Source organism: Schistocerca gregaria, chromosome 8 (genome assembly GCF_023897955.1).
Source record: "Schistocerca gregaria isolate iqSchGreg1 chromosome 8, iqSchGreg1.2, whole genome shotgun sequence".
Classification (NCBI taxonomy): Eukaryota; Metazoa; Arthropoda; class Insecta; order Orthoptera; family Acrididae; genus Schistocerca; species Schistocerca gregaria.
In genome coordinates, this window is record NC_064927.1 from 167,888,963 (window position 1) to 167,961,051 (window position 72,089).

The 72,089-nt window shown below is 43.1% G+C and overlaps 1 protein-coding gene across 1 annotated transcript; it reads right to left on the bottom strand.

Annotated features, from left to right (window-relative positions):
* Positions 1-5,453: 5,453 nt before the first annotated feature.
* LOC126284625 (translation initiation factor IF-2-like) lies at positions 5,454-55,899 on the bottom strand. The gene is made up of 5 exons (XM_049983694.1): positions 55,880-55,899; positions 30,362-30,518; positions 22,217-22,377; positions 12,370-12,555; positions 5,454-7,753 (listed from the first exon to the last, which is right to left on the bottom strand). Exons 1-5 carry the CDS (start codon positions 55,892-55,894, stop codon positions 7,541-7,543), a joined length of 732 nt encoding a protein of 243 aa, XP_049839651.1. The 5' UTR covers positions 55,895-55,899; the 3' UTR covers positions 5,454-7,540.
* Positions 55,900-72,089: the final 16,190 nt, after the last annotated feature.

The window sequence follows — 72,089 nt, forward strand, 5'->3', positions numbered from 1 at the left end:
TCGTTTCGCACGTCAGCAGTTGCAAGGTAATCCAGTATTCCTAAGCAATACTTTGTTTACGGACGAGGCTTCATTTACAGATCATGGTAATGTGAATCTGCGGAACATGTATCACAGGTCCGTGCAGAATCCCCACTGGATTCTCCAAATTGCTCATAAACAACATTGGAGTGTCAATGTTTGGTGCGGTATCATTGCTAAATGTATTGTAGGTCTCTATTTTTACCGTGGAACATTGTATGGACAGCGATATGCATCATTTCTTCAACACACACTAGACCTCCTCATGGAGGATCTAGGTTTGAAAACACGTCCATAAATGTGGCTCCAACATGATGGATGTCCCGCACACAACGCAAAAGTTTCCAGAGACGCTCTAGATGCGACATTTCCAAATAGGTGGTTAGGGCGTGTAGGTACTGTGCGATGGCCAGCACGGTCCCCCGACTTGACGCCATTAGACGTCTTTCTCAGGGGCGCAGTGAGAGGCAGAGCGTATCAAGAATCCCCAACGACAGTTGAGGATATGCACCATGGTATAACTGCGGCGTGTGCTGCAATATCTGTAGAAACCTACAATCTGCGCAACACTCTCTCGTTAAGCGTCTCGAAACGTATGTTATGCAAAGAGAGGGCACTTCGAACATATGTTGACGTGACACAGTTTCATTGGTCGAGATGTGGGTGTATTTTCTATGCTGGATATAATGCACAACAATACATATGGGCGACAAGGCACAAGTAAATGTGTTTAGCAAAGTGAATTCAAGTGTGTTATCTCTAATTGTAGCTCTAGTTGTCATTTCGATAGAATAAACACACATTTACAATTTGAAAAACGTAACATTGCGCCGCATGCGTTACTTGTTTATTTTTGTGGATAGTGCATACCTTCCCATTGTGTGAGCCCCTGACACAGGCAGCGTGAGGTGCACGCTTAAGTCTCATGACGTGCTCTAGCTGTGCGCTTCATTTATTTCAAGTGTCAACTTCGCTTCGTAATTTCTCGGGATGTAATTGACGTATTGCGATGCAACGAAGGCCATGATTTTCGTGATTTTTCATACTATTGATTGCGTGCGAAATAATAGGAGTGTTCATTTAAAAATACACAATTTTGTCTTGAAAATAGTATTTGTTTACGTTTTAAAATTTCATATTGTATTTGGTTTCCTGAGTCCCTGCCGTACATTCATGCCGATGAAAACCGTCTTTCAATATCTGTTGTTGTTCCAGAGATATTTGAGGTAGCAAAGTTATATATACTTTCCTTTAGATGAATTTAATAGCCCTTAAAAGATCTATGCTAGCTGACCTGTGGTTTGACGTTCACATAGTACGTGAGTCATGTGACTGGAGCTTTTCTCTTATTTTCCATTTCTGTGCCATACTCCTGCTTCTGTCATTGTGTTTTTAGTGAGGTATTGATAAGCCATGCGAATGGCCTAAAAACTAGATCAGTGCCTCTGCAGTGTCTTACACTTCATGTTTTTAATCGTCTCGTTGTGCAACTCTTGCTCGACACACAACAGCAAAGCAATGAGGCACCATAGGTGGGAATAGGGTCACGAGCCCTAACATCGTTGTTATACCATTCCTTGAGAAAATGTTATTGAGTGATAGGAGTAGAATTAAGGGCCACTGGTTGTAGCTGGTCGGGCGATTGTGTTTAAATACACACATCAGTGGTGCCATAGGGGGTATGGAACAGGATACGCTGAATAAGGCTGTCATGGACGAGAGAATACGTTTTAAGGTTTAAACGATAGTTCTTCAAATGTTATTACCAGAAATGCGGTTGTGGTGATTTTATCACGGATTCATTTTTGTAAATAATTTTTGTTGTATTCCTATTGCCAAACTTTTGAGCTTGTTTGCAAAGTAGTGGTGAGAGATAATAGACTATTAATATTATACAGGACATACAAAAAAGAATCATCCAATTTAAAAAAAATAATTACCATTTGAGATACGTACATGAACAACGTACTGTCGGAAAGAACAAACTCTCGAGTTTTACATGGTCCGCGGTATATAGCACACTGGCATCTGGAAGCGATGGAATTTTTAAATCAAAGGTTTACTGAACGATGGATTGGTCGCACTGGACCAAATGATTCAGCCCTACATTACTGGCCTTACAGGTCATCGGACCTTACTGTATGCTATTATTTCTTGTTGGGGTCTATAAAAGAGTCTGTTTCTATGCCTCCGTTACCAACAACAATGAATGAACTGAGACATCGCATAACAGCTGCTGTGGAAGCTGTAACTCTACATGCTCGCTGCAATGTGGGAACAATCTGAATACGACACTGACATATGCCCTGCATCTCAGGAGGCGCATATTGAACATCTATGAAAAGGTATGAAATAAATCTTTTTGAGTTTCCTGTTCATCAAAAAACAAAATTCATTGTGCATGTTTATTAGTTTCAGAAATATGGACGTCCCGAATCGGATGATTTTTTTATACATCCTGTATTACGTATAATAAGGGGAATAAAAAACTATTTTGATAAATATAGGTATTTATTTAAGGGTGATAAATAATGGAATCAAACGAGTATGTACGAGGGTAATCCTAAAAGTAAGGTCTCCTATTTTTTTATAAGTACAAAACTCTGTTTGTGTGGCAGTTGGTCACGCTGTTATGAAGAGTGCTTCTCGCGCTGTGTGTAAACATGCGCACGCCTCGGTGAGACGCTCAACCTTCGCTTGGCAGCCGTTGAGAATGAAGCTTCCGTTGCGAACAGCGAGCAGTTATTCGGTTTTTGAACGCAAAGGGCACTGTTCCGATTGAAATCCATCGCCAATTGACGGAAGAGTATAGAGAGTAGTGCACGGATGTCAAAAATGTTCGCAAGTGGTATAGAGTTTGCAGCTGGTCCGACCGAAATACATGACGAACAAGAGAGCGGGAGATTTCTGAGGAGATAGTGTTGAAGGTTGAGCAAAGCATGCGTGAAGATCGACGGATCATCCTGGATAATTTCTGCATTGTCACGTATTGATTCGGTATCTTGTCTGGCGAACTTTGCCGCTTCATTGCACGATCTACACTGTCTTGAAACATACATTTGTGGTTCCGCATGTGTTTGTGGTGCCGTTTGTTCACCAAGAGTTTCGAAACGTGTTTGTTGCGGTGCAGGCTGTCTGATTTCACATATGTTACTTTCTGCCTGTGATTGGAATCGCAAATGCATGATATCTTCGTTAATTGCTTGTTTTTCCGGTGCTGTTACAGATACGGATGTGGTTACTGACTCAGTGCTTGTTCGATCCTGTTCACTACGCTCTTCAATGGTTTGCAACAACTCTGTTCGCAATTTCTGAAATTGATGCTTCGTTTGCGCTTGTATTTTGACTATGCGATTATCATATCTTTTCAGCGATGTTTTCAACAATTTCACGCACTGTTCCTGCTGCTTGTCTAGTAATTACGTTTATCTGTTTCTCTAGTTTCTTGACTTCTCCCTGGGTGTTGTTACGTAATGTTTTGATCTCGTCCTGAGTGTCATTACGCATTGTTTGTATGCTCACTTGTAACTTGTCAATGTCTGTACTCAATTGATTGTGACCTGTTATTAAGTTTCCTATCACTTCTCGAGATTATTTTGCTTCGTCTTCAGTATGACTTAGGTGCAACTGAATTCTTTTGTTTTGTTCTTTAATCTCACGCATTTGTTTCGAGGTTTCTGCAATTCATTTCCTCGTTTCTGCAGTCTGAATTTTAATTTGGTTCGCAACTTCTTTATTTTGCCTTGTCATGGATTCCGTCATTCTGCCAGATTGGTGGGTCCTATTACGTTTTATTCCGACGTCCTACGCTCTGTATTTTCGCCCAAGTATTTGTTTGCCACCCATTGCATTGAACTGTGCTGTGACACGTTTCTGCTCGAATTCCTTGTACTCTGTTGTGAGTGAGCTCTGATTACTTGTACTATGGGTTCTACATATTCAAGACGCAAGTTGGAATCCTCATCGACTGTCTCACTTTCCTGCTCCTCTGAAGTATGCTGACCTACGTTTCGTGTGCTTGGCTTACATTATCCTCGTTATGGTGCGTTATCTGTTCTATTTTTTGTGATACTGGATCGTCGGTTGTACTGTCCTCTTGTACTGTCCTCTATTCTCTGTCCGTCTTCATGCTGGGTCTCTATCTCAATTTGGTTAATCTCGATCTGCCATTGCTAATCTCTCCGATTCTCTTATTTTCTGTTTTAAAAGCAATTCACACGCCCTACTTCGCGTTAACATGCGCTTATACGATCTCACGCACTTCATAAACTTTTTGCATACACGACTTGACACTTATTGTACCCAAGACTGACAATCCATTCACTTACTTGTTGGGTCAGAACCAACTTGTCAACGATGTATCCGCCACCTGTGCTCTTGCATTGGAGAGAAAACGTAATTCTAACAATATTAAAAATCATAACTTAATTATGCTATTGTCTGTGCTAGAATGTCTCACTTTCTATTGAAGCACATGTTTCTTACTATCTATCGCTGCAGCTACTGTTTTCGACTATTTATGAATTTGCGACTGTCCTGCTTCCATTCTTCCTACATCTCTTTATTGCAGAAAGTGGTGGCGTCTTCTCTGTGCCACACTGCACCCTCTGTGACTGTGTACACAGCGATTATGGATGTGGGACAACCGACCAATAATACCTAGTTTGATGGAAATCGTAACGTCATTGCTGGCGTAGTTGTCCGTTGACAGGAGCGCCATCTCCTGTACAGAACACGAGCCGTATGATCATATCGCGACTTAGACACAGGAAGGGGAAATAGAAGTTTGTTGCTTTAACTTTGTACACCAGTGTATAGGCCCAAGGTAATTTTGTTTCAGTTGATTGCCGGCCGTAGTGGCCGAACGGTTCTAGGCGTTACAGCCTGGAACCGCGCGACCGCTACCGTCGCAGGTTCGAATCCTGCCTCGGGCATTTATGTGTGTGATGTCCTTAAGTTAGTTAGGTTTCAGTAGTTCTAAGTTCTAGGGGACTGATGACCTCAGATGTTAAGTCCCATAGTGCTCAGAGCCATTTGAACCATTTTTTTCAGTTCTTTCATGACCATTTTCTATAACGTAACAACAAGCGAAAAATCTATTGTAGCCCCTTGAAGGTGGGACATTTCAGTAGTAGATTTTAAAAGATTGTCCCAAAATAATAACATTTGCGGTATTCTGAAGCAGTTTATTTTCAGATTCTAGTAATTTGCTGTAAGCTGTGTTGATGTGTTGATAACGGGATTTTCCTTTGTTTCAAATCGTGTATAGTTGTCAAACATACACGGAATTCAGTCACTGACCAGATGTCGGAACACTGATAGCATTAGTTTGTGGATGATAAATGACCAGTTTAATGGATACGTGTTGCAGGTAATAGTAGATGCGGGTACATGAAATTGAAAATAATGAATGGGTCATATTTAAAAAAAAGTTTGAGTGACACAATATTTTATTAAAAAAACTATAACTAATGAATACAAAAACAGGTCAACGGAAAAGTTAGAATCAGAATAACAGAAACAAAAGAGAATCTGTAAGTTACTGTTGGACCCACTCGTTTTGTCAGAGTGGTGAAGAAACATACATAACACCATCTGGACAAAGGAGATAACAACGGTTACGTAATTGGGATTCATGTTCTGAATGAGAAACTCTAACCTAGAAACATGCCGCGAAGGTAATAGTTTTCTTACACAGAAATTAAATTAAAAATGAATGCTAGAATAAACTTCGATAGTAAGAGCCAGTTCAAATTCTTGCCAGAGTAAAACCACGTACTGGATCAGGACATAAACTCAGAATGCTATTCCAGCTAAGCTATCCGAGGGCTGTGATTCCCGAACCTTGTTCGAACAGGTGCCCCTTGACTTCAATAGCTGTTAGACGTGAGTTGATTCTTTGTGACTAGAAGTGCGATAGGTTGAACAAATCATTACGGTTCTGTCATCGCACTGTGTTGCCATAGTAATAATGTTTTCGTCACTACGAACGTAACAATTCACAGAGTTATCTTAATAGCGGCGTTCTCTGCCTACCACGAACAGTTCACACTGCTCTCAATTTAACGACCAGGAGTGCCTCGTTTGGATATTGGGATAGAGCTGCAACCAACTGACATGAACTTCAAAGAATGAAGTAGGCTAGGTATGATTTGTGTATGGAACCTGTAAACATCCATTATCGTGAAGAGCCGGAAAAGATTGCGCATCTTCGTTACCTTTGAAAAGACGACTTTAGAGCCATTTTCCCCGTTTCATTACAGACAGAATGTGATATTTGTCTGTCTCACTACGTCTCACACCCTGCATCTGTCACTCTTTAGCGTCAGCTGAAAACTCTCTGGGTTACAGTGAGCTAAAAACTGTACCCAGCGTTTCCCCATTAATGTATAAGATTCAGCTAACAACGACCTTTCAATTGTACTTCACTGGAGTATTAGTTGCTGTCCATAAGGCCTTCTTTTTTAATTCAGATATCTTACTATACAGCTATCTCTTTGAAAGGATGCGTAGGAGGTGCTGTACAGTAGTAAATTGTAAAGGGTGAAGCCTAACTCCAATGAAGAAAATGTAGAAGTTGGTGTGAATATTTTTGTATATTGTTACCGATGGCTTGTTACACAATTGCATTTCCTTCGATTTCTTACCACATTTCATCTATTTATGTGTAGTACACTGTCAGTACCAGCACAACTGTGCAGTCGACGGTATGCGCTGTTTATCCTGCCTGTAAACAAATGTATTGCTTTCACTCACGGTACTTTCTGTTGATAACAGTTATGACCACTTTAATCTTCGCTCTGATACCTCCCTTCAGTACTGCTCGATTACGTCTCAGGTATGGGTTAGCGGCCTTGTTACTTGTACGCTAACAGTGATACATCGTAGGAGGTTAACTGTTGAAGAGTATGAGACTCGCGTATATGTTCACTGATGGCAACCGCATCACAGTACTTTTTCATTGTCCGACGATTGTTTCACTAATCTGCGGTTTAAGTTGTACGTATTGTTGATTGTATACAAAAGGCACTTTCACTATTGTGAAGGTATTTTCACCAAAACAAGGGTAATTCGGGGTAACAAACCTAATACATCACAATTAATGAATTTATTCCTCTGTAAAGAGGGACAGCTGTCCACTGGTCGCTTAAACCGAAATACTCCGAAATTTTTGTCAGTTAACTTCACGTTCCTCTTGCAGTAACTGGGATATGGAAGGATTGCAGAAGGTTAAGTGAGAACTTGCAGCGAGGCGTCAGTCAGTACGATGCCCTCGTATTTTCGTGGTACTTAAACGAATGAGCACTCTGACATTGAGATACAGGCTCCTGCGTTTGAGTCCTGATCCAGAACAAGTTTTAACTTTTCATAAAACAGCTGCCATTTACATGGAGCTGATAGATTTGATATGCTACAGTGTGTTCAACTTCCTTGTTAATTAGAATGAGTAATAATACGGTCTGATACGGAAGGTTCGTCATGGTCCTTTGGCGCCTAGTGCTAACACAATACAGAGTCCTCAGAAGCTGTGGTCCGCGCCGAAACCGAATCCCTGTCCGCCGAAGTCGAAGCCTTGGATGTCTTCGTTGTCGTAGCGCGCGCGGCCGCTGCTGGCCGTGTGGGCAGGTGCCCGGGACACCAGGCCCCGTGTGGGGGCGGCGGCGGCAACGGGGGCGTAGGCTCCAGAGAGGCGGGCCCGCGGGGGCGACACCAGAGGCCGGTCATGCTGCACCTGGAGATTACAGGAAATACCACAAAATGCCTCAAATCGGATGTATTTGAGAGGATACAAAGTGCGTCAATAGGGAAGAGTCATTTGTTAAGCTGTCATCGTGCACCTAGGAACTAATTACATGTAGTGTCCCACATGGCTCCATCTTATGACCTTTGCGTATTTTCGTGTATATTGACGACCTTTAATCTGCTGTATCCTGCGTCAAGAGGAGACAAAAGTGAAGAGAGATGGGTGTGGGGCTCTTAATAGCCAAATTTTCAAACGTATAGCGAATAATTTTACTCACTACGAAAAACGTTACAAGAGATGGGAAGGGTGGGTGTCCTCGAGGTCCCATTAAACGTTCTGAGGTGGCTGTTCCGTCAGGCGTTGAGCGGACAGAGTGCAAATAAATGCAGAACGTGAATAAAAGGTGACTATCGTCTGGACTCCAAGACATAGAACGCTCCAGAGATTCGTAGTAAGTTGAGAATGCCAGCCGTGTTCATGGAATTCCTGGGAATCTCACAATCTGCATCAGTGCCCCCAGAACTGATTGCGGCCGATTACAAGGCCTGAACCAGAGCTGTTGTGAAAGTTCTGTGACAAGCTAGGCTGCGACTCCATAAACGTGCGCCAAATGGTTGAGAACCTGAGGGTCACAGACACATATTTAGCCAGTGTGAGTATGATTATCGGAAACTAGTAATGTGAAGAAAATATTTCATGCTGCTAGAGAGCTAAATGAATAAGGATAGTTCTTTCTTCCAGCCGTCACGTATTCAAGAGATGCAGTCGTAGCAGCACTATAGTTGTCAAACCTATTACGCTCACATCATGAGGAAGGGCATACTACGACGTTGTCGTCAACGATGTGAATGTGCAACTATTCTAAAAGTTTTAAACGTACAGAATTTTGTTACTAATGTGCTTTTATGATACTTAAACTACATGTTCGAGGCTTGAGAGTTGGTCCCAGTATTCACATAATACACAGGGTGACACAGAAAAACGTAAACGTTTGATACGCCCAACAAAAGTACGATATTAAAAAAAAGTTATTGACAGCAACTGAACCACTGCGACTTGCCTTTTTAGGGACAGTTAACCAAATTACGCAAGTTTGAAAATTACGTTCTGAGAATGGTGTCCTCCTGTACGAGTGCATTCTTCCGATCTGCTCTTATGTTTTGGCGGCCGCTGTGGCCGAGCGGTTCTAGGCTCTTCAGAGCGGAACCACGCGACCACTGCGGTCGTAGGTTCGGATTCTGCCTCGGGCATGGATGTGTGCGATGTCCTGAGGTTAGTTAGGTTTCAGTAGTTCTAGGGGACTGATGACCTCAGAAGTTAAGTGGCATAGTGCTCAAAGCCATTTGAACCATTTTTGCTCTTAAGTTTTCCCACTGATTGTTGCAACATGAAAGCAGAGATACCAGGAATTTTGTTTCAATTCTCTGTTTCAGTTCATTCAGTGTTCTTGACCGAGTCGTGTACACACGTGTTTCTTAACGAAGACCCGCAAGAAAATGTCACAAACGGACCAATATGCTGCAGGGTCCGACGCCGTACCATCTCGCTGAATCCAGGCCTCGTTGTGGAATACTGTTCCATGCAGGTGCAACAAAATACTGTAACATCTCAAATAAGTAAGTATCGTTAAGGTGGTGTGAAGAAACTGCAGACCACATTGTCGTCTTGTTGGGGTGTTCAAATGTTCAAATGTGTGTGAAATCTAATGGGACTTAACTGCTAAGGTCATCAGTCCCTAAGCGTACACACTACTTAACCTGAATTATCCTATGGACAAACATGTACACCCATGCTCGAGGGTGAATTCGAACCCCTGCCGGGATAAGCCGCTTGTTGGGGTGCAAAGGGCGTCCATGAAGTTCATTACGGCTAGTGTCTGCGCAATAGCAGTGCTTCCAATTCATATAGCCTGTGAGATGAAAATGCTCCTCACCTACAGGTTTGGCAGAAATCCGTTGCCCTTGTCCGTTAATATTTATTACGAGTTGCTTACAGAGTACTAATCACAACTGGTAATATTTTTCCTTTATTATAGCACTATCTGCAGCTTGTATCGACTAAATTTTAAATCACAAGCTAGAATTCGGTGAACAATATCTGGCGATACTCTGCCAGAAATTGCTTTCTTGTCAACTGAACGCCGAGGCGTCCGCACAACTGGAACACTTACAGTTTCGATATTCTGTGGAATACGAATGGTTCTAGTCAACCCTGTGATTTCTTTTTTTCGAGCAGATCAGTTTCTTCAAAATTTTTCGTGTATGTTTGTATCGTGTATTTCGAGGGAATCGTACCATGACGACCTAAATTGAAAGTACGTCGGAACCCCCTCTGTGCGCTTCCAATCATTGTGTTTGTAAAACAGTTTTACGGCAGAAGCGTGTTGTCGACCATTCTACTGATCCATGATTACTAACTGGCGAGACTGATTACAGTTCCAGACCCCTTTTCTACAGTGCTGACAACTATTCATGGCTACCAACACCGTTTTCGAAAATTCCGGTTGTTTTATCAACCTGCATAAAGTTCCGGTTTCAATAATTTTACCCAATTTCATTTGAAAATATTTTTTTTAGTTCTTCATTTTGTATCTACTGTGATATCTTTTCCTGTTTCAGCTTATTCTTTAATATAGATCAACAAGTGTCACACATGTTCTGGTTCTGAATAGCTACATACGGCTTCTGATTTGTGCTGCTTTTGATTTTGTTATTGAATGTGAATGCTTGCAGTTACTACGAACTGTGGCCAAAAATCACTCCTTGTCAACTGCCTAGCTTATTGGCATATTTCGCTTTTCTTTACTTTTTCATATTAACATTATATGTAATTCCTGTCGATAAACAAATAAGTAAAAGTTAACATTATAAATAATTCTTGCCCATTTTGTGAGTTTTATAACAATGTCACTGTCTAAACGGTAATAAGTTTAATGAACTAGCTGCAACCAGTTTCTTTTATACCTGTTTATTTATGCACGATGACATTCCAAGATACCTGGCATTTAACCTTCGGACGTTTTCCTTTATGTACGCTTTATAAACATTGTTTCCATACTAACAGCGTTGCAGAACAAAAGTTTTTAAGTCAGCTATGGGGGACGTCACCAGTAAAGAACCTATGTTCACGGGGCGTAAATAAATGTAAACATCTGAAGATGAAGGCAATACAAAACGAATGTACTCTCGAAATGCGTTTTTTGAGGTGTAATTTTGCTGGCGTGGAATACCAGGAAAGGAGTGCCGTTTATGTCAGTGCATTACCCAATAAGCATTAACCTCACTGACGCTATAGTTTTGACTAGGAGCGGTGATGTCGCGTCACGTGACTAGACGGTTCGCGAACTTATGTATACATGTGAGCCAGGCCCGCGGGTCACTAAAGTTTACTCATGTCTCTTCTGGAGCGCAGTCATCTCACGCGCGCCGTGTCATGTAGTAATGTCGAGAATGAAGCGGGCGCATCGAACGTGGAGTCAATGTACTCCCATATATGGCGTAATGTGCCCTCCAATGACTTCATAGACGGCAGTCAGAGTATATACCCCTCTCCCACCCGTATCCTGTACAACCTTACTGCTTTCCCTCACCTCCTCCTTTTCCTCGAACGGATACGGATCCTCTACACCTCCCGTTAACTCGATCCTCCTTACCCACTGGTCTCTCCCATCCTCTCCCGAACCTGTCGGCTGCTGCGCCTGTACTTCCACGTCACACCTGCTCTCCATCTCTCCACTGTCCACACCCTCTCACAAGGTGGCTTCCGCCAGCTCACCCTCCCTGATGATGCCCTCCTCAACTCCATCTACCCCTCCTACCAACTTTGATCCTCCCTCCCTCTTCCCATGTTTGTTCCTTTGGGCACCCTCTCTTCCTTCTCTCCTCCTTCCCTCCTTCCTCCCTCTCTCTCCACTGCTCCCCCGGGCTTCCCCTCCCCCGTCCCTCCACTCCTACTACCATCTCCTCTGCCATTGGCATCTTTGCTCTCCCCTCTCCCTCCCCCTCCCCTTTCTTTCTCTCTTGGCAGGTCCCCAGACACGCACACGTTACGTGGACATTCGCGCGCCAGAGATCATCGCTATCCATTTCTCGTGTGTGCCATCGTGTTTTGTTTTCAACGTCACGCTCCATCGTTCACATGTGCCATCGAAATCATCAGCGTTTGTGCGTCGTGTCAACAGTTTGTAGTGTGGATTATCGTCGAGTGTGAACGGCTCCGTGTTTTTGTATTCTATGTCTACTGTTTTTTACCCGCCATTATGTCAAATATGAGTATTATTTCTGTTTTCTCCTTGTCTAGGGCTGAAGAGGAGCGTAGAATGCTTCTGCCAGCCTACCTGTTGTATGTACGGGTATCAAAATTACGATAAAGGAAAAAAAATCAGAGTATATAAGGTATTAACAGCAGCCCCTAGGCATTCATTCCAATTGACAGTGGCCGAAGAGTACTTGAACGAAAACTCGTGGGGTTTCACCAGCCGCACACGGACGGAAGACCGAGTGCATTTTGTTCACCTAAGTGCTTTAGCCATCAACTCTCTAACCTTGCCCAGGTTCCGTATGTCGAAGATTACCGGTGAGTGGTGACGTACGTGCCAGCAGTACCTGGTAGGATGTGACGCCTGGTGCTGTAGCAGGCACTGGTACGGCGTGTCCGCGGTAGGCAGCTGCTGGCTGAGCTTCAAAGATGGGGGCCGGGCCGCGGGGGCCGGCCTGGGGACGGGGGGCGGCTGCGGCGCTGCGGAAGACGGCGGGGGCAGCCACCGCCGCCAGCGGCGGCTGCTGAGGCGCCTGCAACACCACAACACCAGTCACGACCTCACACGTCTACCATAGGGCGTGAGGGGCATTTGGTTCTCCCGAAATCTGGGATACATACTGTTTTCTCGCTACAAAATTCTCTCGTTTTCTAGAAATTATTCTCAGTAGCTCAACTAAGTCACATTGAGCCTGGAATCGCTCTAAGACAAATACTACGATTTTTGCAATCGCCGTATAACTTCGGTTTGCTTGATTGGGGAACAATTACATTGCCCCACACTGAATCGCGTTCAAGATGGATTTGGGCCTTCACAGATGAGTCGCGAAACGGAGTCTCCCAGTCTATTCTCCATAGCTGCATCGTGCTGCCTACATAGCACGTTTGGCTGTGATTGTACCAGGTTAACATCTGACTTAGCTAAATAGGTATTCATTGTGCAAAAAAAAGTAATTAGAATTATATGTGGAACTCACACACGCATGCCGAGAAATTCTTCCGGGTTGTATGGCCGTGGTCCATAGAACTCTTCTATCACTGACGTTTCTTTCAAAGCTACGTTGGACATCTTCGGAGGTGCTCCTGGTTGTGCTGAGTCTTGCCGACAGAAAACCAGGAGCACCGCTGAAGATGTCCAACGTAGCTTTGGACGAAACGTCAGGGACAGAAGAGTTCGATGGACCACGGCCATACAACCTGAAAGAATTCTCGGCAGCTGAAACATCCGGTCGTGAAAACGTACATTGTATGATCACGCACGTATATCTTACAAGAATATTAACGCAACTAAGAATATTAACAGCAGCCTCGCAGTACATTTATTCACTTGTGAAAGTTGTTTTCAATTTGAGAATAGTATGGACCTTCACCAATACGACACTACAAGGAAAAGTGATCTGATTTTATACGTAGTGAATCTGATTTTAGCACAGAAAGGATTGCAATGCTCAGCTATAAAGATGAAATGATCATGACGCATTGAAGGCCAGAAGTCCCCACGGAGTTTCCAGTCTTTCCGGTTGACGCGATTTGCGTGTCGACGATGATGCAATGATGATGAAGGCAACAAACACCCAGTCACCAAATGGAGAAAATCGCCGACGCGCCCGGGAATCGAACCCGGGGCCGCTGCTGGACAGTCAGATGTGCTGACCAAGGAGCTAAGGAGGCGATGTAATAAGCCGTGACACTGATTGATAATTGCTCCATATTTCACATCATGACGTTTGTCGTATGATATACAGGACTGGAACTACACTCCTGGAAATGGAAAAAAGAACACATTGACACCGGTGTGTCAGACCCACCATACTTCCTCCGGACACTGCGAGAGGGCTGTACAAGCAATGATCACACGCACGGCACAGCGGACACACCAGGAGCCGCGGTGTTGGCCGTCGAATGGCGCTAGCTGCGCAGCATTTGTGCACCGCCGCCGTCAGTGTCAGCCAGTTTGCCGTGGCATACGGAGCTCCATCGCAGTCTTTAACACTGGTAGCATGCCGTGACAGCGTGGACGTGAACCGTATGTGCAGTTGACGGACTTTGAGCGAGGGCGTATAGTGGGCATGCGGGAGGCCGGGTGGACGCACCGCCGAATTCCTCAACACGTGGGGCGTGAGGTCTCCACAGTACATCGATGTTGTCGCCAGTGGTCGGCGGAAGGTGCACGTGCCCGTCGACCTGGGACCGGACCGCAGCGACGCACGGATGCACGCCAAGACCGTAGGATCCTACGCAGTGCCGTAGGGGACCGCACCGCCACTTCCCAGCAAATTAGGGACACTGTTGCTTCTGGGGTATCGGCGAGGACCATTCGCAAGCGTCTCCATGAAGCTGGGCTACGGTCCCGCACACCGTTAGGCCGTCTTCCGCTCATGCCCCAACATCGTGCAGCCCGCCTCCAGTGGTGTCGCGACAGGAGTGAATGGAGGGACGAAAGGAGACGTGTCGTCTTCAGCGATGAGAGTTGCTTCTGCCTTGGTGGCAATGATGGTCGTATGCGTGTTTGGCGCCGTGCAAGTGAGCGCCACAATCAGGACTGCATACGACCGAGGCACACAGGGCCAACACCCGGCACCATGGTGTGGGGAGCGATCTCCTACACTGGCTGTACACCTCTGGTGATCGTCGAGGGGACACTGAATAGTGCACGGTACATCCAAACCGTCATCGAACCCATCGTTCTACCATTCCTAGACCGGCAAGGGAACTTGCTGTTCCAACAGGACAATGCACGTCCGCATGTATCCCGTGCCACGCAACGTGCTCTAGAAGGCGTAAGTCAACTACCCTGGCCAGCAAGATCTCCGGATCTGTTCCCCATTGAGCATGTTTGGGACTGGATGAAGCGTCTTCTCACGCGGTCTGCACGTCCAGCACGAACGCTGGTCCAACTGAGGCGCCAGGTGGAAATGGCATGGCAAGCCGTTCCACAGGACTACATCCAGCATCTCTACGATCGTCTCCATGGGAGAATAGCAGCCTGCATTGCTGCGAAAGGTGGATATACACTGTACTAGTGCCGACATTGTGCATGCTTTGTTGCCTGTGTCTATGTGCCTGTGGTTCTGTCGGTGTGATCATGTGATTATCTGACCCCAGGAATGTGTCAATAAAGTTTCCTCTTACTGGGACAATGAATTCACGGTGTTCTTATTTCAATTTCCAGCAGTGTAGCTATCCGTGTAACTACCTAACCAAATTCCCCCAAGTCCATACCTTCCTCCTGCCACTCAGCTTGATGATGACACTAATTTGCCTGTACATCCATTAACATGATAAATGAATGTCATGTGACTAGGGCCTCCCGTCGGGTAGACCGTTCGTCGGGTGCAGGCCTTTGGATTTTACTGCACTTCGGCGACTTGTGCGTCGATGGGGATGAAATGATGATGATTAGGACAACACAGCACCCAGTCCCTGAGCGGAGAAAATCTCGGACCCTGTCGGGAATTGAAACCGGGTCCTTGTGATTGCCATGTTCGCGCTGACCATTTAGCGGACAACATGATAAGTGGATGTTTGTAAGGAAAGTGCGGTATCGATTTGCCTCCATTAACATGATGATAAGTGGAGGTTGTAAGCGAATTGTGGTATAGATTTACATCCATTAACATGACGATAAGTGAAGGACAGTAGGCAAACTGTGGTATGGATGTCATCAGACTGAAAAGTCGTTTTTAATTGTTGTGTTTGTTAAGCGATCTAAAGAATATATATGTGTAGGGTCTCTTGCCGCTTATTTTTATTGATATTTAACGAAATTTCAGAGTCGTTATTCTTTATTACTAGAAATATCTCAGTATTTTTTCTTGATTTATTTACTAATTCATAGGATTCCGTACATTTAATCAAATTGTAATTTCCGATTATTAACTCAAGAAAGTAGTTTTCAAAATGTAATTAGCGTTTACTAATTTCCTTATCTGTAATGTATCGAAGTACTCTACCTTTAAATCGTGTTCCACGTACCCTCCAGATGCGAATACATCAAGAATCACTCTCCAAACTAAATCGAGACTCATATGTGAAAAGAACATCGGCCACTGTTCGAATGCCCAGGTGACATGTTGGTGACTCCAGTCTAGACGTTCCATTCGCGTTAGGGGTAGACATACAGCGTGTCGCCGACACTAAAGGCCACTCTGCCGAAGCCTTCTGCACACCATTTGACTAGATACAATACGTCCAGTGAGTGCTGCGGGCTCGCACGCCAGTTGCCGTTTAGTTCAAATGGTTCAAATGGCTCTGAGCACTATGGGACTCAACTTCTGAGGTCATTAGTCCCCTAGAACTTAGAACTAGTTAAACCTAACTAACCTAAGGACATCACACACATCCATGCCAGAGGCAGGATTCGAACCTGCGACCGTAGCGGTCTCGCGGTTCCAGACTGCAGCGCCTAGAACCGCACGGCCACTTCGGCCGGCATGCCGTTTAGTATGAAGGCGGTTATGTGCCCCTACAGCCAAGTACAGGTCCTTTCTTCTGAGGTCACACGTGCTCGGACCTGCTCTGGTCTTCGGAATACAATTTCGATCTGTATAAAGTGTCGCAACATGCGAGAAACAAAAGAATGACTCACATTAAGCCAGATCAGTTTGCGGCTGTCCTGCTTCCTTTCTTTCCATGGCCCTCCACCGTGAAGAGTGTGATAGGCATCTTCTCTGTGACATACTGCCATTTACACAACTATTGTGGATGTAGGGTTATCTCGTTTCATAGTGGCCCTAACGTAATCATTGGCATGGTTTTTCGTTGACCGGAATGCCATCTTCAGAACACTAACATGCGGACATCTGGTTGACAATTAGTGTGATTATATCATGGATTAGACACAGGATGGGGAATAGACGTCAACTGCTTCAATTTTGGGCTCCTGTGTAAGTTGCAAATTGAGATACTAACAAAGAAGTAATAAATTTAAACGCCATGCACAATATGGCAGTTTTTCACGCATCTCAGTGTTTATCATATATATCTCCCGAACTATGTGCAATACTAGATATAATTTTGTGGGTGCATTCAGAGACACATGTGAATACTGTCTGCGACATTTATTACTAATGGGGTTAGTAGCACAACAGTAAGACATTTAAACGTGCTGCATGACGCGGCAGTTTTACTCGCATCTCATTATTTGTGACGTCATATCTCCTGAATTATGAGACGCAGATTACTGTTGTCCCACGGTAAATGTTGCCTGACGATGAGGGATATGTGTGTCATGTTTATTGAAATCAGTCCAGTGATTTCCGACGAGATCGGAACACAGACACATACCGGGTGATCAAAAAGTCAGTATAAATTTGAAAACTTAATAAACCACGGAATAATGTAGATAGAGAGGTAAAAATTGACACACATGCTTGGAATTACATGAGGTTTTATTAGAACCACCCCATATAGCTAGGCGCGTGAAAGATCTCTTGCGCGCGTCGTTTGGTGATGATCGTGTGCACAGCTTGGCCTCCCATGTCCCCAGACCTCAGTCCGTGCTATGGGGTTACCTGGAGTCGCAACTGTATCGTGATCGAACGACATCTCTAGGGATGCTGAAAGACAACCTCCGATGCCAATGCCTCACCATAACTCCGGACATTACAGTGCTGTTCACCACGTTATTCCTCGACTACCGCTATTGTTGAGAAATGATGGTGGACATATTGAGCATTCCCTGCAAAGAACATCATCTTTTCTTTGTCTTACTTTGTTATGCTAATTATTGCTATTCTGATCAGATGAAAAGCCCTTTGAACTTTTGTATTTTTTTGGTTCTAATAAACCCCCAGCTCATTCCAAGCATGTGTGTCAATTTGTACCTCTCTACCTACGTTATTCCGTGATTTATTCAGTTTTCAAATTTATGCTGGCTGTTTGATCACCCGGTACATACACACATAATGTATATACTGATCAGCCAGTACATTATGAGAACCGATCTACTATTGGAGGGGACCTATCCAGGCGATACGAGCGTCACCTGACGAGTAATGACTGTTAGACACACACATGGTGCATGTAGTGTAAGTAGGCGAGATGTTTCTGTGTAGAATGGGGAAGGCACGCAATCTATATGAGTTTGACTGAGGACAGATTGTGATGTCCCGGAGATTCTGTACGAGCATTTAGGAAACTGCACGAGTTGCCGGGTGTGCGGGGAGTACTGTAGTGAGTATCTTCAACATGTGGTGAAAACATGTCGAGACGTCTTTGGGTTAGGCAGCCACCCCTCATTGCAAATGTCAGACGTCGTAAACTTGGTCGACTGGTAAAACAGGACAGGTGGCGAACTGTGACGGAACTAACAACATACTTTAACACTGGGCAGAGTACAAGTAAGTCTGTACACAGCGCAAGCAACACTCCTAACAATGGGCCTCCACAGCCAACAACCGAGGCATATGCCGATGTTAACATCACGACATCGGCAACTATGACGAAATGGGCACGTGACCATCGGCACTGGACTTTGGCTCAGTGGCGGACTTAAATGTATGAATCCCGATATCTTTTTCATTATGCCGATGGGTGGTCGCGAATCTGTTATCTACCTGGAGAACAGTTCTTTGACACCTGTTATGCGGTACGGTGTCAGCTCCATTATGCTCTGGGGAATATTCACGTGAAAATCCGTGGGCCAAATGGTGTTCGTGCAAGGCACCGGAATGGCCAACGTGTGTCGCAGGTTGGATGCAGACACGTACACCCTTTTATGACGGTCACGTTTCCCGATGGCAGTGGCATTTTTCAATAAGATAATGCGGCATGTCACAATGCCATGAGTGTGATCGAGTAACATAGTGGAGAATTCCAGTTGATGTTCTCACCCCCCAAGTCGCCAGATCTGAACCCGATGAAACAGATCTGATATGTGACTGAAAGTGACGTCAGTGATATTCGCTCAAATCCCGGAAATGTACAGAAATTAGGTGTCTTGTGTATGCAGATGTGCTGCCAATTCCATTTAGCGACCTACCAAGGCCTCACTGTTTCCACGCCACTGTTACCTGAGCCAAAGGTTCACATACCGGCTATTAGGTATGTGGTCATAATATTCTGGTTGAGATTATATATACAGGGTGGTCCATTGATAGTGACCTGGCCAAATATCTCACGAAATAACCATCAAACGAAAAAACTACAAAGAACTAAACTCGTCTAGCTTGAAGGGGGAAACCAGATGGCGCTATGGTTGACCCGCTAGATGGCGCTGCCATAGGTCAAACGGATATGAAGTGCGTTTTTAAAAATAGGAACCCCCATTTTTTATTACTTATTCGTGTAGTTAAAATGGACCGTTTACCAATTGCGGAAAAGGTCGATATCGTGTTGATGTATGACTATTGTGATCAAAATGCCCAACGGGCGTGTGCTACGCATGCTGCTCGGTATCCTGGACATCACCAAAGTGTCCGGACCGTTCGCCGGATAGTTACGTTATTCAAGGAAACAGGAAGTGTTCAGCCACATGTGAAACGTCAACCACAACCTGCAACAAATGATGATTCCCAAGTAACTATTTTAGTTGCTTTCATGGCTAATCCGCACATCAGTAGCAGACAAATTGCACGAGGATCGGGAATGTCAAAAACTTCGGTGTTGAGAATGCTACAGCAACATCGATTGCACCCGTACCATATTTCTATGCAACAGTAATTGCATGCCGACGGCTTTGAACGTCGTGTGCAGTTTTGCCACTGGGCACAAGAGAAATTATGGGACGGTGAGAGATTTTTTTGCACGCGTTCTATTTGGCGACGAAGCGTCATTCACCAACAGCGGTAACATAAACCGGGCAACAGAAAATCCACGATGGCTGCGCCAAGTGGAACATCAGCGACCTTGGCGGGTTATTGTATGGAGCGGCATTATGGGAGGAAGGATAATTGGCCCCCATTTTATCGATGGCAGTCTAAAAGATGCAATGTATGCTAATTTCCTACGTAATGTTCTACCGATGTTACTACAAGATGTTTCACTGCATGACAGAATGGTGATGCACTTCCAACGTGATGGATGTCCGGCACATAGCTCGCGTGCGGTTGAAGCGGTATTGAATAGCATATTTGATGACAGGTGGATTGGTCGTCGAAGCACCATACACCATGGCCCGCACGTTCACCGGATCTGACGTCCCCGGATTTCTTTCTGTGGGAAATGTTGAAGGATATTCGCTATAGTGATCCACCGACAACGCCTGACAACATGCGCCAGCGCATCGTCAATGCATGTGCGAACATTACGGATGGCGAACTACTCGCTATTGAGAGGAATGTCGTTGTACGTATTGCCAAATGCATTCAGGTTGATGGACATTTAAAGGTAATCACGCTCTAACAACATGCGTTCTCAGAAATGATAAGTTCACAAAGGTACATGTATCACATTGGAACAATAATATGTTCGAACGTACCTATGTTCTGTATTTTAATTTAAAATATCTACTTGTTACCATCTGTTCGTCTAAAATTGTGAGCCATATGTTTGTGACTATTACAGCGCCATCTATCAGAAAGCGAAAAATGTGGTCCAACTAAAACATTATATTTCTTTACTTACTACTCGAATATGTAATAAAAAATGGGGGTTCCTATTAAAAAAAACGCAGTTGATATTCGTTTCGCTTATGGCAACGCCCTCTAGCAGGCCATCCATAGTATATATATATATATATATATATATATATATATATATATATATATATATATATTCCTGGAAGTTGAAATAAGAACACCGTGAATTCATTGTCCCAGGAAGCGGAAACTTTATTGACACATTCCTGGGGTCAGATACATCACATGATCACACTGACAGAACCACAGGCACATAGACACAGGCAACAGAGCATACACAATGTCGGCACTAGTACAGTGTATATCCACCTTTCGCAGCAATGCAGGCTGCTATTTTCCCATGGAGACGATCGTAGAGATGCTGGATGTAGTCCTGTGGAACGGCTTGCCATGCCATTTCCACCTGGCGCCTCAGTTGGACCAGCGTTCGTGCTGGACGTGCAGACCGCGTGAGACGACGCTTCATCCAGTCCCAAACATGCTCAATGGGGGACAGATCCGGAGATCTTGCTGGCCAGGGTAGTTGACTTACACCTTCTAGAGCACGTTGGGTGGCACGGGATACATGCGGACGTGCATTGTCCTGTTGGAATAGCAAGTTCCCTTGCCGGTCTAGGAATGGTAGAACGATGGGTTCGATGACGGTTTTGATGTACCGTGCACTATTCAGTGTCCCCTCAACGATCACCAGAGGTGTACGGCCAGTGTAGGAGATCGCTCCCCACACCATGATGCCGGGTGTTGGCCCTGTGTGCCTCGGTCGTATGCAGTCCTGATTGTGGCGCTCACCTGCACGGTGCCAAACACGCATACGACCATCATTGGCACCAAGGCAGAAGCGACTCTCATCGCTGAAGACGACTCGTCTCCATTCGTCCCTCCATTCACGCCTGTCGCGACACCACTGGAGGCGGGCTGCACGATGTTGGGGCGTGAGCGGGAGACGGCCTAACGGTGTGCGGGACCGTAGCCCAGCTTCATGGAGACGCTTGCGAATGGTCCTCGCCGATACCCCAGGAGCAACAGTGTCCCTAATTTGCTGGGAAGTGGCGGTGCGGTCCCCTACGGCACTGCGTAGGATCCTACGGTCTTGGCGTGCATCCGTGCGTCGCTGCGGTCCGGTCCCAGGTCGACGGGCACGTGCACCTTCCGCCGACCACTGGCGACAACATCGATGTACTGTGGAGACCTTACGCCCCACGTGTTGAGCATGCCCACTATACGCCCTCGCTCAAAGTCCGTCAACTGCACATACGGTTCACGTCCACGCTGTCGCGGCATGCTACCAGTGTTAAAGACTGCGATGGAGCTCCGTATGGCACGGCAAACTGGCTGACACTGACGGCGGCGGTGCACAAATGCTGCACAGCTAGCGCCATTCGACGGCCAACACCGCGGTTCCTGGTGTGTCCGCTGTGCCGTGCGTGTGATCATTGCTTGTACAGCCCTCTCGTAGTGTCCGGAGCAAGTATGGTGGGTCTGACACACCGGTGTCAATGTGTTCTTTTTTCCATTTCCAGGAGTATATATATATATATATATATATATATATATATATATATATATATATTGCTGCACATTCTGTACGGTTGACCAAGTTATTGCAGTGACTTACCACAGCCTGAGGGACAGGATAGTACTGTACTGCTACCGGAGCAGCGGCGTAGGCGACAGGCAGCGGTCTGGGAGCTGGCGCTTGGACGACTGGTCGTCGCACAGGGGCTGCGGCTGCAGGGGGCGGGAACACTGAGGCACCCAGGTCATCCACACCTGAAACTGTGTGGCGCACGCGCAGCAATAGCACTGTGGAAGCCGACACATCTTGCAAGGCTGCAGTTTGGTCAAGCTCTGTGACAACTCGAGGCAATAAGTCAATTGCTACCACGGTTCTCCCTTTCTTTGGTTCTAATTGTAGGGTACTTATATTTATAAGTATGCACATATAGTTAAGAAAATTCTTTAGACCTTTCTCCCCTGTAGTGTACTGCGGTCGGCAGGAAAGAACTAACAGTCAGTTTGATTACACTTTATTATAATCAAAGAAAACGCCTTCTTGGCATACACTAAGTGTAAAACGCAAGAACAAACAGAAAAACCCCACAAATCATGTGGTGGCAAACCATATAAGGAAACAAGACAAAGGAAGAAATACTGACCAAAATCTACTGTACAAAATACGAAATAGAATGTGCTGCTGGAATGCTACGGCGCGTGAATTCAATGCTAGGGCCGGCGTAAGTACTGGCCGGGGCTTTTCCTAGCGGTTGGTAAAAATTGCCGGTCCAACGGCCTAGGTGTGCTTATAAAGCCAGGTCGGTGGAGTGCTACATGAGTCATATGATTTCCTATTGGTGGAACACCGTCGCATGTTTTCTGGCGAAGTAGTTCCATGTTTGTTTGGGAAGTCTGATATTGTTTCTGTCCGCTGGCAATGTTTCTCTCCGATCTCCTGAAAAGGGCTCGGCGACCCACCTAGCGCGTCGGTTCTGCGGTCCCTCTAATAATAAGGGACCGCTACGACACCCCACTCCAATATTTTAAGACTTCAGCTGCAAAGAAAGAAGTTCTCTAAAAGCCCATCCTGCTTTAGGGGTTATTTTATATTTTATTGTTGATGGTTCAAAAAAATTCAGAACTAATTGGAGTAATCAGTAACGTAAAATTTTGAGTTCATCATGGAATGACTTTTAAAATTAATGTTTAAGTTTACACAAACTACACGATATCATTACAGGAAATTAGGCGCGTGGTATAGAAGTTGAAAGGAACACGACATTAAAGTACAGAAACTACGTAAATATGACGATCAAGAAATCAATATGACAGGATGAAGATGCAGATGCCATTTGTCGTGCATTGAGTTTCTGCAGAATTAGTATCGGATGCACAAAGAATATATATTAAGAATACCTTTGGAGAGACCATTCAGATGTACATAACAGGATTCTTATCGCGAGCACAAAAATGACTCCAAACATCATGTGACTATAGTGTGGTTTAGGGTTACTGATAGGCACTCTAAGTTTTATGATTTTATAACATAGGCGCTGAGGATTATGCACATAGGCCTCATAAGCTTTATACAAATTTGCATTTAGTATATCGAATGAACTTTGCTTAACGCTCTAAAGAAATTAATGCGAGGAGAACTGGCTTCATACCGAGAACCATCGCAGCATAGGTCCAACTTTTTTGATTCCTATTGCTAAATCTTCCGGGTTGTATGGTCGTGTCCTCGAAACTTTCACGATCCTAACGTTTCGTTCAGAACTGAGCTCAACATTGTCAGACGTCTTGCCGACTGACAGGTCGGACGTCGTAAAGCAATATAAATATTGTGAAATACGGAGTGTGGTGGAACTTTGCAAATGATCGGTAAACATAATCCTTCCCAGAAATAAAAATGAACTACTTTTCGTTTGAAAAGTCACTATGGATATATCACAAAGTTTCAAGGATTCTTCCTTTTTTGGTAAAATTACACTCAAGTTTACATATCTCTCGGCTTCTCCATATGGACATGGATAGTACTTTGTGAATGTATATATTATTTTGAATGCTGAAAGCTAACTTCATGATTTCCTGACTCAAGAAATGATCTGCTACAGTTGGTTTTCCTATTTTGCCTAGTTGACAAAGACCTTTCGTTCCTTCAGCTGTCTATTTAAACTTCTCTAAGTAGTTGTAATACCAATTGCGTATGGAATTTCATGCGCTAATGATCTAGCTGTTTAGAACCCTCCACCATAAATCATCAACATGGAATTTCATGTATCTTACATGCCGACACACGAGGGCGTAAAGATAAGAACGTTTGACAGATCAGTCTAATGTCATGTTTCTGTAAAATATTCCCTAGATGATAAGTTACATTTTTAATAAAATGGAGAGAAACTAAGTTCTTCCATCGTTGTGTTTAAATCTTGTCTTTTGCGCTACTGTTACTTGGTTGTAAGACTATTGCTTGTTTCCAGCAGTAATTTTTTTTTTATCGGAACACTATGTTGGTCTTTTAATGCCAGGACAGTAGAAGCAAGTGAAAAAAAGTCCTACAGCTGGCATAATGAAGAAAAATAATTTTCTGAGAAAGTAATCTGCTTCATTTCAAGAAATAGGTGAGAAACCCATATTGATGGCTGACGCTATTTCTCCCAGATATTTTGGCCTGGTCTTCCACCGACGCCCATTATTGGTGCTATCAATCCTTCCGCATATCAAATAGGGAGAATTCTAGGGACTTGTTTATAACCATATATTGAGGAAACAGACTCATGGCCAAGAGACTCACCTAGTTTCATTGAAAAGTTTGAAGAGCTGACTTTGGGTCCTGAAGATATTTTTGTATGTTTCGACAACCAGTCTTTAAACACTATAATTCCAGTTAACGATTTTATAGCAGGTGTCTCTTCCGGGGATTTGACTGTTCTTTTTAGACATTGCTTTACTTTTAAGCAGTTCCAATGATACGATACATTTTAAATTGATGGTGTCCCAGTGGCAACGCATTAGGTCCTACGATCGCTAATTGTCGGCCGCGGTTGTCTCACGGTTCTAGGCGCGCAGTCCGGAACCGTGCGACTGCTACGGTCGCAGGTTCGAATCCTGCCTCGGGCATGGATGTGAGTGATGTCCTTAGGTTAGTTAGGTTTAAGTAGTTGTAAGTTCTAGAGGACTGATGACCACAGCAGTTGAGTCCCATAGTGCTCAGAGCCATTTTTTTGATCGCTAATTTTACATGGAAAAATTCGAACTATCAGCTACAGAAGAAGCAAATAAGAAATCACCTCGATAGGATTGGTATGTGGATAATGTATTTGTGGTCCCATAACATGGTAAAAGAACTTTACAAGAGTTTTTTGTTACCTAAATAACATAAAGTGAAAAGTAAAAACAGTTTATCCCGGAAATAGAAAATGAAATGGAATATTCTCTTGGGATACTGGAAGGTTGGAAAATGAAGTTTTTTGGAAAGTCACACATACGGACAAATATTTATATAAGAACATCAGCCATCATCTGCGGCAAAATAAGAGTGTCGTTAAGAGTCTTCGAAACAGCCAAAAGAACAGGCAAGACGAAACACCTGGACGCTGAGTTAAAATATCTGAGTAGGCTTTCGAGATATATGGCTATTAATGAAAAGAAACGATTAGCGGTCTACAAACAAATAACCGCAGCGAAACGGATAAGGTTTAAAGACTTATGGAAAATCATGGTTTCTGCCCGTTTCATTAAAAAATTAGCTGGCTAGATGGGGAAAATTTTACAGAAACATAGCTCGAGACCGGATTTTACACTAACAAAGAAAACATGTCAAATGCTTCGGTATATAAAGGTTAAGTGTCCACATCTGTCGAAGCGCAGGGTGTATGAAATTATGAGTAAGTGTGGCGAGGGATAGGCCTTCAATAGAGCTACAAAAGAGCCGCGAATATACAGCTGAAGGAATATAAAAGTCTTCGCTAGCTGGAGAAAATAAAAAAATCCACAATAGGAGAATATTTTTTGAGTCAGGAAATCATGAAGTACACTTCCTGAAACAAAGATTTTATCTGCAGTGACGAATTGCTATCGACGGAAGTATAGAAAATCCATCGGAATTTACTAAAATGGTTATAATTTTAACAGAAAGATCCATTAAATTTAGTGATATATCGACAGTAGCTATACAGAATCTATAACAAACTTTTTGGCAGGCAACAAGTTTTCTCTGGGAAGGATTATCTCTATCCATCATGTGCAAATCTCTACCAAGTCTACGTAGATCTCTGACGTCCGACCCGTCGGTTGGCAAGACTCAGCGGATCCAGAATCACACGTGACCATGTCCAGCTCTGCTCTCGACGAAACGTTAGGAACGGAGAAGTTCCATGGACCATGGCCACACACCAAGAAAGTTTTGTCAGCAGCAATGATATACTGTCGTGAAAGGCTTCATTCTATGAAAAAAAGGGATAGCCACTGCTATTTTTGTTTATTTTTTATTTATTTACTTTTTACTGCTCATGACCTATGTTTTAATAAATTATGCAGCGGGAGAATCTCTGAGTGGCTTCATCCTATGACAAAGAGCACAGAAAAAATATTTAATCTGGAACTACACTACTGACCATTAAAATTGCTACACCACGAAGATGACGTGCTACAGATGCGAAATTTAACCGACAGGAAGAAGATGCTGTGATATGCAAATGATTCGCCTTTCACAGCATTCTCACAAGGTTGGCGCCCTTGGCGACACCTACAGCGTGCTGAAATGAGGAAAGTTTCCAATCGATTTCTCATACACAGACAGTAGTTGACCGGCGTTGCATGGTGAAACGTTGTTGTGATGCCTCGTATAAGGAGGGGAAATGCGTACCATAACGTTTCCGACTTTGATAAAGTTCGGATTGTAGCCTATCGCGATTGCGGTTTATCGTATCGCGACATTGCTGCTCGCGTTGGTCGAGATCCAATGTCTGTTAGCAGAATATGGAATCGGTGGGTTCACGAGGGCAATACGAAATGCAACGGCCTCGTATCACTAGCAGTTGAGATGACAGGCATCTTATCCGCATGGCTGTAACGGATCGTGCAGCCACGTCTCGATCCAAGAGTCAACAGATGGGGACGTTTGCAAGACAACAACCATCTGTACGAACAGTTCGACGACGTTTGCAGCATCGACTATCAGCTCGAAGATCATGGCTGCAGTTACCCTTGACGCTGCATCACAGACAGGGACGCATGCGATGGTGTACTCAACGACAAACCTGGGTGCACGAATGGCAAAACGTCATTTTTACGGATGAATCCAGGTTCTGTTTACAGCATCATGATGGTCGCATCCGTGTTTGGCGACATCGCGGTGAATGCACATTGGAAGCGTGTATCCGTCATCGCCATACTGACGTATCACCCGGCGTGATGGTATGGTGTGCCACTGGTTACACATCTCGGTCACCTCTAGTTCGCATCTGACGGCACTTTGGACAGTGGACGTTACATTTCAGATGTATTACAACCCGTGGCTCTACCCTTCATTCGATTCCTGCGAAACCCTACATTTCAGCAGGATAATGCACGACCGCATGTTGCAGGTCTTGTACGGGCCTTTCTGGAGACAGAAAATGCTCCACTGCTGCCCTGGCCAGCACATTCTCCAGATCTCTCACCCATTGGAAACGTCTGGTCAATGGCGGCCGAGCAACTGGCTCCTCACAATACGCCGGTCACTACTCTTGACGAACTGTGGTATCGTCTTGAAGCTGCATGGGCAGCTGTACGTGTACACGCCATCCAAGCTCTGTTTGACTGAAATGCCCAGGCGTATCAAGGCCGTTATTACGGCCAGAGGTGGTTATTCTGGGCACTGATTCGTCAGGATCTATGCACCCAAATTTCGTGAAAATGTAATCACATGTCAGTTCTAGTATAATATATTTGTCCAATGAATACTCGTTTATCATCTGCATTTCTTCTTGGTGTAGCAATTTTAATACCCAGTAGTGTATATGTCCAGCCAATTAGCGTTTTATCACTCGTTGACGGATTTCTAAGGACGATACAATTCAGGTTTTACTTGCAGGATATTTAATATTCATTCTTTTTATGAAAAGGAAGTCACTAACTGTACACACTCATTGTCCATGACATCGGTCCTAGTACTCCAGCTTCGTATTGTGACTACTTGAAAACAAGCACAATGATTTGGAGATACCTACAGTTTGGAATTAATGACACAGACACTCATACATAAACCTTATCGATAGGAGGAAGCTGGTCGCAGTGCTGATATATTCGACGGATTGATAGGCAGCACATTCCCACGCTATCTATTTAATGTAATACTTGATACATAGAGAGAATGGAGCGAAATATGGAAACACCAAAATCACGGCACATTAGCATGCCTAATGCGGTGTAGAAAACCCGTTGGCACCGGAAACAGCTTCCAGTCGTCTCGGAATGGATACATATGCATGCTGTTCAAAGGTACCTTACACTATTCCCCTGCACTATAGTTAGATAAACGGTTAACGTTGATGGACGTGGGTAGCGGCCACGCACATTTCTCTCAAGAGTAGACCATAAAGGCTCCCTAACATGGTGACTGGTGGCCCGGGAGATGCTACAATCATCCTTGTGCACACAAAATCAGTTGAGCGCGAAGCGAGCTCTGTGAACAGGGCTGCAAGTGCAACATTCAACTCTGCAGTGTCTTTTGCAGCTACCGTTCCTTTATTTTTCATCAGAACACTGTTCAGTGACCGTCTGTCGCGAACACTCTACGCACATTTTCGTGCGCATTGTGACTTAGATTATGACGATCCTCTGCCTTCCCTGTATGTGGCATAAATCTTCGATATGGTGCCTCTGGAGACACCAGATACTTAGACTACCTTGGTTACTCAAGCAGACACCATACGAGCACGAACAATTTGCCTACATTCGAATTCGCTTTGCTTCGTAATAACTCACTGGCAACTACACAGAGCAGTATTCTGACCTCGACAGACACTTGCAACACTTGGAGACAAGGCAAAGGTGCCGTTTGTGGTCAGATACAACAGCGCAACCTGCACACTTCGTTAGCATCTGCATTTATGGTCAACCATGCATTTCTCGAAGCGTTCTGTCACTTTTGTCTAGCGCCTGTCAGCTAATTCTCCGGTAACCCATGTCTTATTAGCTGCAACAAGTTAAGCCCCTCTTTAGATCAATCTTCCGGTGCTTACTTGTTGAAGCTGCTTTCCTCTTGCAAGTATTACGGTGTATTTCCGATGGATATATAAATATATATATATATATATGTAAATAAGTTTTTGACAATTATATTTATTTAAAAATCTATATGTTAAATATATTTAAAAAAGGTACTTGAAAACACACGCGTATTACAGTGCACGTTGTGTAAAAATTTCAAAGCATTCGGTCAAAAACTTTCGGAATTCAGCGAGTAGAAACATAGATTTTCGTTTCTTCAATATCTCAAATTTCTGCAAGCTCTTCACGAATTGATTTGAAATTTTGAAGTAACGTTACATTCGATTTCTCATATGTTTTTTATATAGCTAGTTGAATGACATGTAATAAAAAACAAAACGTCATAAAAATAAAATCGTTGATTCGTTCAAAATCGTTAATATCCGAAAGTTCTTGACTTACTGCTTTAAAATTTCGACACAACGTTGAATTATATCACGCGTTTTTTTTTTTTAAGGTACCTAATTCACACACACACACACACACACATATATATATATATATATATATATATATATATATATATATATATATATATATATATAATCTCAAAATGTACCTTTACACGTTACTGCAATCGACGTTTAGGCACATATAAATTACATGCTTGCAGGAGGAGGACAAGATGAACAGAGAAACTGAGGAGGACGTGCTGGACTGAGGGAGGGGGGACAGAGTAGGGCAGATTGAAGTAGCGAGGGGGGGAGAGAGGATGGAAAGAGAGAGAAGGAGAAGGTGGTGGACAAAGAAGGAGGAGGAGATGGACAAAGGAAGGAGGAGGGGAGATGGACAGAGGCAGGGAGGAGAAGAAGATTAGGACGTATATACAATTACCATACATGCTATAAGCTTGTGCTTTCTCTTCTCTTTTTTTCCGTCTAAGCAAACTGACAGGCAGTAAAGCGTGTGCCGGTAGAGTCAGTAATATATAAATATGAAATCTTACAGTTTCAGTCTCAGCACTGAACAGTGTGTTATTCCAAAGATTTCTTACTCTGTGGACGTGACATACCTGCCTGCTGTCGCCCTCGGAAGGCGCCCGACGAGTCGAACTGCGCGCCGACGTCCGGGATGAGCGTCATGCCGCGCTCGCCGCCAAAGTCGCCGAAGGACTCGAAGTTCCCGGCGCCCACAGCGACCGCCAGCAGGGGCAGTAGCACTCCGGCCGCCTGCGCAACGCACGTGCCTCAACCTCCGTCCGCCCACAAGTAGAAAAGCGTAAACTGGCCCGGAAAATACAGCGACGGAAGAAAAATCTCAATACCAAGAGGGAGTTTTGCGACGTAATTTAAAGTTGGCGCGCTTATTTCTACATGCTAAAGATCGTTTCCGTTCATATTTCGCGCCGTTCGCATAGCAGTGGCTCTACAAGTGCCACTATAGGGATCCATATCAACTCTGCTTTAAATATACGCTGTGTCGGTTGTAACCGTTAGTTGCCTTCGAGATAGGACATGGTGAGCTGATGTTACTCAAGAAAGCCTCTAAGGCGACAACGACACCGTTAACAACACCTCTGATCCGTGGTAAAAATTGCTGTTTTGAGCAGCGCGTAGTGTGAAGCAGTCGCCCTCCGTTTCTGCCGGTGGCGCCGCTGTGGCAATCGCAGCTTTGGTGTCTCCCTCTGGTGGCAAAGGGGAAAGGTTACCTGTTCACGTGCATTTAAGGGGCTCTATGAGCTCGGCAGTTAGTCTCTGGGCGTTTGGTCAGTCGGTGTGAGTGTGGGTCAGTCTCTCGTCATGAGTTGCTCAGACGCGTCAGTGTCTGTCTGTCGTCCAGAGTGCTAGTATGTGTTAGGCCGCCAGTCTGCTCGAGTTTGTTCAGGCAATGGTCATTGGCGGTTGGATCGATCGGTTGGTCGATCGCGCACTGGGACACAAGATGACTTGTCCATCTTGAGTGTCGCTGCATGTGAGGTCGCCACGTGAGTCCAGTGGGCCGCGCCGTATAGCGAGAGGTAGTGGCTTCGAGGCCGACACGAGGGCAACAGGAGCCAAGCCACGACATAGGTCGGGCCGGTGCGAGCTGCGACGCCGTGACACGGCGCACCTTCCTGCGTCCGTTGAAGCGGCTGGCAGCGGACGGTTCGGGAGAGCGTTTTGGGGGTGCTGTGACAGATCTTCGCCAGGCATCGTAGATTATTAGAAATTAGGTGATTCGTCATATGTTGTTTAATTTACTTGATAAATTTTTCTTGGTAACTCTCTCGTCCCCAGCTTGCTCGCCTGTCTCTCGTACGCATTTGTTAGGCAGTTAGTGTCTGTCTGTCTGTCAGTCGGTTTGCCGTACGTCAATAGCTGCTTCTGTCATATTTGTCGGATTCGGTGTTAACGAATTTATTACTTAAGGGTGTAAAGGCCGAATTCCTGAAATATGTTTTTATCTTGCCTATCATCTTGAGAGACGGTATATGTCTACTGTAGAGCATGTTTGTACACTTTAAGTAATACTTCATTTCATGGGTTTTTATTTAAATGGTCATTTACCACCCTCCCACCGTAAGAGTTTCTTTTAAAAACAAGTTGCACTTCCTATGGCAAGTAATTTTTTTTTAATGTGAGTGTTTTGTACCATTTTCATCCCTCCTACGGGGTACATAGTTTACGTGCTTGTGTGAGTTGTTAAAATTTTTAGTTTAAAGTAGTCTGGTGTGTTGCAGATTTGCACCAGTGTAGTCTTTCAGAGGTTGTTGTAAAAACAGGTTTTAGGAATAAATTTACATTTGTTGAAAGAAATTTGTTTTCATCAGTTGCCCACTGGCAGCTATTTCCACGCTCACATAGTGTGATTAAATGTGTTAATGTTCTTGATAAATCGCTAGTACTTAAAGTAAATTCTTTAAGAGAAGACATTTGAAAGTAAATACACGGTTGAAACTCGTTGGGTTTGTGTAATAGGTCTACGAGAAGCTGGATGTCCCTTCAGAGAGACTTCGCAGGAGTGTAGCCACGGTACATGACCGATGGCACAGATGGCCACAAGAATGAACGGTAGCAAGAAGACCGGGCCAAGTGGCACTGTAGAGAGGGTGGACCATATCGTTCGGCGTTTGGCTCTCGCGCATACACTTTGTGATTAAAAGTATCGAAGATCTGGCTGAAAATGACAAGTTCGTGGCGCCCTAGATCGGTAATTCTGGAATTCTATATGGTGTTGCAGAATTACCGAATTCTGTATGGTGTTGTATGTATGAGACAGGTGAAATTCCCTCAGACTACAAGAAGAATACAATAATTCCATTCCCAAAGAAAGCAGGTGTTGAATGATGTGAAAATTACCGAACTATCAGTTTAATAAGTCACAGCTGCAAAATACTAACGCGAATTCTTTACAGACAAATAGAAAAACTGGTAGAATCCGACCTCGGGGAGAATCAGTTTGTATTCGTTGAACTGTTGGAAGACGTGAAGTAATACTGACCCTACGACTTATCTTAGAAGAAAGATTAAGGAAAGACAAACCTACGTTTCTAGCATTTGTAGACTTAGAGAAAGCTTTTGACAATGTTGACTGGAATATTCATTTTCAAATTCTAAAGGTGGCAGGGGTAAAATACAGGGAGCGAAAGGCTATTTACAATTTGTACAGAAACCAGACGGCAGTTATAAGAGTCGAGGGGCATGAAAGGGAAGCAGTGGTTGGGAAGGGAGTGAGACAGGGTTGTAGCCTCTCCCCGATGTTATTTAAACTTTATATTGAGCAAGCAGTAGAGGAAACAAAAGAAAAATTCGGAGTAGCTATTAACATCCGTGGAGAAGAAATAAAAACTTTGAGGTTCGCCGATGACATTGTAATTCTGTCAGAGACAGCAAAGGACCTGGAAGAGCAGTTGAACGGAATGGGCAGTGTCTTGAAAGGAGGATATAAGACGAACATCAACAAAAGCAAAACGAGGATAATGGAATGTAGTCGAATTAAGTCGGGTGATGCTGAGGGAATTAGATTAGGAAATGAAACACTTAAAGTAATAAACGAGTTTAGCTATTTGGGGAGCAAAATAACTGATGATGGTCGAAGTAGAGAGGATATAAAATGTAGACTGGCAATAGCAAGGAAAGCGTTTCTGAAGAAGAGAAATGTGTTAACAACGAGTACAGATTTAAGTGTCAGGAAGACATTTCTGAAAGTATTTGTATAGAGTGTAGCCATGCACATGGACGATAAATAGTTCGGACAAGAAGAGAATAGAAGCTTTCGAAATGTGTTGCTACAGAAGAATGCTGAAGATTAGATGGGTAAATCACATAACTAACGAGGAAGTATTGAATAGAATTAGGAAGAAGAGGAGTTTGTGGCACAACTTGACAAGAAGAAGGGATCAGTTGGTAGGACATGTTCTGAGGCATCAAGGGATCACCAATTTAGCGTTGGAGGGTAAAAATCGTAGAGGGAGACTAAGAGATGAATACACTAAACAGAGTCAGAAGGATGTAGGTTGCAATAAGTACTGGGAGATGAAGAAGCTTGAACAGGATAGGGTAGCATGGTGAGCTGCATCAAACCAGTCTCAGGACTGAAGACCACAACAACAACATATGGTGTTGACCCATCATTAGCCGTCATGACAGGCATACGCTCAATCAAGTGCTGGAAGGTTTCTTGAGGAATGACAGCCCATTCTTCACGGAGCGCTGCACTGAGGAGAGGTATCGATGTTCGTCGGCGAGGCCTGGCATGAAGTCGGCCTTCCAAAACAACCCAAAGGTGTTCTATAGCATTTAGGGCAGGATGCTGTGCAGACCATTCCATTACAGGGATGTTATCGTCATGTAACCACCGCCACAGGCCGTGCATCATGAACAGATGCTCGACCGTGTTGAAAGATGCAATCATCATCCCCGAATCGCTCTTCAATAGTGGGAAGCAATAAGGTGCTTAAAACTTCAATCTAGGCCTGTTCTGTGATAGTGCCACGCAAAACAACAAGGGGTGCAAGCCCCCTCCATGAAAAGCAAGACCACACCATAACACCACCGCCTCCGAATTTTGCTGTTGTCACAGTAAAATTCGGAGGCGGTGGTGTTATGGTGTGGTCTTGCACTACACACGTTGGCTTACATTAACCTGTGATCGTTACCTAGACAAATGTGTTCCCAAAATTTCACTCCTCTATATTAATTATTTTTTGGTGGTGCTCCTTTTTACTGTCAGTGTATTTTCTATTAAGATAATCAACCCAACTATTTTCCGAGCCAATTTCATTTTGTCCATTTGTACAAGTCACTAACAAAGTAGTCCAACGGGGGGTCGCCATTGTAATGAAGATCACACCTGTGTCTGGCAATACGTAGCCTTTCGTCCTTTCCTCCCTTCAGAATATGTTAGCGTTCATTTCACACGAGCTCTGCTACCTCTATATGATCAACACAGGAACTCCGCAAGCGGTCCAAAACTTTCCTTATCACCAACACCAGACCTTCTCAACTAGCAACAGACATGTGATTATCGCCTGGACACTTCACGCAACAATTCAATAAGCTACATACTAAGGGCTTTGCAATGTTAAGCCAAAGAGCCCCATTACATTTCTTTTAAAAAATTTATAAAAGTAAATTATTAACTAAAATACAGTAACTGACAGATAGAGGGCGAAAAAGATCATTATATAAAAGGAATTATTTAGTAACAAGTTTCATTTGAAAGTGTTTTTGAAGCTAAGAATAGCATCTAACGGTTATGAGAAACACACTTCAGAAAGCACAGTCTGTCCGTTTCAGTAATTGCCAATTCCAGAATTTTGTCGTAGATGAACACTTCTTTCTTTTTGTAAGTTGTTGGTACGGGAACAAAGCTGACATTATTCATCGCCTGTAAAAGTTTATGCGTGCTCTTCGCATGTTTCTCATAAATATGGAACTTTTATGATGAACCCATTCTAAGACGCACATGTCCGTCTTTCTCTAAACGGCAGAAGGATTGTCTTCCCATATGATGAAACAAAGATGCATTTTAGTCTTCACTATAATTTTCTGTGAGATAGCGAATTGTGCGAGCAATGGATCTTCTGGTATGTTGCTCCTTAGGTAATTAAACGCATGTCCTACTTATTCAACTTTTTCCTCTCTTTTATTTCAGTTGTTAACGATTTGCTATATATTTCTTGCAGTGAAGTTGGATCATGATTATAGTGTTCCATGCGCCAAGACAAAACATGATCATCTCCCATACTAAAATATTTGGCATTGTATTGTTCTTTTCCGAGCACCTCCGACCCCGTTCAGCAGTAGACTGCACGTTCCAGTAATGTTTGAAGGTAAAATCTCATAAAGTGCACATTACGTTCACACTATTCTCCATCATTGATGCCGTTATCAAAGATATGTAATGTCACTTTTCTGTAACTTCTTTCTTTGCCACTAGATTCGACGCTAGTATGTTCGTCTCTTCTGCTAGCTACAAGCTGCTACCTGGCCTCACGATGCCCTAGCCAGATGCACCCGTTTAATGGGTAACATGTTTGTCTACCTGAAGGGCAAGTTGGGGAATTCAGGTTGGCCGATAAGTAGACCTTCCTGCACCCTTTCCGATCTGAGATTACCCTCAGTGTGTAGAAGAGTGCCAATGACGATTACGAAAACTCTCCAATTTGACAGGCTATTTACACTATACTAAATTTTGATCATACACTGCCTGATACAAAGTATCGGAACATCCCTATGTAATTCTGAATTGACCACTAGATGTCACTAGAGGCGCATCCACTGTTAAGGGTGCTGGGGAATGTTGTGTTGTCAGCAGAGAGGTACTAACAACAAAATGCGTCGGTCAGCGCAGCTCTTCGAAAATGGACTAGTCACTGGATATCACATGACTAATAACCCATTAGGAACTTTTCAACCCCACTAAAGCCACCCAAATCGATGGATGGTGGTATGAAAGATAAGCGGTAACACGAAGGGACTAACAGTTAAACAAAGTCGAGCATTACGGAGGGTAGTTGTAAAAAGTCGGAAGTAACCAGTGCAAGGAATCACACGTGAGTTCCAGTTGCTGCTAGCAGTTCTGCTCGTAAAATGACTGTGCTTAGGGTGTTAAAAGAATGGGATGAAATGGTTGAGCAGCTGCTCATAAGCCACATGTATCTGTAGTCAGTGTTAAGCGAGGCATGGGGGGATGCAAAGAGTGACAACTCTGGACAGTAGACAACTAGAAATTAGCGTTTTTGAGTGACGAATCTCCCTGAGGCAACGCGACGGCGAGTTTGGGTTTGGTGAATGTCTGGGAAATGTCAGCAGGAGTCACATATAGTATCAACAGTGAAGCAAGAGGTGGTGGTATGGTATGCAAGTGATTTTAGTTGTTAGGATATGGTCCCTTTATTGCACTTAACAAAATTCGGATGGATATAGACACATTTTACAGCGTTGTGTAGAGTGAACAGTAGAGAAACTGTTCGCAGACTATGACTATATCCCATGGCAATACACCTTTCTGTGAAACAACAGTATGTGGATAAATTCACTGCCCTGCTCAGTCTTCCGACCTGATCTCTGTGTAACACCCATGTGATGATACCTTAGCGTCGAATGTACCCTCTGTATTTTCGGCTCCTGAGGAAGCATAGGTTGCCATTCCTCCAGAGACAAGTAAACACCTTATGGGGTGTGCCCCAGGCAGAATTCAAGCCGTCATAAGGAAGATATGGACATACACCCGGTGTTAATGTCCACTAATACGTGTCCGGGAACTTTTGATCAGTTAGAGCATCTTGGTTCCTTAACTGTAAAATCGTATGTCTATCACCCATATAGAGAGACAAATACGTTCATTTTAAGAGAAACTGTTGGAACTTGAATGAACCTTCTCCTGGTACCATCACCCGAAGGCCTCCAAAAAACACATTCTTGGATTCTCTAACTAAGGAAGTAACTCATAACTGAATTCTAACGCATTCGACAATGTTTCTGAACTTAATATGAGAGGACAAAACGCAGAAGAAGAAGAGTGTGAAGAAAATTGTTGTCGGAGAGACCTCCAGTGCTACAGTACGCAACCTGTTGTCCCCCTAAGATTGCCGATTTCGGACTCGGTATGCAGCAAATTTCTTCGATAAATATGCGCTGCCGTTTTCGGAACTTCACCAGTCGTGTGCACGGGAATGAAGTCAGCGACTCCCCAACTTGTTCGTGCTACTCGACATCAGCATTTGATTCAAATCGCATGGATGATACCGGATTCAGAAAATCGCTTGTCGAAGCAAACTGACACATCACCGTCACACTGACACCACCCTTGGTTAAAAAAATAGAACCACTTACAAAATTAGCACGAAATCCTTACGAGATTGTTGCTACCACGTATAATAATTGAATATCTGTTCCAAATCAGAGCGTCACGAATTTCGGTCAGCAGACATTGCCGATTCTCCGTATTCCTTAATCTTCACCAGATAGTAGCTGTCTCATGTTTCTTAACAAAACTATTTGTTAAGACCTGAAGATGAGAATAAAGTCTGCCGAAACCGCTTGTTTTAAATAAAGAAATATTTACGTGGTCTTGGCTTTAAAATGTTTTTAACACATAAAGTAGATCGCTTCAAATGTCTTCTCAAAATGAGAAAATTCAGTCATTACGTGCTCTTTTTTTATCCACATGGCCATTTGTCTTGAGGTCCAACTTAAAATGAACACATTTCATAACAAAAAATTTTTAAGACCTCAAGATGACAGCAAAGTCTTTCGAAACTAGTTTTTTACGTGAAGAAATATTTATGCCATCTTGGCTTTAGAACGTTTTTAGCAAAATCACATTATCACTTCACAACAAATTAGCGTAAATCCCGAGTTGCACTGTGTAGATTCCACCTACAAGTGGCTGGGTAACTCGCTCCAAAGGTGGGTGGGAGACAGGGCATACAACCGGCAATATGACCGTGCCTGTGGTGTTCCAACTAAGTTTCAAGTTGGTGGCATTTCATCAACGACAATTTGCTGTACATGTGATTGCAATACTTCTTTTTAATCAGTAGATGTTATGGTGATGGGGGCTGCATGGTGTTTACTCAAAACGGCAATGGATTATTAAAAATAGAGTGAAATAAAATCTCAGTCGCTGTCAGAGGATGAAGAAAACAATACCAATAAGATTTTTCTATTACTGAAGGAACGCTGTTTTAGCCCTCATTACAGTTCCCAATTGCACAAATTATCTCTCGATCCCAGACAACAACAGTGTAAGTGACGCTGTGCAATGATCGACAATTAACCAGTTTCTCATGTCTAATTTTTCGATCAGATTTCAAGAGGAAGAGGCCAAGCCAGACAGACCAGACGCGTATGAGAGAGGACATGGATTTCAGTCCCAGTCCTACCTTATCTCCCAGATGTCCTCGGGACACAGTAATCAAATGGTTCAAATGGCTCTGAGCACTATGGGACTTAACTTCTGAGGTCATCAGTCCGCTAGAACTTAGAACTACTTAAACCTAACTAACCCAAGGACATCACACACATCCATGGTCGAGGCAGGATTCGAACCTGCGACCGTAGAGGTCGCGCGGTTCCAGACTGTAGCACCTAGATCCGCTCAGCCACTTCGGCCAGCTGACATATTCACGAAAAGACGAAGAAGAGTATGTAATATAAACACAGACTGAGAAAATTTGAACTGTTCACCTAGGAAAGAGTTTCTTATGACATTAGGGCACAATCTACAGCGTTGTGTTCCCCATGGGTAGGGTACGACGAAGAGTTGTAGAAGAAAAGTCTAGCATACGTGTCAGAAATGTGGCATAATAGATTGGCTGTCATTTTATACCTCTTCGTATACCGCATATCCATACATTAAGTGATCAGCTAGGGTGGCCCTTAGCTATATGCGATTTTCTGAAAGTTAAAATTTTGCTTCTGCCACAACCCACTTTTGTTCCAATTGACAAATCATACCCTGTTAAAAGTTTCATCTCAAACCAACGGCCAAACTACTTGACGTTGAAACATAACATTAGCATCATTTATTTGGTTTAAAACGCATTCTAGTCTTCTTTGTCTTTCGTGAGATTAATCTACGCGACACATTCAAGAAACCCCACCAACTGTTTAAAGTCATTCTAACTCACATTAGTGAAACGTTCATTCGGGGGATTCAAGAAACAAAAGGAAAAAGTTAAGAGATACAAAGTTTATTTTGATAAAACACACATTTTCAATTCGTGAAACATTTTTAGTTAAAATAATCACTTTACTACATTCATCTCTGTAGAATCAAAACATAATTTGATTGAATGTAAATTATTTATTCCGAGGAGAAAGTAGCATCTGGGTATTATTTAGTCACCAGCAGCGATTTGTAAAACAACTTGTTTCTACGTATCACAGTATTATGGTTAAAGTCTCGAAACATGGTTATTAAAAATAATTATAACTAACAATAAGACTTTTTTGGTATGTTAATAACGAGGAACTGTGTAACAACATTAACTCAGCAAATATTCAAACCTTTATTGTTCAAGGCGGTTGTTTTGTTGTTGAAAGGCCAATCTAGGCCATTTGTGGTCATCACGCCGGCCTCTGTGACCGAGCGGTTCTAGGCGCTTCAGTCCGGAACCGCGCTGCTGCTACGGTCGCAGGTTCGAATCCTGCCTCGGGCATGGATGTGTGTGATGTCCTTAGGTTAGTTAGGTTTACGTAGTTCTAAGTCTAGGGGACTGATGACCTCAGATGTTAAGTCCCATAGTGCTTAGAGCCATTTGAGCCATTTTTTGTGGTTCTCATACTACAACGAAACTGCTCTTGCCCTATGGTTAAATAATAATTTAGTTTTGTTTCTGAGGGAAGAATGAGACTTGTTGGCAGAGTTCTAGCAAAGTGCGTTGTATCTGTAAAGGAAACAACATGTAAGATCCTAGTGTGATGGATGCTGTAGCAGCATATATGCAGTTCTTATAGGGTATGCATACCAACACGATCGAAAGTATAAGAGATGTACTCACTGATCTTGAAAGGTAAGCCATGGAAAAGTCGACATTGCTCTGTGAAACCATTTCTTATACATTTAAAGACGTTGTACTCGGTACAGTTAGATACAGTGGGAATTAGTGATGTGATGTACAGTGGCAGGAAGAACAGGAGTTTTGGTCAGGTAAGTGCATAGTTCTCAGCCGAAAATCAAGTAGCGGCAATGTAGGAATACGCCTAATAATGAACAAGAAGCCAGTATGAAGAGTATATCGAATGCATGATGATAGGCAAGACGGAAATAAAGCCAACATTCAATACTCTAGTGCTGGTTTATATGCCAACTAGCTCCGCAGATAGTGACGACATTGCAATAATACGTGATTAGAGAAAGATAATTATTCAGATAGTTAAGAATAAAAATTTAATTGTGTTGGTTTAATGGAATCAGGAAGTAAGAAAAAGGAATAGAAGAAAAAGAGTAGGAGATCGTAGATTGAGATAAAGGAATGAAAGAGAAATTGTGCACAGAGCATGATTTAATCATTGCTAACGGTTGGTTTAAGGATCACGGAAGAAGGCTATATGCTTGGAAGAAATTTGGAGGCACTGGAAAGTTTCAGATTGAGTTTATAATGGTAAGACAACGACTTCAAAACAAGATTTTAAACTAAAGACGTTTCCAGGAGAAGATGTGGATGCTGATATCTATATATAGTTTATGAACTGCAGATTAAAGTGAATAATTTGCAGTAGGTAGGAAATTAAAGAGAGGAGACCTGGACAAAATGAAGGAATCAAAGGTTATCGAGAAATTTAGAGGGAGCATTAGGCAATGGTAGATTGAAACAGGCAAAACAAATATAATATAAGGCAGTTGCACAGACCTGAGAGATGCAATAGCGAATGCAGATAAAAAGAGGGCGTAGAATTTCCTGAGTAAGATAGAAGGTACTGAATTTAATAGGCAAAAGGAGGAAATATAAAACAGGCAGGAAATGAAGTAGACAAAAGAGAGTGCAGACATCCAAAATATGAGGTTGGCAAGAAGTGCATAATGGTCAACCAGGAATGGTTAGTAGACAAATACAAGGATATAGAAGCATGTTGAATTAGGGGAAAAGATATGCCGCTGTAGAAAATAGAAGAGATCTCTGGAGAAAAGAGAAGTAGCTCTATGAATATTCAGGGTTCAGATGGCTAGCCAGTACTAAAGAAGGAGAGGAAGTTTGAAAGGTGGACTGAGTACACAGTGGATCTATATAAGAGAAGCTAACTGGAGGACAGTTTTATGGAAAGGAAATGCAGGTGAAGATGAGGTTAGAGATGTGATAAAGCTGGAAGCACAGTGCTGAAATATTTAAGAGTAAACCCCTGGAGAACACGATAGTGCCTCAGAATTTCTGAGATCCTTGGGAGAATAAGACACGACAAAAATATTGCATCTAGTGTGCAAGACATGTGAGGCAGACGAAATACCCTCGGACGTTTGGAAGAATGTGATAATTCCATTTCCAGAGTAGCCAGTTGTTGACCAATGTGAAAACTATCGAACCATCAGCTTAATAAATCGTGATTGCAAAATACTGAATGGAATTATTTAATGAAAAAAAAACTAGTTGAAAGTGACCTCCGGGAGCTCCGGAGAAATGTAGGAACATGCGAGGCAGTACGATCCCTATCAGTTACTCCAGAACATAGGTTGACGAAAGGCAAACCTATATTTATAGCATTTGTAGGCTTTGAAACAGTGATGGGCAATACTAACTGGACTACAACCTTTGAAATTCTGACACAAATACAGGGAGGAAAAGGGTATATTCAGCTTGTAAGTAAACCACACGGCAGTTATGAGTCGCAGAACATGATGTAGCCGATCAGCACATTTAGGAAGCTGTGATGGGAATGAAGGAGCAATTTGGAAAGAAAATTAAAGTTCAGGGGACCAAAAAATAATATTTGGTGAAATTTTAATTCTGTCAGAGACAGCAGAGGACTTTGAGGAGTAGTTGAACGGAAGGGATATTGTTTTGAAAAGAGATTACAAGATGAACACGAAAAAAAAGTAAAACAAGGCTAACGGAATGTAACCGAATTAACGTCTGTTGTGAATGTGTTAGAAAGTATTTTCTGATGATAGCCTTGACTACTGAAATATGGACGATAAGCACACCAGACAAGAACCTTTTGATATGCGGTGCCATGGATGAATGCTTAAGTCAAGTGGGTAGATCAAATAACAAATGAGAAGGTACTGAATTGAGTTGAGGAAGCTAAGAAATTTATCGTGCTTTATTGAAAGGAGGAATAAGGCACGTGCTAGGATATCAAGTATTTGTCATTTTGATAAAAGAAGGGAGTGTGAGAGTAAACATTGTAGAGGAAGACGAAGGCTTGAGTACGTTAAGCAATTTCAAACGGATGTTGGCTATGCCAGTTATGCAGAGATGGCGACGCTTTTACAGGATACACTAGGGTGGAGAGCTGCATCTATGCAGTCTTGCAACTGAAGGCCACAACAACATCTCGCGAAATGACTGTGGCGGGAAAGTCAGATAAATAAGGGCTCATTTAGCGTTCAGTCAGTTGCAGATTGTAGTTACTCCCACGCACAATTCATGTATGGGAATGGGAAGAGAGGGAGTCATGGTGCATGGCGGATAGTAGTCTGCGCTACACTGTACGAAGTACGTTCTGGGCTATAAGCGTACATTTAGAAATTTGCTGCAAAGTCTGCTGATGATGAAATTGTCTTCTTGCTGCCTCAATACTGGTTGTATATCTGCACTAACGTCAAGATTTGACGCAGTCAAACGTTAGTCAGTGTAGCGAAAACTCGACGTCGAAGTTAGTTATGACAATGGCGCCGAGGTACATCGGTGGAGCGAAGCAACGTCAAGTCTGTTAATGGATGACAAAACAGCCATTCGATCATGGTTTGAAAATACAAATGCGTGCACATAATTAAGAAAGGGTAGCAAAATAAGTAGACTTAGAAGAATCCCTAATAAGATTCAGGATGGAGAAACGCGGCGCTTTCGATAGGCCATAAGGTGGAAGGCGTGAGATTCAAGTTCACAAACAAACCTGTAGAATTGAAAAGCGCTGAAGACCACAACACATAGAACGCGTAGCAACGGATAGATGCCTTTTTCTGTTGTTTTTTTAATGACAGTTAGCCATGTAAATTACGATGGTAATGAAAGCCATGCTTTTATTCTGATTAACAATCCTGCCTACGATGTTGAATCTTAAGATGCTGTTACTAGAGTGACCAGTCGCCAAGGCTGCACGCCTGCCATCTGGTGGCGCTCGCAGACGAGTCGTCGTATCTGGTATAGCTCACATATCCCCGGTTATCATATTAAAGACGCTAAGTAACAGAATGTACTTTGTAGGCTACTGAGAATAAACTTTATTGAAGTAACTGGAACATAAATATTCACTAACTCAGCATCATCACTCCCTCCTTGACTTGGAAAGAAAGTTACCACTTGCCATATTAATGCTGGATTATCGAAGAAAAGCGAAGGTTATTCCTATGAGTTACCAACAAGGAATGTCAGCAAAGATCCCATCTAGAATACCCAGAGGTGCACGGCTTACACAACAAATACTGTTTGCACTGTGACGTTACGACTAGAAGACATTATAAAGACACAAAATATTTAAAGACATTAGCTGTCAGCGGGCACTGGTTTATGTCAATGGGGAAATTTGACAATTGTGCTGGACAGCGATTCGAGCCGCGGTCTCCCGCTTACTATAATAGGCAGATACGCTGACCAGTACACAATCCAGACACAGTAGTCACCACAAACCAACGGACTACCCCAGTACGCCTCCAGTTAGACTCATATTCGCAATTAATATCACACGATACTGCTGTAGTGCCCCTTCTCATTAGCCTAATTACTGGCGGCTTCACGTCGATTTCCGTAAGAGGAGGAATTGTGATGTTGCGGAAGTACTAAAGAGGATAAGTAACAAAATTTACTTTCTAGGCTAGTGGGAATAAACTTTATTTAAATAACTAGAACATAAAACTGCACTAACTCCACATTATCACTTGCTCATTGATTTGGAAAGCAAGTTATCACTTGGCATGGTGAAAAAATAATAACAAACACTAACATTTCTAAATAAAGTTCCACTGAATAGCTAAACGGGTGAAGTCCAACAAACAAGTTTTGTAATATTGCTACCACTAGTTATCATTGGCACAATTCACTGCAAAACTGTTTATGCACTTCAAGTAAGTATCCTATCATACTTTTCATGTCTCTGTTCTTCTCTCAATACACTCCCTTTGCGCCAGTGATCTCATCGATCTTGATGGTTTTGAAATCATCACCTCGCCACTCTTTTCACAACACTCCTTTCATTTCCCATCCCTCTATGTCATCGAAGTCTTTTTTAGTCGTATTACCCCAAGTATGGTGGTTTTAATCCGGAACTTATGTTAACCTCAGTTCTGTTTCAGAAAGTCCCTAAAATCACTGCCTTTCATTTGAATAACTTCGAATGGTTGCTTATTATGAGCTGTTGCTGTGGTGTTCATTACATCATCAAGAACAAAACAGTTCCTCATCACTGTTCACACTTTCGTTTAGAGTTGCCAGATTTTCTGTTCTTCCCTTTTCTGAATTTTTCATGTTGTTTCTGCTATCCATTGTACCGCCAATGAAGACACACAAGAGACCGGCTACAAAACGGCGCGAGCAAGCGGAAGTGTATGATACCTACGTGCAGTACAGTCAGCCTTTGCAACATGTCCTGCACTTATCCTGTTTAACATGAACAAGTCATAGGAGTTAACTCTACGGCATCACTGGTCTTAGCAGCACGTACATGAGCCATATAATTGTAGACAGTCCTTTTAGTAAGTGTGGGCGCCGTTCACATACCACGTAACGAAGAAGAAAACACATAGCATGAGAACTCTTCAATTGTAATCACATGGTTACCTTAGCCTTATCCGTGTCGTGCACTAAACATTCTTCCTTTCTTTGTCTGAGCCTTGTCCTGCAGTTACGCAGGTTCGGCCATGGTTAATCGAATGTGGCATGGTAATTTTAAAGGGTGGACGGCTGCCCTTCCTGCCGCCACCCCGTACCCCCCGGTAAGGAATTAGTGTACCCCAGCTGTCTGTGTCTAATGTAAGCCATGGAATAGTGTGAATGTGTTGCAAATGTCTCTGAGTCGTGTAACTGAGGCGGATGTGAGGGGGATGTGGAAAACCGCCTAAAAACCACATCTGCTGGGCGGATTCGATCCAGGGCCGGCGTGCCTACCCGAGTCTAGGAAGCAGCGCGTTAGCGCTCTCGGCTACACTGGCGGGTCGTGTCGGGCACTAAACGCATCGTCGTTTAATTTAGCGTCCATATCGGAAATAAATTATTTTTTCTTCTTATTTATAAAGACAGACGCTAAGCTATAAGTTAGTCAGAGAGTACACGCACGGTAAGGTACTGGACTTGTATTAACCACAGTTGCTCTTAGATCACTCAAGGGGAATACCGGGTATTCCCCTTGAAATGGCGCGCCACTTACTATCTCCATGCTTCATGAATCCGAGCTTCATCTCCGTCCATACAGACACTGTCGTCGACGGGACGTTAAACCGTAAGTTCCCCTCACCACTAATTAAAGGCTCATATACAAGATTATAAAGGAGAAACAATGTTCAGACTTCGCAGAAAAGGTGGAGAGGTAAGTTTCCCCTACGCTAACGGAACTGGTACCTGTCGATTAGGGTCTATCAACGGCCACTGTTCCACTTTCTCATAGTTTACCACCACTATCGCAGTTGAAAAGTATGAGAGTCCTGACTGTTTACGAGCAATACGTTAGATTGGTTTTCTTTGATGTACAATTACCACTTCACGTTATAAGTATCGGTCCTCAGAGGGTAATCTTGCGTTGCGCTGTGTGTTTTTGGCGTTGAAACTTTCTTGTACGTAGGCTGTTTCACAATTCATGTTAAGCGCTTCGAGAGGTCGCTCTACCGGAAATGAACGAGTCGAAAGTCATAAGCGAGAACTGTTGTGACACCTCTGACACTGCGATCCATGTACCGTTACTGCTGTTGCTAAGACTGTAGGGATGCCAATATTCTGAGCTGGTAGTATGGACCAAAACAAGGAAAAACTGTCCAGTAAAAATGAGTTCTAAAACGCATACCTGAGGAGCTACGAGCACTTGTTTATCTTCGTTACTGTGAAACACATCTGCTCTATTGAAGAAATATGCATAGCTCTTAAGGTATGCAGAATGATACTAGACTTTTTATTTACTGTGGTCCGTACCAGCACCTCTAAAACTTGCCTACCCTACAGTCATAGTAACAACAGTATCATTACATAGATCGCAGTGTCAGAGATGTCACACCAGTTCTCGCTTGTGACTTCGTTTGCAGCACAGATACCCTTACCTCAAATTGATACATTCCTCCTTCTCCATCACCCCAGAAAGTTTCTAACATCGTCACGGAATCACCCTGAATATATACATACATTTACAGGCGACTGCGACTATAATATTGACCCTTTGTAGCGTTGTTGGGTGACGTTTCCGGACATGGGTCTCCAAGTAAAACTGCAACTTATAGAAGTGTGTAACATGAATTGTAAACCACCCTGTAGAAAAGTCCCACGGGGTTTCCAAAGCAATCTATCAGGTGATTGATGAATACCGCACCCATTGGGATATGCACTGAGTCCCTTTATGTCTCACGTTTTCACGCTATCGGAAACAGCTTGCTGAAGTCTGTGTTCTGGGAATTCTAAGTCCAGTAACAGAGGTGGAAAGAAAGTTTCGTTAGTTCACAATATTTATATCTATGTCTTTAAAGTGCAAGTGGTATGTAACGGCGACCACAAAAATATAGTACAGGCACGTACCATACTGAGATTCATGGGTAGAAATGAGATGAAATGTGGGTTACACACCGAGGTATTGACTTGAAAAACGCACGTTAGACGGCTTCTTGAGATTTTCTCGCTGATCTAGTAAACACATGAAAGAGGATAAATATCCAAAGAAGAGCGGGTCCTTTCGTCACGGATTCGTTAACTGACAGAGCTCCGGAGCAGACGCTAAAAGAGAGGCGTTGTGCACCGCAGAAATGTCAAAATTTCGAGACTGTTTTTTCCAAATAGAAGAAAGATATTACATCCTCACACAAATGTCTTACGAAATGTCCACAACAGGAGCAGCAGAGAAATTGGAACTCATACAAACTCTCTCCTTCTGACCTTGCTGCCACGTGCTAACTGGTAATAGAACAGGAGAGGAGGAAATTGGTACCATCTGCACCCACCTGTGAACTTACGGGGAACGGATATGCATGTATCTGTGCCGCTCACATTCCAGGCTCCCAGACTGCTGTCAACACGATAGGGGATAGTACGTATGTGTCCAGCACTACAGGACAGGTTCACATTGGACAAAGACGAAACGCCGGTGACACTACGTACTCACTGCAATTGGGTCGGGTTGTGTTTATTAGACACCAGAAGCCTAAGAATGGCGTGCCATCTCAGTGCTACTATGGTCACAATGGGTAGCCTACTACCAAAATGCTCAGTTTACAGTGCTTTAATGAATTTTACCAATTTTGTAAGGTGGTTTCACTTCAAACTTTGAATTTCAATTCTTTTTATTAATTTTATTATTGTTTTCACGCAATGAAATGTTTTACCATCTATTCGGCCTTATCGTTTCGCTTAAAACGTATTCTACCCGAAACAAATTATAAACAATGGTTTCGAGGAAAAAGTTACAGTGGGCATGACGCATGAAGTAGATCACACAAAGTTTCTTGGTATGATCAAATACATTGGGCATGAATTCCAGCCAGATTTGGATACTCTCACTTATGTTTTCCTACCTAACGGCTGATCTTTTAATGGAGAAGGAATCATCGCACGAGTATATTAAATCTTGTGATACTGGTTCCAGTTTACTCGAGCTTGGATTCCCTGTGCCTGCAGGCAACCACGCACGATACCACACCACAGGGGTGAAGCAAATGGAAATGATCATATGGCGTCAGTGGCCGGGAGTTCCCAGGTGGGAAGTTCGGCCGCCAAGTGCAGGTCTTATTGAGTGCAACGCCACATTGGGTGACCTGCGCGTCGACTATGAGGATAAAATGATGATGATGACAGCACAACACGCAGTGCCTGATGGGATAAAATCTACTACCTCGGTCGGGAATCGAACCCGACTGTCGTGCATGGCACTCCAAAGCGCTGGCCATTCAGCTAATGGGGCGAACGCGGGTGACAGCTAAGTTCGCGAAGTGTAATTGTTGGGTGGCAGTTACACGAGAGGCACACAGATAGCGCCTGTGGCCTGCCACCGCTGGCTGTGAAAGTAGCAGCACACGGTGCGTCAACACTTGCCGTTCCGGAGGCGTGGGCGTCATCAAACAACAGGACGGGAGTGCGAGATGCGGAACGCGACACCAGGCCACTGTCGCCACGGCCTCGGGCTGCCTCAGGAGACACTGGTCTGTGAAACTCTAAAGCGGCGAGAAGTACGACTCTCCTCTCTCGGTCGTCTCAAGAACGTCATACGCCTCATCCTTGCCGATGCAGATCTAGGAAGGAGAACTACTGCCCTTGCAGCTTCACATCATCGAAATCCTAGCAGGGAATGAACTGTGCCTTCTTTACTGTACCTGTTGTCCTAAAACCTCTCTTAACATGTCGACTTGCTTTTGGGAGAACTTGCATTCTACCCTCCATCTCCCATCGAGAATTCACCTAAATTTTCCTGAATCAATTGACGTGATTTCAAAAATAATTCCTTAGCTCGGTTTCTTTCCTTATATTGTTCTACCTGAGCTAATACTCCTTGTACAAGAACGTATCTCAGGGGACGTTAAGCGCTAACCTTTGTCTCCGTTCCTCCCTGTTTAACATGATAAAACAGTAACCTAGGAGTCCGACAATTCACCTGCTGGTGCAATAGAACATCTGGCTCTATTATACAACACAAAGTACATAGTCTGCATTCTGTAATCCATATGTTCAACATGCTTCCCTCGATGAACTACGAACGAATTTTTTTATAAGTAGACTTGAAGACAAAATTCCGAGATAGTTCCTTTGAAACACCGCGGCTTCCTTATCTTTCCGAAATCAGAGCTTCAACACTCCATCTTAAGGATTCGTCATCTACAAGACGTTAAACTCTAATTTTCTTTCCACTTTTACTGAAGACAGCAAGCATTAATAACTTTACGGAAAATAGTTTTTCCCATTTTCCTTACCATCAGTTTAAATCGCATAGGAATATACAAGTAGTTTTCTGATTTTAAAGTAGAAACTCCCTTATCGGAAACTGTCAGGAAGGAAGTTAGGGGGTAGTTTGGGGGAGGAGACCACACAGCGAGGTCATCGGTCTCATCGGATTAGGGGAGGAGGGGAAGGAAGTCGGACGAGCCCATTCAAAGGTACCATCCCAGCATTTGCCTGGAGCGATTTAGGAAAATCACTGAAAACCTAAATCGGGTTGGCCGGACGCGGGACTGAACCGTCGTCCTCCCGAATGCGAGTCCAGTGTGTTAGCCACTGCACCACCTCGCTCGTTCAGAAACTATCAATCTGTACCATCTATGAATGTAATCGTTGTAGGTTTACAGTGCTATAACCTCTTAACTGAGTACTAGGTTCTCTTGGACTCCAACTAATGTAGGTAAAGAAATAAGTAATAGGCATTATTGACAAGAAAAACACTATGTTCTTTATGTATGTGCTGTATGAACACTTCTTGATCTAGTAGCTTCTAAATAGGTCTACAAATAAGGCGTTCACTCAGTATATGCTATTAGAATTGTTGAATATAAATGTTTCAAAGCTGAGTTGCGGTATAAAGTCGTACAGGATCCCAGAGCCACTGCGTAAATACTGAACGCACTTATTTCATCGTTATTTTCGGTCGCTAACGACAACAATGCACTTGATAATATTTACTTAATTACGCGTTCTAGACGTAGCCTATCATCAGAACTTCAGATAGAAATACTTAATATGACACAATGTTTGAGTCCTTTTAGTTGATCTTCTTACAAAAGATTATTACCAAAACGCGTATTAGTTGATCTTCTTGTAAAAGATTATTTTCAAAACGCGTAAAGAAGTGAATTTTTGTCACGTAAGCTACTGTTATTAACGAGCAAAAAGGCGGCTAAAAATAAGTGCTCTGTATTCACAAATATTATAATCACATATTTATTGCCTTACATCGTGCTGTGTGGAGCGTGTGTAAATTTATTGACATTTTCGTGGGGTAGCGATACGCACACATACAGTTGGCGGTAGTATGACGTACACAAGATATGAAAGGGCAATGGATCGGCAGAGTTGTCATTTGTATTCAGGTGATTCATGTGAAAAGGTTTTCGATATGGTTACGGGCGCAGGACAGGAGTCAAGAGACTTTGAACACGAAATGGGAGTTGATGTTGTATGCATAGGTCACTGAGTTTCGGAAGTCGTTAGGGACTTCAATATTCCGACATCCACGGCGTCAAGAGTATGCCTAGAATACCAAATTTTAGTTATTACCTCCCACCACGGACCACGCAGTGGCCGACGGACTTCACTTAACGACCGAGAGCAGCGGCGTCTGCGTAGAGTTGTCACTGGTAATAGACGAGGAACACAGGAACGTATGACGAATGTCTCCCTTAGAACAGTGCGGCGAAATTTCGGGTATTGCCTATGGCAGGAGACGAGCGACACGGGTGTCTCTGCTAACAGCAGGATATCGCCTGCACTGCCCCTCCTGGGCTCGTGGCCATACTGGTTGGGGTCTAGACAACTGGAAAACCGAGACCTATTCAGCTGATTCCCGACTTCAGTTGGTAAGAGCTAATGGTAGGGTTCGAGTGTGGCGCAAACCCCACGTACCCATGGATCCAAGTTGTCATTAAGGTACAGTCGTGGACAAATCGAGAGAGACCCCTCGCCTTTTCGTTATGCTGATCCGCACAGCCGTAAAGTCTGCTACACAGCATAACAGGCAAGTCGACGAAGTGCTACCAACATACTATGCACAGGAGTGAAATTGAAAAACTTTCCGAAATTTGTCAGACTGTTTTCAACCATGTGTAAGACTATATTAATGCTGATTAGTGCGTTAACTGCAACACCTAAATATAAGATATAAATGAAAGAGGAAACGCTAATTAGTATGAACTGTACTAATAAAAACAAATTTCAGCTTATCGAGATTGTTTTAGTAAGACAGAGTACCCCAGATCGTTACGAATTAATAAAATATTTTGGGCATTCGGCCGCGAAATGGTCTGTGTCACCGTTGAGACCAGTCATACTGAATTACCGTTGCTGACCTACCATGAAAGTGTGCAAATTTAGCAATGCGTGAAGATTCATAACGAAATTCAGATAAAAGTCATTCAGTGCCACACTTAATTCAATTTAATTATTGACAGAAACGGAAAAAGTAGGCAGTAACAAGTATGAAATTCTACAAGAGTTTCATATCGACATCCACAGGGCGCCGGTACAGAATAAAGGTAGCAATAAAACGTATTGGGGGCGCGAGAATTTCTTGAAATTCTTTTACTGATTGTCTATCTGCCTCTATCGAGATTAGAACCGAAAACAAACCATACCTCCCTTGCAGTAGCAAACACCTTTCACTACGCTAGCAGACAACCCAGGCAAACAGCTCTCTATTATTACCCCGGACATGCATAAGCCGGCAATTTCACAATGAAAATGGCAAAATGATCTGCAGTTTCTGTTGCATAGAGCATTCTGGACTGAAAAACATGAATTGTCTACCTTTATGTCGCCGCTTATGTGACAATCATTCGGGATGTTTATGTAAATAACAAAAAACTGTTATTAGCGAGTAAATTTAGAAGGATAATTCTGCACCACCTCAGGAAATGAACGGCGATGCAGGTGCCAAACTTATTATACAATGTTTTGAATTCTCCATTAGACGTGCCACAGCCAGAAAACGTTCATTAGCCTAAGTCTTTCTTAAGGTAGCTAGCAATGGAAATGCTCGCACATCTAAAACTCGGTGGCATTAATAGTGGCATCTGAATTACCACGTGTATAGGCAAATGGATTTTGTTTGCATTCCTGTAAACGTGATTTGGATCGTAAACGTAGCTATGATTAATATGCTGATGTATCGACTGTAACTGGAACATTTCAAATAAAGAGTAGGGGAAATTATTATGCGGCCCTCATCTTCAGTAACAGTGGTAGCTATTTTCGTTGTTAGGATTTCGTCACGTAAATCGGTAATAATGGAACCTTACTGGTCTCACTTTCTTGACCATCTATTTGTCTACCCAACCCTTAAAACCCGTTTACCTCTAGTACGGATGGACATAATAAACGGAAATGTATCACACTTCCTGCGGTATACGGTCCCTTGGTGGTGTAAAAAAGTGAGCTATGCCAACTCAATCTAAAGATACGGCCATTTATGTAAAGAAAATTTACGCGAAAGGTCAAAAAATGGCTATAAGAACTATGCCACAAACCTGTTTAGGTCATCAGTCCCTTATATCTAGAGATACTTCAACCTACCAAACCTAACACACATCCATGCCCGGGGAAGGATTCGAACTAACGGCGCAAAGGAGCCGCGCGGTCCGTGATATGACGCCGTTGAGCGCACGGCTAACCCGCGTCAGCAAGCTGTTAATGTCATCTGGTGTTACTAAAAAGTTATTCACTTCTGATGAATGATTTTCTGCGCAGTCCATTTAAGAAAGAGTAACTAAAATATATTTGATGTTGCGAAAGAGGAAGGACGCCTAATTGACTTCCCCTTGTCTTTATTGATGATGTTAGCTTCGCAATCTGAGCATACGTACTATCCATAACCACACTTTAGATCCAAGTCATAGTCACAGATATGTGAATACAACACATTGGTTATACCTGAGGTATTTCGTTTCCCACGAAGTGGTGGCAGACGATGCTGCGGCATCTTCGAAGCGCTAGTTTCTCCAGTGCTAGCTATCTCAAGATATCAGCTGAGCGAACGTGCATAGTTTGTTGGTAGCACTTCGTCGCCTTGCCTGTTATGCTGTGTAGCAGACTTTAAAGCTGTGCGGATCAGCATAACATAAAGGCGAGGGGTCTCGCTCGTTTTGTCCACGACTGTACAATTTAATCTAGTGGTGGCTCCGTAACGGAGTGGGCTGTGTTGATGTGGGATAGAGTGGGTGTCCGGCCCAAGTGAGCCGATCATTGACTGAAAATTATTTAGTTCGGCTATTTGAACACCTTTTGCTGCCATTTGTGGACATCTTGTTCCCAAACAACGATGGAATTTTTATGGATGGCAATTTCAGAACATTCTGAACATTTAAGCGAATAACGTGGCCACTCAGGTCGTCCGACAGGAATCCCATCGAACATTTATCGACATAATAGAGAGGTCAGTTCGTGCACAACATTTTGCACCGGCAACACTTTCGCAATTATGGACGTCTATAGAGGCTCAATACTTCTGCAGGAGTCTTAAAACTACTTGTTGAGCCTATACCACTTCGAGGTGCTGCACTAAGCCGGGGCAAAGGAGGTTCTACAGGACATTAGGAGGTACCCCATCACTTTCGTTACCTCAGAGTATGTGTACAACACTATACGTCTCCCAAGACATAGTTCACCATTAAAGTTCTGTTTATTTTTCATGCTTTGCTCTGAGTCTCGTTGGCTAAAGTTTGATCCACAAAACAAAATAGACATTCTTGTAAATATTCATATTAGATTGCCCTGCATGAAAATTCTAGCTCAATGGAAATATACAGAGTGTTTCAAAAAGATGTAGAACTGGGTTTAGTGTTATTTTGTAGAGAAACACATCAAATTTTTTTACGTTAAAGTAATTATGCATATAAACCGCTGGTTATCCTGCACACATCCCATCGGAAGTCAGTTTCTACGGTCGCAGGTTCGAATCCTGCCTCGGGCATGGATGTGTGCGATGTTCTTAGGTTAGTTAGGTTTAGGTAGGTCTAAGTTCTAGGGGACTGATGACGTCAGAAGTTAGGCCCCATAGTGCTCAGAGCCATTTGAACCATTTTTTGAAGTTAGTTTCTTCCCAAATTCGCCTTAGCGTTGCAGTTGTAGCTTGCTCAGAGGCGGCCTAAATTCTTGCTCTACGTTCAGGTAGAGAAGCCGTCACAGGAGGTACAAATACTATATCCTTGATGAATTCCCACAAAAAAATCGAGTGGTGTCAGATGTGGGGAACGTGGAGGTCATGCAGTTGGCGCATCAGGGCCAGTGCATTCACCTGGAGAGCGGTCGGTGAGAAAATCCCGGACGTCAGCCAGGCAATGGGGTGGTGCACCATATTGCATGAAGTAAACATTTCGTTCTTGGTCATCGTCATCGGTGTGTGGTATCAGAAATTGTTATATCCAGGCACACTATCCCGTTGGTGGTTCTCTCACGGAAAAAAGGGGGCCGTACACTTTGTTCGTGCTCAATGAACAAAATACTTTCAGTTTAGGGCTGTCACGAACATGTTACAATGTTTGATGTGGATTTTCATTTCGCTAAATCCTACAGTTATGTATGTTAACCTTGCCACTTAAGTGAAACGTCGACTCGTCAGAAAAGATGATTTTGTCCAAGAATCCGCACAGAATTTTTTGTGAGCAATTTTACCAGTGCCTCTTGTTGCTTGTACGACCGTCAGTTTATGCAAACAGTTCCTCAACACACGCCTAAAAGTCGTATGTGGGCTATGCAGTCCGTGAGATGAGCGCCTGGCCGATTTCGTAGGACTGTTGACAAAACGTTGTCACACTCGATCAATGACGTCGTTAGGTGTGCTTGGAAGACCTGATGATTTCCCACGTCTTACCGAGCACCCTGTTTCTACAAAACATTTATATCACTCTTGAATTGTAAACCTACTAGGAGGATCTTTAGTGTATTTTATACGGAAATTACGCTGAGCTGTTATCGCCGAAGTCGATTCTTCGAACCAAAACACACAGCTAGCACGCTCGGGTCCAGTGAAGGCAGCCTTCTTTCTTGCAACTGCCGCTAGCGCTCCTTGCGGTGCGATTCGGCACTTGCGAACTGCCCGAGACAAAACTTGATGTATTTCGCTACAAACTGACAATACAGTCGCCTCTGTAGGTGCAATGAATTAATTAATATGAATTTTCAAAGTTATAAAGCCATTTCGAAACACCCTGTAGTGAGACAACACGGATCTTTGTCCTATTTTAGACATGTGAAGAGCCACGATATTAAGAATACCAATCACGTATCGAAACGTGAAGATAAATCACTCCGAATACCGGATACGAAGAAAATAAACCTAACTTTTAAGATATCATCAAAGGTACAGTATTACCGTCAAATATTCCAAAAGTATATTTTGGCATTTACTAAGAGCAAATTTTCTCGGTTGCAATTAGTGAAATAGCAACAATCATACACGTAAAAAAATGGCCATATTATAAACAAACGAAATTGTGGTAAAAATTAGGTCATATGCTTTCAGACTCGTATATTAAGAAATCAAATACAGAGCATAGATATAAATGTGTGTTAGTGCTCTTCTGCTTCTACGCTCTGAAGTAATAAATCGGCATTGCCACCTACCTGTAGTTGAGTCATTTCCAGTGGTTTCTTAAGGATTGTGTGCTGACGTCCAAAGGGCTGCCTTTATAGGCGGGAGGCGGCGTGGGCCGTGGAGGGGCGCGTAGCGGACAAAACACGGCGGGAGAAACGCCGACCGACAGAGACGTCGCAGACCACCGCGGACCGCTGCCGCGGCCGCCAGCAAGAACTGACAGCGCGGCCATGGGGGGGGGGGGGGGGGGGGGGGAGGCGCTAACTGCTGGCCTCCGCTACCCGCAGCGTACCTGTGGCTGCAGTTTAATCGTGTGGGTAGGGGTGGGAAAAACCGACACCAGGATTTTACTGCTGAATAACCGGTACTTCTAGATATCTGTTTCGTCTCAGTTACAACATCTTTTCTGTTTATTCTCCGCCATAGTGGCTACGTTTGTGGACAGTGTGACGGTGTGGGATAATTATTTATTTCTAATTTATGCTACCAGTCACTTTTTTATGTTTAATCTAACGTAATACAACTCGTTTAGAACATGTTCTGTTCATCTTCAGGTGTTTATACATATATACAGAGATATGTTACTTAAAAATAAACAGTCTAGATTAATCTAGAACTCTTTGTCCATTGTTTGTTACTGTATCGGCTGGCGTGGCATTTGGAGGGCAGGGGGGGGGGGGGGGGGCAGTGGATGGCAAGAAATAGAAATCAGTGATGTCTTCTGCTGGTTTTCTTCCTTGTGGTTGATTATGTATGATATCACACCGATTTCATCATCTTGCTGCTTCACTTGCATCACTGCTGTAGTGGCGGAGCTGTTGATTAACATTACACTATTGCACATTGTATTTTGTCACTGATTGCCAACGTATATGCACTGCACAAATTGCTTCGACATACGTGTAAATATTATTCACACAACACAAGGTGGCGGACTGACCCCTCCCCCCAAATGCCACACCAGCCACTACAGTAACAAACAATGGACAAAGGTTTCTAGATTAATCTAGTTTAAGACAATTTATTTTTAAGTAGCATATCTCTGTATGTATGCATGTATGTATAAACTCCTGAAGATGAACAGAAAATGTTAGAAAAGCGTTGTATTATGTTCGATTAAACATAAAATAAAAAGTGACTGGCAGCATAAATTAGAAATAAATGATCTTTTCTTTTGTTTTATACTTATAACCGAGTAAGAAGCCAAAATACTAATTAGCCATATTACAGTGCTATTTTTTTGTTCTAAATATACCTTCTTTCAAATAAAGCAGTAATTTTTATTCGTAAAAGCTGCATTGGTTTCAAATATTCCCTTATTGTATATTGTATATAATGGTCAAAGCCATCAGTGCTATTTTAATAACAGTGCTGTCAGAAACGAGCAGCAACAAGTACGTGGAATAAGAACTGTTACAGTACTGCTGAGACTATGATGTCCCTGCTGGCGTGTGTCGGGGCTTAAGATAGGGCGTGTACATGGAGTCTGCAACACTTGCCCCTACGTGGTCTACGCGGTACTTTCTCACTGCCGTCGCCGGACGTCCGTTGTCTTGCGTATTGGCACCAACCATAGTCTGGAAACAATTTTACGAAGTGATGTAGGAATGAAGTAAAGTGATTCAATTGCTGTAAGAGATTAAAGATTTGTCTGCCATTTCTATGAAATAATAAAAGAGCAATGAAATTATAGTAACAGTAAAAATTAAAAACCTTAACAACAGTACTTTCATTGAATACAAAAAAAAAAAAAAAATAGAAAGTAACTAACCGGCTACATAATATGCGTTCATCAGCTTGCAGCCCTTGGAGACGGACATATAAATACGAAAAACAGACTTTTTGAACCTCAGTTTTCACCTTTTAGCACTAGCTATTCGTAATGCCCAAATACTGGTATGGCCACCGTTTATAACGTGATTTTTGAGTAGAATTTAAAAAAATTAGCAACCAAAGAATGTTACTAATTTTTGCATTATTCTACCACTTATCATTTTTCGATAAAAGCAGCGATCTATGGACGGACTAAGTTTTCTTTTATTTGCCTAATTTATTAAATACTCTGATTCTATGTAACTTTAAAGTTAGAAAGTCGGAGTTTTTCAATCTTGCTTGATTTCTACATTTATACTGGAAATAATAGGAGTAAAAATTCGAAAAACGGTTATTTCAGAAATCAGTTTAAACAGTCAGGCTAAAGAGGCGTGAAAAGAAAAATGGTATAACTGAAAACCGGTGACTCAACGATAATCCCTATCCCTCTCTTATCGCTTCCATCACCCATCACTATAATTTGTAAATCTGGAAAACGCTGAGTTGAGACGTATTCCTCAACCCACATTAAGCTGTATGTTGCCCTGAAATTGTCTACATAAGTCAGTTCTAAACAGAGAGAAAAGAAATTCCATGCAATTTCAAATAGGCCCATGTTACTAATGCACTGTGATCTTCAAATTGTCTTTATCTTTGGCACTGTACAATGTTACTTTGTTTGTACACAACTGGGAATGAAAACTACAGCACCACAAAGACAGCATGCAGTAAACGTCAGATTGCCAGAAACGTACTACATCGCAAATGATTAGATTTTCAGCCCGACTGCTGAAAGGGTCAAATCCATAGGGATTGTGTATATAAGGACAGATTGGCAGTGAGCTTCTCATTCAGATATCTGGCTTGAATGTCTTTTTATGTTAAAAGACGCATGTTATGCCTGATGTAGGAAGGAGAAACGTTCACCGTCACCTGTTCAGTTCGACACTGTGTTTTGCCGTCGCTGTTCACATTGTACGGCATTTCACGACTGTCACGTGAATACAGAATCTATCGATTCACGTGAGCCATACTCAAAGCCCTGCAGCGTGTGAGTAGCAGTGCAGGACGGACTGGTGTCCAAGGGGATAACATTGTTCAGCCATGTGGGATCGTACAGCGAAGCCACGCACCTTGAGCCAGGAAATGTGTATGTTGGCTGCGAAGCAGGCACACACGCGGGCATTGCCGTGACGTCTGGAGCACCCTGGACTGCCAGCATGAGGATCTTTGTCGGACCTTTCCTTGACGCGGCGGAAGAGTGTGTTGCAGCGACGGTGGTGCACCTGAAGCTGCATTTGCCACTGTGTGGCTTGCTTCTGGTCACCGGGCACCTGTGAGCGCCCCACACACAAGGTGAGCCACGAATATTGGTGCATGACTCTCTCCCAACTGTGCGCGTGACTGATTTCATTCACACCTAGAGAGAGGCACGTACGCAACTCCAGTGATGAAGGTGCGGCTACAGAGTAAAGGTGCCTATGTGACTGGACGGTGGGCATTTTTATCAGAGCCAGCCAGGTTCAAATGCTTCAAATGGGTCTGAGCACTATAGGACTCAACTGCTGTGGTCATTAGTCCCCTAGAACTTAGAACTACTTAATCCTAACAGCCCTGCTCACCTGGTATACTATACTGGTAGTATCAGAATGCATTTCAGGGGTATCATGTAGATGCATACAGTTAAGCAGAGAGAGGGGAGGAGGAAATAGATAGTGAGAGGGAGAGGATGGGAGCAGACAGAGGCATGGGAGGAGGTGGAGAGAAAGTGGCAGAGGATATGGATGGAGTGATGGTCAAGACGTAATGTGTTCAATATGTGTGACACTCATTATAAGGGCAAAACTGCAGGTACTAGTGATATACCACAAGAATGCTACAGGAAGTTTCCTTTACTTTACGTTTATGGTCACAAACTTTCTGTTAACAGATTACCGATTTCGGTCTATAATGACCATCATAAGATTTGCAGCAAAGAATGGCGAGTGTATTTATGTTTTTTCCCATTTTTTGCTGCAGATCTGGTGATGTTCATTATAGACCGAAACCGGTAATCTGTTAACAAAAAGTCTATGACCATAGACGTAAAGTAAAGGAAACTTATTGCATATACAGGTCACTGTTTCATTCGCGACAGTGTCGCAGCTTGTGAATGCTACAAGAAATTTACATAAAACTTATTTTGCTTGATTACTTATTTTACTTTTTATGAAAATAACAATTAAGAATTAGTAGGAAGGTATAACACTATTCCCTTTTGTAAGTGATCTCGTAGGAAGAGAGTGACATAAATCTGAAATTTAACACACCTATTCCCCCAACCCCCACCTTTCTCTCACTCTGATAATCTAATCATCTTTTTAAAATACAATAAAAACTTCACATACGCACACACAACAGTAAAATTCTGAAAATAATTATTCAAATAGAATGAGATTTTCACTTTGCAGCGGAGTGTGCGCTGATATGAAACTTCCTGGCAAGTTAAAACTGTGTGCCCGACAGAAGAGCTTCTGTAAAGTTTGGAAGGTAGGAGACGAGGTAGTGGCAGAAGTAAAGCTGTGAGTACCGGGCGTGAGTCGTGCTTCGGTAGCTCAGATGGTGGAGCACTTGCCCGCGAAAGACAAAGGTCACGAGTTCGCGTCTCGGTCGGGCACACAGTTTTAATCTGCCAGGAAGTTTCAATTATTCAAATAGAAATACATTTATGATGTAACACGTTTTCAACATGGAATAAAAAGTAGAACGTAATTTCTCCTAGCCCGCTAAGGATTCCTAAGCCACACACATAGTTCTGAAAATTTATGACTGTGAATTTTTTATCGCTATGAAAATACATGTAAAATTTGTAACAAAATACGTGAGATACATGTAATACATAATTGTTCATCTCCTAGATGCAATCTGTTTGCATGTGGGCCCTGTATTTCGTTGTAAGTATTACAAGCATTTTTATCGGTATTCAAATTTCACAGTCAGAAATTTTCAGAACTATCTTTATAGCATTACGAATGTCTACAAGTATAAATAAAAACAAAGCTGGCAATCTAGAAATCCATGTGTCGAATGTTCGATAGACTAAGGTTAGGCAAAGAGTGATTTAGTCAAATGTGACGTAGGAGACTTATGGTGAGGTGAATAGGCTTATAAATACAAATACAAGGGTGAGTCTAATAATGATTAAGAAATTAAAGCCGCGCGGGATTAGCCGAGCGGTCTACGGCGCTGCAGTCATAGACTGTGCAGCTGGTCCCGGCGGAGGTTCTGTGTCCTCCCTCGGGCATGGGTGTGTGTGTCTGTCCTTAGGATAATTTAGGTTAAGTAGTGTGCAAGCTTAGGGACTGATGACCTTAGCAGTTAAGTCCCATAAGATTTGACACACATTTCAACATTTTTTTTAAGAAATTAAGAATATGGGTAAACTTCTGTTAACAGAATAGTGAATGCGTTATCTTAGAAAGGGCCTGGAGACAGAATTAGGAAAATAACAACAAAAGCTACGCACAGTTCTGGAAAGTAACACACCAGCTTATATCATAAAAATAGGAAAACAACCACACCCTTCATGTACGATCGGTCAACCACATTCATATACACTTCATGGAACAAGAACTTAACCTGCTAGATAGATAACCTAAATACAGTGCCAACACACAGGATGCACACAAGACTGTGGAGAATCTAATAACAGAAAGTGAGCACATAATAAAACAATGGAGACCTAACGAGAGAGATGGCACCAGAGGAAATTAGATGCATAATACAGGAATACAAGAATAACGTATTGACAGCGACAAACAGTGAGGAAGAAGACAAACACCCAGAAAGATAATGAATAAAATCAGAAACAATGGACTACTCATCGCAAATCATACAAGGGCAACATCATGGTAATAATGAAAATGGAGGAGTACAAAAATAAAACTATAATTTTCTTTAGAAGAGAAGTACACAGCAAAGCTAACCAGTGACCCAACACAAAGATATAAGACAAAAACGCAGACACCCCCTCCCTAGAATCTGGATCTCTGGTTTAGTGCCCCTCCAGAGTAAGCAGCCTAAATCATTTTCTATCTCCAGTGTACCAAGCATACGTACCCCAAAAACACAACTTTCCTCATTCCGGTGGCTGTTTTCCTCACGTCTCATGTTTGTCGATCAACCGATGAATTTAGACCAACACTGGTAAACGGTATATTTTTGTAATGGTTTCTATCCTCTCTATGTAAAGCTGTTTCTACAATCAACTAACTAACCGCCAACCGTAATCTAAAAAGTGGGACTGAGAAGCTATGTCACGGACCATTCAGCAATAAGTGATAGTGTAATTCCCATCGGTGAGTTTTCACCACCGTGGAAAACAAAAAGGAAAGAATCGGCTTACTTATCGTGGTATCAGTTTGGCGGACCATCAGCCATGTGATAATAATTAAAGCTAGGCGATGTTTTGCTACGCTTTCTCAAGGTGTTATCTGAGGGCAGAACCTATGCTTTTGCAAATTTAGAGACAACAGCATTTCCATGAAGTCCCTCGCCCACGTCAGTCCATGGACACGTACTACGGCCAGCAAGTTAAACGGTGGAGCGGTAGTGGGCTGTGTCTGAAAACAGCGGCGGAGGCTTGGTATGTTGTCTCATCGTTCTAGAGGACCCGCTGTGCTGCCTCGCGGCTTCGCGGCAGGACAGCCGGCCATCTGCATCCTTGTGCACAATACCTCCGTCCTTCCGCGACATACCTGGCTGTAAGTTTACTGTCCGGTCTGAAATGAAATCGGCATTCTCCCTCAAGTGCTGCTCACACCAAACGCCTTCTTGTCTGTCTCAGCACACAATTTCTGTAGCGTGTAGGAAATTAAATCTGAATATAACAAGCGCACAGAATCAGTAGTATCATTGCAGTCATTGTCGCACCTTTTGTTTGAATTCCAAGTGCGATTGACAAGTCTACTTGTCATCAACACACTAATTCGCCCCATAATTTCATACGCAAAGCTATATCTTTCTATAACTTCTAAAATTATTTCGGTTATCTTTGTTGTCTTTATTAATGGTATAAACCACTCTCCAATCACCACCAACTGTTCCATAGCTCCAGAAGCCATTTAACGACTGATATGGATTGATAATATTCTATGCCCAGTAGTAATATTAACATTCGCAAGTTGTTTCCTATTTTTAAATATATTCAGGCCAATCTTTAAGTGTACCATATATATGTTGTGAAATCTACCAGTGTCCATATGGAGCAACTAAGTTATACGGTTATTCTTCAACGATAAACACCTATTTCTACTTACTGATCCTGAATTTATCGAATACGATAATCACTTTGATTTGATTTATTTTTATACTCAGTGACTTTTAGAAAACTTTGAATCAAAATATAGTGCTCCAGTTATGCAGGGTGCTCCATTGATAGCGACCGGGACAAATATCTCACGAAATAAGCATCAAATGAAAAAAACTACAAAGTACGAAATTCGTCTAGCTTGGAGGGGGAAACCAGATGGCGCTATGGTTGGCCCGCTAGATGGCGCTGCCATAGGTCAAACTGATATCAACTCCGTTTTTTAGACAGGAACCCCCATTTTTTGTTACACATTCATATAGTACGTAAAGAAATATGAATGTTTTAATTGGACCACTTTTTTCGCTTTGTGATAGATGGCGCTGTAATAGTCACAAACGTATAAGTAAGTGGTATCACGTAACATTCCGCCAGTGCGGACGGTATTTGCTTCGTCATACGTTACCCGTGTTAAAATGGACCGTTTACCAAATGCGGAAAAGGTCAGTATCGTGTTGATGTATGGCTATTGTGATCAAAATGCCCAACAGGCGTGTGCTATGTATGCTGCCCGGTATCCTGGACGACATCATCCAAGTGTCCGGACTGTTCGCCGGATAGTTACGTTATTTAAGGACACTGGAAGTGTTCAGCCACATGTGAAACGTCAGCCACGACCAGAAACAAATGATGATGCCCAAGTAGGTGTTTTAGCTGTTGTCGCGGCTAATCCGAGCATCAGTAGCAGACAAATTGATCGAGAATCGGGAATCTCAAAAACGTTGCGAATGCTACATCAACATCGATTGCACCCGTACCATATATCTATGCACCAGGAATTGCATGGCGACGACTTTCAACATCGTGTACAGTTCTGCTACTGGGCACAAGAGAAATTACGGGACGATAACAGAACTTTTGCAGGCGGTCTCTTTAGCGGCGAAGCGTCATTCACAAACAGGGATAACGTAAACCGGCATAATATGCACTATTGGGCAACAGAAAATCCACGATGGGTGCAACAAGTGGAACATCAGCGACCTTGACGGGTTAATGTATGGTGCGGCATTATGGGAGGAAGGATAATTGGCCGCCATTTTATCGACGGCAGTCTAAATGGTGCAATGTATGCTGATTTCCTACGTAATGTTCTACCGATGTTACTACAAGATGTTTCACTGCATGACAGAATAGCGATGTACTTCCAACATAATGGATGTCCGGCACGTAGCTCGCATGCGATTGAAGCGATATTGAATAGCATATTTCATGACAGGTGGATTGATCGTGAAAGCACCATACCATGGCCCACACATTCACCGGATCTGACGTCCCCGGATTTCTTTCTGTGGGGAAAGTTGAAGGATATTTGCTATCGTGATCCACCGACAACGCCTGACAACATGCGTCAGCGCATTGTCATTGCATATGCGAACATTACGGAACGCGAACTACTCGCTGCTGAGTGGAATATCGTTACACGTATTGCCAAATGCATTGAGGTTGACGGACATCATTTTGATCATTTATTGCATTAATGTGGTATTTACAGGTAATCACGCTGTAACAGCATGCGTTCTAAGGAATGATAAGTTCACAAAGGTACACGTATCACATTGGAACAACCGAAATAAAATGCTCAAACGTACCTACGTTCTGTATTTTAATTTGAAAAACCTACCTGTTACCAACTGTTAGTCTAAAATTGTGAGCCATATATTTGTGACTATTACAGCGTCATCTATCACAAAGTGAAAAAACTCCGCAGTAGTTTCCGCAGCTATCGGCACGTGCAGGCACGGCCTCTGCTGCCGTTGAGGCGCCGGCATTGGTATCACAAAGTCGCCCTTCCACAATTGCACGTCTCCCAGAAGGCGCTGGTGGAGGGTGCTTCCTCCAACGGTGATGCTTTGAATACTGACAATTGCGGTTCTTCTTTCGCCAGGGACGACGAGGCTAGTTCTGTTGATGTTGAAATGAATTTTACATCTCCGTCCTCTCCTACAGCCGTAAAATCGCCTGTTCCGGTGATTTAACGAAGTCGTCGTCTGAAGTTCAGTCTTTACAGTGTTCTAGTGAAATGCCATCCCTTCCACTATCTGATACGATGGAGCAACAGGATTCTGTTCCGGGTACACAGATGACGCAGACAGCTTCATACGCTGCGTTGCCTATCTCTTCTTTACCTGATGATTTAAATCGTTCCCCCTTAAGTTCCTCGCATTCCGTTGAGTGGAGTGGAAACTCTTCACCTTCCTATCACCCCACCCCTCCCCCGCAACGGGCCTTTATGAGCCCCATACCCTTCTGCAGTTGTTGTGTCACGGACTGATGTGAAAAAACATTTCAACCTGAGAGTGAAGCGTCTCTCCGAAAGAGACAAAACGTGGGATGGTGGAGAGGATTCAAATACTGTTTGTTCTTCTCCACCGTCTGCCGGCGCTGTGGAGTGCAAGACGCGATGTATAAAGTCTTTTCTAGTTTTGCTTTCACGTCTTACATGTGATAAATAATGCAAGCACATACGTTTCATACATTAAATGTTGGATAAACCTTCCATTACAGCCTGCTGCGCTACGACAATTTATTGATGATTCCCAAGCTGATTTGTGTTTGCAGGAATTGTTATATGATATGTTTTGTCTCCCTGCGTATTCTATGTTTTTTAAATGTTGCGCAGGGACGTTCTGCTGGCATGACCGCGTTTTATAGGGACAGAATTACGTTGACGGACTTGGAAACGCTGGACGATGTTCGGGGTACAGGTTGTCGCTTTTATGAAGATTGTTCAAATGGCTCTAAGCACTATGGGACATCTGAGATCACCAGTCCCGTAGACATAGAACTACTTAGACCTAACTAACCTAAGAACAACACGTACATCCACGCCCGAGGCAGGATTCGAACCTGCGACCGTAGCAGCCGAGTGGTTCCGGAGTGAAGGGCCTAGAACCGCTTTTGTGATCTCACAGCAATTTTTCTTTATGCTCCATCTGGATCTAGTCGTACATATGACCGCTCGCGCATTCATAAGGAAAATTCCATTTGCTTACTTCGTCAAACTCAACAACGAATTATGATGGAGGAGATTGCAACTGACTCTTACGTCCTGTGAATCAGACTACCAGTAATAACTGTTGACGTAAACTTAATGATATGATAGCCTCGTTGAGTCGCAAGATGATTAGATCTGCAGACATCCCACATTAGTGCAGTTTACGTATTTAACAGCAACTTCTAGTAGTCGACTGTACCGTTTTTAAATGTCTGATTCCCTATGTAGCCAACTTTTGTCAACTACTGTAATACCTGTCAGCTTCATTGACTACTGTGCTGTTTCACAGACTCTTAGCCAAGTCCCACAGCGGGTACACCTTTCTCGCCCTTTTTGGGAGCTTAATATTTTACATCTGGTGCACCCTCCTCTGGATGATACCACTGCTGCCGTGTGAGGGGCGGGCAAGCCTTTCCCAAGTGCGCTATACCTCGGTTATGGAATGGTGGATTGACATTGCTACACCTCGGCTTCGCAATGCTCTCACGAGTTTTAGCAACGATAAAGCGGGTGAATAGACGAATTTTACTGTGCTGTCCTTCATGATATTTATGATAGTGCTCCAGACCTTTTAAGAGTTCTGGAAGTTCACCCAGTGAAGGCGAAACTACTGCAAGTCAAAATTATGTGTTCTTCGTTTGCCTTCCCAGCCACGTCCGCTTCTCCAGGATGAGTTTGCGTCTCTGTACCAACTAATTCGGCTTCGAATGCAATCTCAAAGAAAATGTCTCACTACCATTCGTTCTATAGCTGGACATAATGCGTGAACTTTCCCAGTATATTTACGATCTTTGCAGTGGAGTGACATCAGATGGTATACCGTGCACTGATTTTACTTCCTTCAGTGATAGTGTTCTTACGCCAGCTATCCGTGAGATGTTGGCAGCTTTTCATCGCGTTATTGCGATGAGGGATCTGACATTTTACTTGGCTCTCCTTCCTCGCTCTCGTCTATTGACGTGAACGGTCGTCTCACTCTCCCCTATAAATTTTTCATGGTGTCCTGCAGAGGCGCCTCCTATCTATGCCGTTATTCGTGCTATTTCTCGAACTTTTATTGCGATCCATAGTTGCTAGAGTGGATGGCTGCACGTTATTCGGAGAAAGGTTCATCAGTCACACGTGTGTCACGACGACACATCCGCGTTTGAGGATGTTCTGGATGCATTGTGTCAGTCACGGGAACACAGATTGACGGCTGCGAGTATCTGCTACTCAGTTTGTGGGATTTGATGCAGTTGAGATTCCACGGGCTGTGGCGGTCTGCCGCCATGGACTGTTAGGTATTATTATTGAGTTCGATGAAGACGACTGCATTAAATTGCAAGTCACTTACAGCTGGCCTTTCTGCCTGTCTCCGATCTGCAAGCTTAACCCTTTCAATATACATTGGTAGGATAAATACAAAATTTAGACATATTCGTCAATTTTTTGTTTGATATTAATTATTTCGGAGTTGATATTCTTTCCCAGTCCCACTTCCCCCCAAAAGCGCTGTTACTTCGCAGGACGTTTCCAAGTTGTGCTTCCTCTGTGGAGCCCCTATCGCCAGAAACGGATCAGAAGGTTGTTTGGTCCAGTGTCAGCCGATCTATTTTTCCGATGGAAGTGGAGTCCTCATGGTACCAAGTCCTTCACAACCTTGTTCCCATAAAAGTGCGACTTTTCGCGTTGGCTTCAGTGAGACTGCCCGCTGCAGGAGCAGGAGTTGCCATGAACTGCCTACATTAGGTCTTGGTTGGTCGCCAGTGGACAGACGTTGGAGTTGGGTCCGCCGACAGATAGCCTTTCTTGTCAGGACGACGGAAGCGTCAATCTCCTTTGAGACTCTGAGAGATTTTCCTACGTCCCGACTCAATCTTCTTTCCCAGAATGAAGAACAATGCAGTTATGTGGCTTGTCGGCCATTATGGTCATTACTTGGTGTGGATGGTTCAAATGGTTCTGAGCACTATAGGACTCAACTGCTGTGGTCATCAGTCCCCTAGAAATTAGAACTACTTAAACCTAACTAACCTAAGGACATCACACACATCCATGCCCGAGGCAGGATTCGAACCTGCGATCGTAGCAGTCGCACGGACTTGGTGTGGAGCTGATATGTCCCGGACACATATGGTTACGGCCAATTGCACATGGCAAAGGATGCGGCACTATCGTGATATTTTTGCGAACACGTCAAGGAGTTGGATGAAGTTTATCATCCCTTTTCTGTACGAATCCCACATCATGTTCCGCACAGTAGTACCATTCTCTATGTTTGGCGTCCAGGCTTACCTTCACAGGGCCGGTATATACAAGTCCGAGCAACGTTCACTTTGGAAAAGATCTTCAAAGCGACCACCTTGAATTTGCAAACACTTCGCATTCGCTGGATCATATTTTTCTGGACCCTACGCAACATACTTGCATCTGCCATTGCCGAAGCTGCATGTACACGAGCTCTTAGGTCGTGTACTTCCATGGGTGGAGTTCTATAAACCTGTTCCTTTGATGACCTCGCAAATAAAAATTTTCTGGGTTAAGACTCGGGCAAACTGGAGGTCAGAACAATGGACCTCCACGACCAATCCATTTCCCTGGAAATTTTCCATTTAAATAGTACCGCAGATTTATTCCAAAATGTGTACGTCAAAATGGCCAGTTTGGAGAACATTGAGAAAATGTATGTGAATGAACTTCGTTTATCTGTTTCTGTTGCTAACGCTTTAAAAGAAGAGGTGATACATTTTCCCACCAATAGCACAGTGGAAATCTTCACAATATTGTAGGAAATGTGAAGAAATCTGCTTGCAGTAGGTGTCTCCAGACTGTTTGCAAAAATTGTGTAGAAGGGAAAAAAGTTTTTCTCTTGTTGACATTCCATATTTAAAATATATTTTGAAGATACTGGTATTACATTACTAGTATTACTGTTATAATTACTATTACTGTTATTACTACTATGCAATACCCTTGAATATGGAAGGAAATAAGTGAAAAAGTTCAATATAAAAGTTATCTCTTTTAAGTACTTCTGAAATGTTTACTTATTTATTCTAAACATTTATTTCTGTTCTAATAAAATGTAACTAACTATTAAATAAAATAATTTGAATATATTCCATGAAATTGGTCTAAGGGAAAGAAGGTTAAAAGCTAGGTCACTCGGACCTGTCTGTTCCAGTTTCTTGGCAAAACACTGTGGAGCGTTCTGCATGATGAAGCAGTAGAAGCGCACGCAGGCAGCGAGACCTGGCGCGTTGTTTTCGTAAGGACTGTCGTGAACGCTCATTGGTTCGGCAAGCAGCCTATAACCGGTGCCAGCTCCGGCCAACGCCTGCAGGGAAAAAAAGTTCGCTTCCTGCATCCTCGCTCCACTGGTTCACTCTTACGTAATCACTGGGCTTGTGGTATTTGCTCATTACTACGGGTCCTCTACGGCTGGTTTAGATGAGTCATGGATTTGCTAAACACGCATTGTGCAAAGTCACATCACCTTGACGGATATTGGGTAGTACATACCGTCTATAATTAAGAGCCTTGTATGTCATCATATACCGTATCACTGAGCAGTCTCTTGAAACATAGAGCATAAATCCCGACGTTGATAAGATTTTGCCATTTTTGTGAAGCAATTTCCTTGCACATTTCATCTACAAAATATTTTTTATGTATTAACTCCTCTGAGCAGGACAAGGTTTTGAAATTAGCATATTTCAATTATCCACCTTTCGTACAATATGGGCATCTTAAACGGATATAACAAGTAAACGAATTTGTGTGTAGATTCATGGAAGTGACATCCACGTAGGAAAAGAGTGACTTGCTGAAAGTTCTGAGAGTCACACTGGCAAAAATAATCAGAGGATCAGTTACAATAGTGTGATGCTGTCAAGATAATGTTGTCCCTTTGTCGCCTTGGATTGAAGTGTGCTATAGTACCATAGGGAAAAAACACCGGTTCTCCCTCCTATAAACGTCGACAGGTCACGTGACTGAATAATAGGACATTTTTACGAAAAAAACACTGTAGATAACTTGTTCTAACGTAATTATCGGTCCCAGCTGAATGAAGTCTTCTCCAGATACAAACAAGATTAATAAAACGATTAATCATTGCCTATTATCTGTTTATAATGACGAGTGAAGGAAATAATTAAGTAAATCTGGCATGATGCTTAAAACACAAATGCATGCTTGCAGACACCGATGTCAGCTCGTTGGTATCTTTACATATTAGAAATCATCAGTTCTGCGATTATATATGAGTGTATTCAGAAACTTTCCTCTACCCTCTCGTAAAAAGAAAGTTGTAAATTATGTAGAGAGCAACGTGTGAATGAATGTTATGATACATCTTTTACAAAGGCATAAACGCGAATAAAATGTGATAGAAAAACTAAGTTAAAATGAGTCTGATGTTTTACATTACTGTAGTAAGGGTATTATTACTATCTAAGAAATCTGTATTCATTAAATTATTGTTCAGACTGTTTGATTTGATTATAATAACATGATTCTAGAGCCATGCAATGAAAAACGAGAACATGAAGCGATATAAAATCTAAAATCTTCTAACGCGATCGTTATTGAGCATATGTATCGATGTAGGTTGACGTCTTCAAAAGGTTGTTAGTTGAAGAGTGTCTCTTGTTCACATCCGAAGATGGTGTCAGACACTGACTAAGTTGTGGTTCCTCTGGCGATGCAGACATACAACGAAGGTCCAAAACATTCCAACCACCTGATCATTAGCGTGCTGACACACATTCTAAAAACAATAGGGCGCCGATTCCCGCCTGGAATGGGTTCGATTAGTCCTTGGTTGGTTTCCAGATTTATGTAGCAACGGATATCTACACACAAGGCACGCAGTTACCGTGAATTAAAGGGCGGTGGTTTATGGGCACGGAATTTGCCGTCAAAGGCGTCCCGGACATGTTCCATACGGTACGGATGAACTGAATTTGGTGGCCAAAGGTTTGTGACCCCATCCACTTCTACGCGCCGCGCCCAACACGGATCCCAAAACAGTCTGCTCTAAGGCCAAGTTTGCTCATTTATTAGCACCTACGTATATAAACATAAATGAAGATGAAGTCTCATACTCCGTCACAGAGCGTAGGGGGCGATACGGACACCCGCACCGCTGTACGAGGCAAGGTCCTAGCGGAGGTGGTTTGCCATTGCCTTCCTCCGACCGTAATTGGGATGAATGATGATGATAGAACAACACCCAGTCATCTCGAGGCAGGTGAAAATCCCTGATCCTACCGGGAATCGAACCCGGAACCTCGTGCTCGGGAAGCAAGAACGCTACCGCGAGACCATGAGCTGCGGACTAAACATAAATGTGTAGTTATATTGTCGCTGTAAGTATTAAACTACGTGTTGTCACAGATTTCTCCCATGAACCATCGATCTTGCCGTTAGTTTAGTGGCTTGCGTGCCTGAGTGGGACAGATGGCCGTACGTAGGTGTAACGAAAACGGAGGGGTATCTGTTCAGAGGCCAGACAAAAACGTGGTTCCTGGAGAGGAACTGTAGCCTTTTCAGTAACTGCAAGGGATGACTGACAGATCTGGTATTCTAAGATCAACCAAAACGGCCGTGCTGTGATCGTACTGTGAACGGCTATTAGCAAGGGGAAACTTCAGCCGTAATTTTTCCTGAGGGCATGGTTAAATGGTGATGGCATCCGCCTGAGTAAAATATTTCGGATCTGTGGGCGGGGAATAGTCTGGAGGATGTAATCATCAGGAGAAACGAAACTGGCGTTCTACGGAGCATAACGTGGAAAGTTAGACCCTTAATCGCGCAGGTAGATTAGAAAGTTTAAAAAGGGAAAAGGATAAATTGAAGTTTGATAATGTGGAAGTTAGTGAAGTTCGGTGGAATGAGGAACAGAACATCTGGGCACATAAATAAGGAGTTTTAAATAAATAGGTGTAAGGCAAGAGTAAGTTTAATAATGAATAAGAAACTAGGAATGCGAGTAAGGAACCATGAAAAGCATAGTGATCACATTATCGCAGCCACGATAGTCACGAAATCCTCACCCACCACAATAGTGCAAGTTTATACGCCAACTAGCTCCACAGAT

Excerpts from the sequence above, each read along its gene's own strand:
- LOC126284625 (XM_049983694.1), bottom strand. Across the intron at positions 22,378-30,361 it reads CCGAGGGCGACAGCAGGCAG|TTTCAGGTGTGGATGACCTG; the intron begins GTATGTCACGTC and ends TGCGCCACACAG. Across the intron at positions 12,556-22,216 it reads ATCCTGTCCCTCAGGCTGTG|GCGCCTCAGCAGCCGCCGCT; the intron begins GTAAGTCACTGC and ends GTGGTGTTGCAG.